Raw genomic sequence first — 72089 nt, 5'->3', positions numbered from 1 at the left:
ACTTTCGCACCGCCCATACATCGACGCGTCTATATCTAAGAAAGTTGCCTATTTAAAAGCTCAAGTTGGCTGTCAACAAAGACCAGTTTCAGGTGGAAAAAATGCATAGCTGGTATGTCCTTCCTTCTGGGCCGTGTGTGCGGGTAACAGTATTCGATGAAAAATTTACAAGCAGTAAATCTCACGTTGTGTAGGTGCCTGGAGTAGATGAAGCGCCCTCGGCATCGTCACGGCTTGCCCTCGGGGTTACTTCGTCTGTGAAGCTGAACGCAAGAGGCGTGTATTCATTGCTCCTTTCTTCAGCCATGCCTTGGGTTTCGGTGATTTAACGGCCTGGTATGTATTCGCCACTGCGCGACGTTGAATCATCGCGCATGCGCACTGAGAGCCAATAACGAACGCGAAGAAATGACGCTTTCGGCACTTCGGGATTTAGAATAAAATGAGATTGCATGCCTTGTAATAACGAGACGATAGAGTGCGCCGCTACTTTGACGCTAAAGTGCAAATTCTTGCACGCTAACAGAGTCACCCCGATTACCCTTGCTATCTTTCCGCCAAATCAGGTAAACGAACTAACCCTCTGTTCCAAAAAAGAAAAAGCGTTTATGTGACGATATCATTACTTTTTTTCGATGCTCTTGTCAACGTGAAGCGCCCAGCTTGTAGGGGAGAAATTGTTGCTTGTTTAAGGACTCTTGAAAATGTAGGAGGTATACCACTTAAAGTAGCCCTAACAAGCGTACGATTATCAGATGCGACCATTCTGCTGACTCTGAGGCGCTGTTAAAATGAAGCAAATAGTTCTTATTGTCCGACGAGGGACGCTTCCTATGTTCTGCTATCCCCAAATTCCAGTCGTGCCATCGCCGCCTCATAGCAATAAGGGACTGCAATTGCTTCGGAGTTCCCGCGCTTCTTCGGTGACGAACGCTCATTCGTCGCGCATAGCCGTAGCCCAGTCGGGCATCGCACAGTGGGGAGAGCCTTGTGTCCCCGCCGGTGATGCCGCCACATTCGTAAATCGCGTCTCATTCTCACCGCGACTATCACCGCAGTCGTTATATAAGATACGTTGTTGCGTTCTCCAAACCTCGTAGATTTGTGTCGCGCAACATTTATTCAAATATGTGATACAGCGTACCAAGCGTGAGCGCTTTATCACGTTGCGAATATGATGCCACATGATGAAGGAGCCGGAAGCAGACACAATCCGAGTCAGCAGTCGAGCCAGTTTTCGCTGAGCTGTCAATATTGCTATGGAACAATATGTGCGATCACGAAAAGGCGAGCAGTGCGAAGAAGACGACGACGATGAGAAGCTAGCGCGGGCTGTTGCCTCTTCATCAAGCGTAGCGTATTTTCTTGTAAATATACTTGTACATAGCTTTTCGTCTGCGTCTTCCCACGTTACATATCTGGTGGAGGTGGATGTTCCCTGTACCTCGGCACGGAGCTTCGCAGTGGACGGTACGTCGAGCCTTCCTTCATGGCTCCCGGCGACGACAACCGGACTCCCCCGGCTCCGACACCTGCTGCCACTTCGACGACCTACATCACACTCCCCGCTCCCCGTGATCCTCGCGTATTCTCGGGAAAAGATGGGGAAGACGTCGATGACTGGATCAGCCTGTATGAACACGTCAGCCGCAATAACCGGTGGGACCCCACTATTATGCTCACCAACGTAGTCTTTTACCTCGGTGGCACACCTAGAGTTTGGTATCGCACGCACGAAGATGAGCTCACCAGTTGGGATTCACTTAAGACACAGCTTCGGGACTTGTTCGGCAACCCCTACGGTCACCAACTTGCCGCGCAGAAGGCGCTTTCCGGCCCTGTGCAGACGTTAACAGAGCCCTATGTCACGTACATTCAGGACGTCTTGGCTCTGTGCCGCAAAGTTCACACCCACATGACTGAGTCAGACAAGGTTGCCCACATCCTCAAAGGCATTGCCGATGACGCCTTAAACTTGCTCGTTTGCAACAACGTAGCGACGGTGGATGCTGTTATAGAAGAGTGCCGCCGCCTGGAACTCGCTAAAAGCCGACGTATTGACCAGCAGTGTGCCCATCTGCCCAACACCCCAGCGACATCTTCCTGTGCCGACACTCCTCGTCCCAACAACACTGCCGATGTTACCAGGATCGTCCGGCGTGAGATCGAGGCCGCCTATCCGGCTGCCTTCGACTCCAGTTCCACCAACACATCTGCAGTCACGGTCTCACTGATCCAGGCAGTTGTCCGCCAAGAGTTCGAAAACGTGGGTCTGAACACCATCTGCTCGGCCCATCGTCCTGATACCCGCCCGGCTTCTTCGATTCCACCCCGTCCCGCACCTTCTTACCCACCACGTTTCCGCAACCCATCTGAATGGCGCACTGCTGACGACAAGCCCATTTGTTTCCACTGCCATCGAATCGGGCACATTTCTCGGCACTGTCGAGTCGCTGGAGTTCCCCGACCCGGTCTACTTATACCGCCTACTCTCGCCCCCCAGGTGGCCCTTCTCGTCCCTATGCCGCACGCTCCGATAACGCCGCCGCTGATTCTCCTGCACCGAACCGCTCCTATTTTCGTTCGCCTTCGCCCCAACAACGACAATCTCACTCTCCATAGCCCCGTCGCTCCTATTCGCCGACTCCCTTCGGACGCCGCTCCCAGCCTGAAAACTAGACGATGCAGCGCCTGGAGGTGACGCTGCATTGCTCCCTACGCCGCCAAATCCTCTACTGACGTTGCCCACTCATCTGAACCTTTTTGACGTGCAAATCGACGGTGTTTCTGTGTATGCACTCATAAACACTGGGGCGCATTTGTCCGTAATGAGCGCTGACCTTCGTAACCGGCTCAAGAAAATTATCACGCCCGCCACGACGCCTGTTGTCCGTGTCGCCGATGGCGGAACAGCCCCCGTAATTGGTATGTGTACCGCCCGCGTCTCCTTCGCCGATCGCTCAACAATCGTGCTATTCACAGTCATCGCCCACTGTCCCCATGACATCATCCTCGGCTTAGACTTCCTCTCCGCACATTCTGCTCTCATCGATTGTTCCGCCAGTACTCTCCGCCTTGACCTGCCTGTTCTGGATCCTGCTGAAGCACACCCAAGTCGCCTCAGTTCCATCGACTTCGCTCGCTTGCCACCTTCGGCACTGACCTACGTTGACCTAGTGTCTTCCCGACCAACCCCGACGGTCACTACATCGCGGCTCCTATGCAAGACGTCCTCCTTACAGACGGGATCACAGTACCTCATAGAGTTTTATCTATTACGGCGAATTGCGTCTGCCTGCCAGTGGTCAACTTTGGCTTGACGACACAAGTGCTGCCACGCGGGATGTCTCTGGCCCAGCTTTGCTCATTCGCGGATCACTCAGTAGCATCAATTACAGTAGACGACACTTCATCCGATGCTCCTCTACCATCGCAGTCGGCAAATTGTACCATCTCTGACTTACAGAAAATGATTGCGCCCGACTTGCCGTCCGAGCACGCTCGTGAACTCTACCGCGTTCTGTTTTCCTACCACGATATTTTTGACTTTAACGATCGTCCTTTGGCCCAAACTACAGCTGTCAAACATCGCATTAATGCCGGCGATGCCCCTCCTATTCATCCCCGCCCGTATCGAGTGTCACCAGCTGAGCGTCAAGTTATTCACGCAGAAGTTCGCGAAATGCTTGCCAAGAACATTACTGAACCATCATATAGTCCATGGGCGTCACCTGTTGTACTGGTCAAAAAGAAGGATGGCTCATGGTGCTTTTGCGTGGACTATCGGCACCTTAACAGGGTTACCAAAAAGGACGTGTATCTCCTACCTCGGATTGATGACGCCCTTGACTGCCTCCACGGTGCTCGCTATTTCTCCTCTATTGACCTTCGCTCCGGCTACTGGCAGATTGCCGTGGACGATCTCGACCGCGAGAAGACTGCTTTTGTAACACCCGACGGTCTTTATCAATTCAAAGTGATGCCGTTCGGTCTATGTAACGCCCCTGCCACTTTTCAACGCATGATGGACTCCCTTCTTAAGTTTCAAATGGCCCACGTGCCTGTGGTAGTTGGACGACGTTATCATATTCTCCCCAACGTTCGCTACGCACCTCGAGCGCCTCTCAGCAGTCCTGGACGTTTTTCGTCGAGCCGGTCTGCAACTCAACGCATCGAAGTGTCAATTCGGCCGTCGCCAGATTACCGCCCTTAGACATCTCGTTGACGCGAACGGAGTGCAACCGCACGCAGGCAAGATCCATGCTGTTGCGCACTTCCCTGTTCCGAAGTGCGTCAAGGATGTGCGCAGCTTCATCAGCCTTTGTTTGTACTTCCGCCGTTTCGTGAGAAATTTCGCCGCCTTAGCACGACCACTAACCGAGCTTTTGAAAAGACGCCCCTTTCCAGTGGGGCGATAACGAGGCCTCTGAATTCTCACATCTAATCGACATTCTCACAACGCCTCCCGTTCTGGCCCATTTCGATCCTTCTGCGCCTACCGAAGTCCGTACTGATGCCAGCGGTCACGGAATTGGCGCAGTACTGGCACAACGATAGCATGGCCACGACCGTGTTATCGCTTACGCCAGCAGGCTCCTCCCACTCGCGGAGCGCAACTATTCCATCACTGAGCGTGAGTGTCTGGCCCTAGTTTTGGCGGTTGCGAAATTCCGCCCCTACTTATATGGCCGACCCTTTTCCGTTGTCACAGACCATCACGCGCTTTGCTGGTTATGCTCACTGAAAGATCCTACAGGAAGACTTGGTCGTTGGGCATTACGCCTCCAAGAATATTCGTATACTGTCACCTATGAATCTGGCCGTCTACACAAGGACGCTGACTGCCTGTCTCGCTACCCGGTCGACGAGCCTGACGACGCCGACAGTAGTAGCGCCAACGACATTTCCTCTGTGTCTGCCTTCGCTAACATCGCCGATGAGCAGTACTGAGACCTATCGCTGCGAGCACTTATCGAGCGTCTGCGCTCAACACGTACCGACGCATCCGTTCGCCGATATGTCCTCCAGGGCGGCATTCTGTATCGAAGGAACTTCCTCCCTGACGGCTCTGATCTTCTTCTTGTCGTGCCAAAACAGCTACGACAGACTGTGCTCTTTGAGATGCATGACGCACCCACTGCAGGACATCTTGGGGTAACCCGCACGTACGACCGCGTCCGTCGCCGCTTCTATTGGCCTGGTCTCGCTCGCTCCGTTCGACGCTATGTTGCTGCCTGTGATCCCTGCCAGCGTCGGAAAACACCTCAAGTGCTACCTGCCGGTCATCTCCAGCCGATCACCGTCCCTGTAGAACCGTTCTTTCGTGTTGGATTAGACTTGCTCGGTCCCTTTCCCATGTCATCCTCTGGGAACAAATGGGTAGCCGTCGCGACAGATTACCCCACCTGATACGCTATCACTCGGGCTCTCCCTACCAGTTGCGCCACTGACGTCACGGACTTTCTCTTGCGTGACATTATCTTGCTTCATGGCGCCCCGCGACAGCTGCTTACTGACCGTGGTCGAAACTTTCTCTCAAAAGTTATCGCTGACATTGTGCGTTCCTGCTCCATTCAACACAAACTGACTACCTCATACCATCCTCAAACCAATGGCCTGACAGAGCGGTTAAACCGTACTCTTACCGATATGCTGTCCAAGTACGTTTCCAAAGACCACCACGACTGGGACATTGCCCTTCCTTACCTAACATTTGCGTACAATTCTTCCCGGCACGACACCGCCGGATTTTCTCCATTTTATCTACTGTACGGTCGCGAACCTACCTTGCCTCTAGACACGCCACTTCCTCCTGCTGCGATCTCAACAAGCGAGTATGCGCGCGACGCCATCGCCCTCGCCGACCATGCACGCCAGCTTGCCCGTGCTCGACTGACGGCCTCACAAGCCACTCAGCAGTGTCATTACAACGCCCGCCATCGTGACGTACAGTTTTTGCCTGGTGCACTCGTGCTCCTGTGGTCGCCCTCCCGTCACGGCGGACTTTCAGAGAAGCTCCTTTCGCGATACACAGGGCCCTACCGCGTGCTGCGCCAGGTGACGCCTGTGACTTACGAAATTGCTCCTGTGGGTTCAACCTCGTCCTCTCTTCTGGCACCAAGTAATGTTGTGCATGTCAGTAGGCTCAAGGCCTACTACACTGCTTCCGAGTCCGATCTTTAGTCGCTCCGGGACGGCGCTTTTGCAGCCGGGGGTAGTGCTACGGAACAATATGTGCGATCACGAAAAGGCGAGCAGTGCGAAGACGACGACGACGATGAGAAGCTAGCACGGGCTGTTGCCTCTTGGCCAAGCGCAGCGTATTTTCTTATAAATATACTTGTACATAGCTTTTCGTCTGCGTCTTCCTACGTAACAATATCCATCTAAATAGGTCGCGAAGCTTGGAGCGAAAAGCGTGCCAAAACCTATCGCCAGAGATATCAGTTAGTGGTGCACGATTGAAGTGCGAAGGTGAGGGGGTGGGAAGGGGGGGACATAAACTGCAACTAGAAAACAGATGTGAAAGAAGTTCAAAATTTTTTAATCACAGTACTGTCATACGAGTAAATATTCCGTTTCAAATATTTTTGCTGTACTAAAGCCACAACTGGTAATTTCTTTGTATTTCACAATTTATCAATTCTTTGTTGGTGACACCTATCAACCCATGATTCTGGCGCAATATTTGGCATGACTGCGCAAAGCAGCTATTACGTCGTTCTGAATGGCGTTGCTCACTTGAACGCGATAGTTTCGTTCAAGTTTTTATTATATTTGCTTCCCTGTGTGTTCGAAGTGTGCCATGCGCTTCACTTTAAATTTTGCGTGGCCTAACGCACGGCATTAATTGGCGAAAGGTGTGAGTGGAGGCTTTCTGTTATCGTGACAGTTCCGCTACGGCATGCGATGCGCTGCCATTCATCGTGACGATAAATGGGGAACCCTCCGCGAACAAGCTTCGCGTTATGTTCGTTCACTCTTCGTAACACAGGCACAGAGTGTCCGATGCGCAGAAAAATTAGTAGGTGGAATGTCTTCTAAACAATGTTTTGTCTGATAACTGTTGGATATGAATATGACTGGTGTCACATGGGATAGCGAATAATTCGTTGAAAATATATCGCATACGTTGCTATACATTAGGACTGTGTGCTGGCCATAGTACTTTTCACTAATTGAAATATGTTTTGTGTTGTCAATTATATTGGTTGCATTATTCTAGATGAATAAAAGTGAAGTTGCTTTTGTAATCTCTATGACACTACCATTTCTTTCTTTCCTATTTGTTCACATTCCTAAGGAACCGACTTGAGCAAGTGCCGCCAATAAAAGCATAATTATGTTCACATTAAGACATACGCCACTCCCATAGTTAAATGATACGCTGGCGCTTCAGCTGAGGCGAATTCGAAGCTGCCCTCAGCCTCATAAGCAAGGTAACTGCTGGCGTAGCGGTCTAAATACCAGACTCTCAAGGAATTCAAACATTTGCTCCAAGGAGCATCACATATTGACTTCACCGCCATTTTCGGTTGTCACGTCAATTTTTACTTTTCATGTTTTGCTTGCTGTTAGACGTCCACCCCTACCCCCGATACGTAGATGGTGACGGTTGCAACGAGCCGCCGTTTTCTTGACATGGGGGCTTCTATAGAATCTTCGCTAACGCATTTGCACAAACCTTGGTGCTCTCGCCATGTGCGCATTCAAGGGCACTTTTCTCGCCGTCGTTTGAGTCAAAAGTCGGAGAGGCGTGCTTTACTCGCGCATTCAGTGCATAATGAAAATGGTACGCGGTACAAAAGCATTGCCACCACATTTAACGAGAATTAATTCTGAGAACAAATCGATGGAAGATGAGACGTTGGTCGTTTGAAGCTATTCGCGTATATCGTGCTGGCTGTGGTGTGCCATTTTTCTTGTTAGCCGCTTCCCGATGCTGCATTAGAAATACAGCATAGTGAGCATCAACACGCGATTTGAACATACTTATGACTCAGACAGTCCTCAGTTACTTCCACCGGGCGCATGCGCTGAAAAGCTCACTAAATAAGGCTTTTTATTTATTCATTATTTCATGGCGGCAATCACGTCTGTTTTTGTTGCGTAAGGAAGCACACCGCAGATACGATCTGTCGCGATGTCACAGCAGTGCGTGAGGTAATGTTGAAGGTGTTAAGATGGCGACACAGATTCTGGCGGCAAAGGACGCGGCATTTGGAAGGTAGCGGCTTGATTATTCATAGGACGTTAGCTTCACTACTTCGGTGTAGGCGTTGTCACGGCGCTATACATAAATGGCACGACCCTGTGTGGTCGACGCATCGAAAAAGGCATTCTGGTGTATCGAGCTTTGGAATGTGTCAGCGAGTCTATAGAAAATAAAAAAAAGGAAAGAATAGAAAGAGCGAAACTGAAAAAATGAAACAAAAACCGAGGAACAAATTGAAGAGTCACCACAGAAAAATCGGGAGGCGGCAGGTGTACATGAGAGAAGAGCTCGAATGGTTGGTATATGCGAATTCGGACTGAATAGAATATGAAATCGATTGGTATGGGAGAAGCAAGGAAGAAATGGAAGTGGACAATTAGGTGACGTTAATATTGGAGGTTAGGTTGTGACATGGCGAGTTTTATACATTTCATAATATAAGAATTTCTCGTGTAAGTTACAGCTTTTGGCGATTATAAGCTGCGATGTGCCGAATTTATTCCTGTCCAGAGTAGACATTTAAACTTGTGTGAGGGATGATTCGGCATATTTACTATAGGAAGTTGAACGGAAATTAGTTTATAATATATAGGTTTTGGGTTCATTGAAGGTACGGCCATGTTCATTCAAGTGGTTGGCTACTGCTTCATATAAATTTTGTTTTGTATCTGTGCGATGGCCGTGGAGTCTTGTATGAATTGTTTGTGCAGTCTCACATTCGAGTCTCATGTATTGTACGTCACAATTGGCACATTCTAGGCAGTAGACTACGTTGCTTGAAGCGCAGTAGAAACTCGAAGCTACCTTGTGTAATTAGATGCTATAGTATTAGAGAATATGTTTCCATGTAGAGCACCTAGGGCGGCCACAGGCACCGGATGTTGTCTTCGTCCTTGTCCTTATTCTGGCATATAGATGAAGGTCTTTGAAATTAGTGTTGCGTCTATAGGGTACCCTTGGGGGGGGGTAAATTTCTGGTTGCTGGTGTGAATTGAGCTTACAGGGTGTATACGGTCATAACGAAGCACCTCTATGAGATATCACGTTGTCGTAACGGCGATCAACACAGTAGCAAGAACTTGGAGTCACGAAATACGTTTTATTTGGCGTAACGGAACTAACAAAACAAGTTATACTCGGGCAGAAAGATGGTGCCGGGCACATGGGCCGACCATCCAAAACGTGGTTTGTCCCTAATCAGCGTCGGCTATTCTCACGTGATTCGTCGAAGATTGCACAGTCATCGCTGGTGCTCGCACGCCTTTAGGAATAAACATCTCTATTGGCGTCCTTTTCATTACACAAGTTCATTACAATTACATGACAATTTCACTACAAAGATCATCAAAAATAGTCGACGAGAAAGTTCGAGAATGTTCTGATACATGAAGGCCCGTCATGCACTGAGCAGTTACTTAAGATTTGTTAGCGGTTGAAACGGGTTCATTGTAAAGAGATGTACAAGTACGCGTATCAATATGCAAACAACTGCATCTTACTTGACATGTCATTGCTCGCACGGAGGTGTTCGTAACATCAGACTAAGATACTACAGCTTTAAATGGACAGCAGGCTGAGTCAATACATGCGACTTCCGAGGGAATAAAAACTGCGGTTTGAAACTGACAGAGGTTCTACCAAAATGAAACAATAACTACAGATTTTGTTCATGGAGACCATATATAGGGAAGCTCCAAACCATTTGAATTTAAAAGTCTCACTGCTGTCATCAGCTTAATTTATGGTAGTGAACAGATATTTTGGTAAGCATACAAGAGCCAAAGAGAACCAGAATATTCAACGCATTGAAAAAAGTTTACAGGAAATAAATGTCCCTATGCATACACAGCGGCTGTATAATTTCATAAAAGCCACTGTAAATATTTTCTGTCCAAGGCAACATGGTTGAAGAACCATGTTGCTTTTGAGTTAACAAAAAAACAAAAACAGCCCTACTTTTTAAGTGGTTCCTAATGATAGGTGTTTTCTTCTATTCAAACAACAGAAACACCAATAGGATGGTTAATTAAAAGTAGTTTTCTAGCACACTGTAAATAACCGTTCCACAAAGCACTTCTCTATCTAAACAAGATGTCAAAAATCATGTGCGCACATGTAAAGCTTCTAGTTACACAAAAAACACACTCGTAGCCCATGAAGCTTTGTCTTGAAATGCGATTCCTTAAGCTACGCTAGCAAACAACGGAGTTTTTCAAACAGTGAGCGCTGACCAGGACCTGCTGTGTACTTCGACGTTGAAGAACGATAAAATTCCAGCAACGACATCTTGTCTCGTAATTTCTAAAAAGCAGCATTTTGCTCAGCCATTTCAAATGTCAAAAGAAGCCGGTCTCTGCACATGGTGTGTTTAGTTAGTCACTTACGCCTGTCAAGGAACGTCAGCGTTGTTTCTCTGCACCGTCTCACTCTCGCGTTATTATTCGAAAGCCGCGGGAGATTGACCTAACTTGCGTATCAGTCGGAATATTACGGCTGCCAAGCCCTATGCATAGCGAGGTGTGTGATCAGTTGAACTTCGTCTCCAAAGGAATTTCCACATAAGTATCACCTATTACCCTGACACAGGTGCTCATCACGGGTTTCTTTCCCTGCGAAACGAAATCCACAATGCGTACACTCATACGATGTTTTATCCCCGTACATGCTTTGGCGGTGATAACTGAGAAATAATTGTCCAGAAAGGATAGATTACATATATCACAAACGAAAGCTCCGTATCTACAATTCAAGTTCTACTCTTAAGTCTATTATACTACGTATCTACTCTTAAGTCTATTAGCACGTGTCCTGTGTGGACGGAAGGAAGCAGAACGTTGATGACTGGGTTGCTCGTGTGTGTCGAGGGCAGCCGTATTCTGACTTCTCTGGTGCGCGTGCGAAGAGCTAGTTAGTAAAAGACACATTTGTTCAAAGGTTCCTCTGTGTTGCGTAAGTTACGCAAGTGTGGTTGTTTGTTTAAGGAACGTGTCCTGTGTGGACTAAAGGAACAAATGTGAGTCAGCGTGATGAAAACTTTGTAGGATGCAAGCACGTGTTCGGAATAGGGACCACAAAGCTAGCGCGATTGTGATTGCGTACCTGTGGAGTTGGCCAGACTGTTCAGTGGCAACAGTACGTGAGATAAGTACGCCACTGCGATAGGGTAAGAACAGGCTGTTCGTGAAGTTAGGCTGCTTATGTTATGTTTGGGTATTGGTGTTTGAGAGCCTTCGGTTTAATTCTGCGTAAACCTTTACTCTTGTGCAGCACGACAGTCAGGTTTGGTCGAACTGAAAGGGAACGGGAACGCTCGCTTTGGCGGCACGAAATTTTGGGGCAAAATTTGGGATTCCCAGTTGAGTGACTTGCATTGGAATTGTGATAGGAGGCCTGGTGGGTTAGCAGCTGATTCCGGGCGTTTGAACGCTGAGCGGTATTGTGTTGCCGGGTCGGCTCTTCTGTGCCAGTTGTTGTAAGATGGTTGAAGGCATTCCAAGTACGCAGGGGTTGCAGAGAGCAAAGCCATCATCTTGCTCACCAGCCATTCTCCTCCTGCCCAGCAGTTGCCAGCACTGGCCAGGCGAGATTTTCCGGGCCATGGAGGAGCTGTTAAGAATGGCCAGCTGGCAACGTGCCAGCTTTCAGCCCGCTGCACGTGTTCCAAGCCCACCAGACGGGGCGCCCTTCGGAGAACTGCGAAGGGCCGGCAGCCACGTGGCGCGCGATCAGCTCAGGAAATTGGTACTTGGCCGAGCCATCCGGGACAAAGCAGAGTTCTACGAAGCCCTCTGACGTCGGCACTGAAAGCTGGACGGTACCGAGAACTGTCCGGCCTTTTCACCTGTGTGTAAGTGCAACACGAACATTTCCGTCCACGAGGCTCGAACGTGTCAGCCTTTGTGTGTGTAGGCTCGAACGTGTGTGCCTTTGTGTGTGTGAGCCATACTGCGGGGCGGCGGCAAGTTTACAATGATTGGACGAACCTCCCCGACCATTCCTGCTCCGTCCACGCCGAACGATGACGTCGAACTGTGACGTCAAGCGGAGAGCTTATAAGCAGCGTTTGCCGGCTGCTAGAGTGTGCTCGTGTCGTGCTCGTTGTCGGGAGCTGAGTGCTCTGTCATGCTCGAAATGTAGTAGTGAGCTGTGTGCTCGTAAGCTGTTTGCTGTATGTTAGTTTTGCGGGCTCCATATGGGAGTCGCGCAAGACAGCCAATGTATGTCATGCTTTAAATGTAAATCCTGCAATTAAATCCTGCTCGCCTAGCCCTGTCGTCCCAAGTTCATCTCCACAGCTGCGTCTGCCAAATCTAATAAGAGTCTGAATTCTGAGAGTGGTTTATTAGTGCCAATCGCAGATCTCAGCTCTGGTTCCTTAACGGACGACTTTGCGAAAATGACTGCACTTAGCCTCACCTCTGCACAGGCCAGGGACATACGTCTCCTGCTTGAATCGTACAGTGGAATCTTTGATTTCGGCAACAGGCCTTTAGGCTGAACATCTGTTGTTCACTACCATATAAACACTGGAGACACAAATCCTATTTGTCAGTGTCCCTATCGTGCATTGCATGCTGAACGTCGAGTCATCCAATCAGAGGTGGGCAAAACGCCCCGCGAAGGGGTCATCGAGCCATCAGTCAACCCTTTGCCTGTTGTCCGTGTGAAAAAAGAAAGATGGTGCCTGGCATACTTTCGTCGATTATTGGCACTTAAATGAGATCACACAAACAGACGTCTACCCACTACCATGCATCGATGACGCCTTGGACTGCTTGCACAGAGCTAAATACTTATTGTCCATCGATCTTCAATCCAGCTGCTGGCAGATTTCGGTTGATGAAATGGTTGGAGAAGACAGCCTTCATCACACCGGATGGCTTATATCAATTCAAAGTCATGCCCTTTTGCCTATGCAATGCTCCTGCGACATTTGAACTTGTGATGGACTCTCTTCTGCGATGCTACAAATGGACCACCTGTCTTTGTTACCTTGACGAAGCTGTTTTTTCTCCCATGTTCGGCAGCCGCCTTACCCGACTCACTGCCATTGTTGCGGTCTTCTGAAAAGCCGGCCTCCAACTTCACGAAGTGTCAATTTGGGCACCGTCAGACTACCGTGTTGGGGCACCTCATTGACGCATCCGGTGCCCAACCAGATTCGGAAAACGTTCGTGCCATACGAAGTTTCCCTGTGCCACATTCTGCTTCTGACGTGCGCTGCTTCGTCGGCCTGTGTTCTTACTTTCATCGTTTCATCAAAAACCTTGCCAACAGTGCTCAGCTTTTGACAGATCAAAAAGAAGAACACGCCATTCTCATGGGGCCCGGAGCAGGCTCATGCGTTTGCCGCTCTCATCAGGTTTCTGACCACCTCTCCCATACTTGCCCACTTTGATCCATCTGCACCGACTTAAGTCCACACTGGCGTAAGCGGCCATGACATCGGCGCTGTTCTCGATCAACAACAGAATGGTACGGAGTGCATGATAGCTTACGCCAGCCACCTGCTGTCACCTGCCGAGAGAAATTACCCCATCACCGAGTGGGAGTGCTTCGCTTTAGTTTGGGCTGTCGTCAAGTTCCGGCCATATTTGTACGGCCGTACATTTTCGGTCGTTACAGACCACCACGCACTCTGCCGGCTGTCTTCCCTCCGGGACCCGACAGGACGGCGCTGGTTGCTGGGCTTTGTGGCGCCAGGAATTTTCATTTATTGTCAATTACAAGACTGGATGCCTCCACAAGGACACTAACTGCCTCTCGTCAACCCGTGGATCCACTTGATCCTTCTGTGCATGATCCGGTGACCTGCGTGATGGCTTTCACTGACATGGCTGACATGCGCACCGAACAACAATGCGACGAGTCCTTACAGTCCATCATTGCCAGAGGGCAATCACTCCGGCAGTGCTGACGGCACATGCCACATGTTCTTGCCGCATAACGGCATCCTCTACCACCGCAATATGAACGCTGATGGCCCTGAGTTGCTCCTTGGCCTTCCTCGTCATCTGCAATCCGTTGCTCTTGAACAACTTCACGATGCACCGACGGTGGGACACCTTGGAGTTTTGCGTACATACGATCATGTACAACGCCAGTTCTTCTGGCCAGGTCTCTACTGCTTTGTGCACTGTTATGTCGCGACTTGCGAAGTGTGTCAGTGCCGGAAGAAACCTCCCCTACCACCTGTCGGATGACTCCATCCAGTTGAAGTTCCCTGTGAACCGTTCTCTCGCTTAGGCCTTGGCTAACCTGGCACTTTTCCGATGACGACTAGAGCTAACAAGTCGATTGCCGTCGCTACTGATTACATGACACGCTATGCGATAACAGAGGCGTTGCCGACTAGGTGTGCAACAGACGTCGTCGATTTTCTCCTCCACGATGTCTTTCTCCACCATGGTGCACCTCGACAGTTATTACAGACCGCAGCGGCTCCTTCTTGTCTCTAGTTGTCGACGACCTCGTCCGCTCTTGTACCACTGAGCACAAGCTGTCCACCGCCTACCAACCCACAAACAAACGGTCTTATGGAATGTCTCAACCGAACAAACACAGAGATGCTGTCGATGTAGGTCTCCAACGATCACCCCGACTGGGACATCACGCTGGCCTACGTGCCGTTTGTGTATAACTTGTCCCGACGTGACACTGAAGGATATTCACTCTTTTATCTTTTCTATGGTTGAAACCCCACTTTGCCCTTTGACACCATCATTCCTTCTGTGCCACGTGTTGCAACTGACCATGCTCATGAAGTCATTGATCGCGCTCACAGGGCATGTCAAGTCGCCCGATCTCGTTTATTAGCCCCGCAGCATATACCAAAAGAGTTATGACCGATGCCATCGCGATGTTAAGTTCGCACCAGGTGCTTGGATGCTGCTTTGGTCACCATGTCGTCCGGTTGGCCTCTCCCAGAAGCTTCTCTCTCGCTACACAGGGCCTTATAAAGTCCTAAGTCAAGTTAACGACGTAAATTAGGCGACTTCGACGCTTCAGTTTGATGCATCCTCAAGTCTGACGCCTGCTGACGTCGTGCATGTTTCGCGGCTGAAGCCATACTTCGCTCGCGATTCTTTGCCTACCATGAGCCGAGACGGCGCTTCACAACCCGGGGGTCCTGTTACGGAAGGATGAAAAAAGAGAGGAAGAAGACCACAGGACGCTGGCTGCTGCATGCTGTTGGTGGTCAGCCATCTTAACTAATCTGCCTCATCTTGTATATATATTGTAAATACAGTCTTTCTATACTCCCAACAACCCCGTAACAGTATGCTTCGCCTCTGGCATGTTCATGATCTCCGATGGCATATAAAACAGTGATGCAGACTAAGCTTCACAAAGAATTTATGTTCCCTCTCTTCCTTACAGGCTGCTGTGTTTCAGCTAAATCTGCTTTTCCTGTGTCCAGTGGTCTTGTCGCTCAATTGGTGCTTGCCTATTTCTGTTACACTGCAACCCACTAATGTTAAAACGTGATAATTCTCCTCTCTTCCGTTGTCCTCCTATTCTTTTACACTGCTGCAAACTTTTAGATTTCAATACTCAAATGATTAATACAAAGATTGATGCTACCATATTATATGTGACGGCTGACATGACGGAAATAATTTATGTGGACCTGAAACTAAATGAAAAAAGAAACAAAAAACAAAACGGGCATGTGTGAGTAGGAATAACTTGCTTGTGACAAAACTGGCTCCATGCTAAACTTTGCCTCAAGGAAATTGGTCTTAAAGCTCTCAAACCCATTGCCTAAGCCAAGTTCTCCACTCGTCAAAACAGCAGCCGCCACAAGCTGTTAGGAAAGAGGCAAAGAAACCATGCCTTTGCATTCGTACTCTCCTCACAAAGCTTGTGTCATATATGCAATCACTCACCATACACAAACACATTGGTCAACACTGCAATGTTTGGAAGAACCCGAACCAACACTATGTAGCCATTTACCTGCAGTATGCCTCCTGTAACATAAATCCCCACTGTGCTTGGAATCTACATATTTTTTTTTTTTAATTTCTCAGGCATTTGGTGGTAGAGGCCAGTGCATTAGACAGAAATCCTGCTAGACTGCAGCAATGTTCAGAATGTAGTATGAGGTACTCTGTCTGGCTGGAAGTTGAAGATAGAAATTATATTAGTCGTTAAAATATAGTAGCCAATATTGAAACTGCACATGCACTCAAGGCTGAGCCACATCATGAGAACACGGAAGAGCAGATACACACGGTGGTCACTTGAGCTGGCATTGTGTAGCTTTACCAACAAGCCCAACTGTACACTGAAGTAAGGCATGTTTTGGGCTAGTCAGCTCGTAGCTTCAGAAAAATTTTAAACTCTGCGAGGAAGACAGGACATGAACAAAACAAAGATGCATGCACTAAGTGTAGACTTCCGACTGGCTTTGTTTGGTGAAGGCAGAGAGTTTATAAGGTTCTTCAAAATGGCAAAACAAAAAACATTCGCAAAGAAATTGTGCACGAGGCAGTGACGAAAAATGGCAAGGCCACCTGTGCATTAAGAGCGCAGTAGAGTCCCAATGTGCCCATCTAAGAATTCTATTTCTTTCCTTGATAGGGATCAAGAAGGTGAGCTAACGTAGTTGTCACACTTTTTAGCGATGTGGAATGCCTTGATGACTTCTCTTTCTGTTCTTGAGTTTGCCTTCGTAAGGAATTTATTCTCCTTGTTCCTTGTTTTGCTATATGAAGTACCTTATATATTCTTTGCTTTCACGAAATAAAACCAGTTGGAAGACTGTGCTTTGTGTGCGTCTATGTTTCAGTTCACGTCCTGTCTTCCTCGCACAGTTTAAAATTTTGCCTAAACAGTTGTATAGCTTGTGTATACGATGAGTAATTATTATTATGATGACTGCAGCACAGCAATGGTCTAGTGGCATAGTATCGACATAGTATAGAGATGGTACTAAGTTAAAAATTTGGAAACGCCATAAATTGTGCAATCAACCCTTATCCCTCGGTTTCCTACAGCTGCTTAGCACTTGACCACTGCAGCAGTCAGGCATGCTGTATATTGGGGAGTGCCAAGAATTGCGAGATCGAGACAGGCTGCCACTAGAAGTTCCTTGGGCCAGGTGATAACTCAAATACATCCAAATATTTCTATATTTCACTATACAAACCTTTGTAGAATGAGGAATTTTTCAAGGGTGAAGTTGTTTCACACTAAGGAAAACTATTACTAAATAGTGACCAGTTTATTTTGTTTTGTAAGCCAGATTGCATGTATTTGACATTGCTTACTAACTTAATTATTCTCGCTGTCCGATACAAGCATATGCACTCACATATGTTTTCAAACAAAACTATTGTGTGGAGCCATGTTTGTGGTGGAATAAAATTGGTCCCAATACAGAGCTTTATGGCACACCAGATCTTACTAGCGATCACGGAGAAGAAAGTTAATTAGTAGTTGCAAATTGGTACCGGTTAGTTAAGAATTTACTAATCCAATTCGTAGACCTGTCAATTCGAAGTTTGCTGTCGTTTGTGTATCCGGCCAAGCCGATGTCCCCTGGCCTGCGCGGTACCTGGCGCTTCACCTAGTGGTGGCCTTTGAAAATAGCAGCGTGGCACCTGTGGTTGCATCAGGATCTAGGCTCATGAAGATAGACAGCAACGTGCACAGGGAAGGAGTTCGGTGGCCTGGTATTCGTTACATTTGTGGAGAACACTATAGCTTGGCGAGTCCAAGTCCCTACCTAGGGTACCAGTCTGTGCACTGCGTGTTTGTATATATATGCAGTATATACAGTATACAGTAAGAAGTTTGCAGGGACAACATGGCCACAATTAGTACATGACCGGGGTAGTTGGAGAAGTATGGGAGAGGCCTTTGCCCTGCAGTGGGCATAACCAGGCTGATGATGATGATGATGATGATGATATATACTGTATATGTAGTGCAGGATTGCTCGTTGGCAGCACGTGCTCATACAGCAGCTGACGGGCCTTCGATGTGTTTCGCCCTGGTAGTGCGGTCGTCTTCGTGGTTCTAGAGCTGTGCTGGCATTGCCCAAGAACAGGATACAATCATAATATAAAGGCAGGGCATGTTAACATCTGTACAATTAACATAAGTTGGCTGTATTGTCTGCATAGCATGTCTGCTTTTTTGAAATGTGGTCTTTCTGTAAAACAAAGTTGCATTTGTTTCAAATAAATTGCTGAACTGTTGCTTGTGTGTTTTCCTGTGCTCTCTGTGCTGATTGCGCTTTTGAAAGTGCAGTGAGCAACTGCAGACTGAAATGCACAAGGCTTCACTTTAACATGCCAGGAAGCATTTTGGCTTGACAAAGGAGCCTTAAGCCCTTCCATGCACACACTTTTTTGTATAAACACATCAAATGAAAGACAGTGACCTCTTCTCATGTATTTTAAAGCCTGGTAGTGTTAAAGACAGAGTGAAGTTGTACAAATACAATTTACTGTTAAGTATTGCTGCTAAAACCTCATGCTTGTAAATAGCATGTGCATGCAGTGCTGGCTATGTCGTGGTAGAGCCCTGAAACAGCTTTCACCACACTGCTTGCTATAGCATTGCTGTGTTCTGCAACCTGAGGTCAAAACTATAAATCTCTAGAACTTCAGCAGTACAATTGACAGCTATTTCCGCATGTTTGATGCACTCCTGGCCAGGGACTTTTCGTCCTGTAGGCAAAATAGATGGCCACCTCGGACGCTGTTTTGGAAAGAGCGCAGCGTACCTCGAAAGCTTCCTCACAATGCTTCACCAACAGGTTTTGCCAGCGAGAGTGGAGGGGGGCACAATAATTTGACTTTACATGGTGCGGCACAATACCTTGAAATGCTGCTTCTGGCTTCCATTTACTATGACATGCTGGTGCACCTCAACATGGAGCAACCCCATTTTACTAAAATTCTGAATTCTTCTACAAACATGGTATGGTTATCTATGATCACTGTATAAAACCGGGGCAAACAGCATGTCTAAAAAGTACAAAAGCTGGTATAACTGTAATGAATGACCTGCAGTCATCCGAAATGTGTAAAATCGCAAGAATTAGTCAAACTCAAACACTGCAGAGTTTAAGTAGTCCTGGCACAATTCTTTCCTTATGCGTGTGTAGCTGTCATTCAGTTAACTACACTACAAAACTTCAAATTCCTTCTATGCGCAACAAATATATCCTTAACGCAAACAGTTAAACATGTGCCAAAGGCAGTGTGGCCCCATAATCTGGTGACAACAATGCATGGTAGGTCACAAACAAATGATGCATGCTGCAGTTGTTCATGAGTAAGCCATGCCATTATTAGGTAATTGAAAACTGAGCATGTTAGGACCACTATGCGGCACAACCTTGGTCTTTCTGTCTTGGTGCACACTGGGGAGTGGGTGCATGTTAAAAACCTCAGGCGATTAAAGTTAAGCCGGAGTCCGCAACTACGGCATGCCTCGTAATCGTATCGTGGTTGTGACTTATAGAACACTAGAAATAAATTAATTTTATTTTAGATGTTTGAGAAGAGTCATAAGAAAATTTATTTAGTGAAGCAATTCTTAGCACACATTAAGAATTGCTCAAAGCACATGCAGCTTTCAGTGGCATGGTGTGGTCATAAAAGCTGCCATTTGGAACCAGATTAATATAAAAAAATTCAGTCCAAAAGTTTAATGTCAGTGCTCCTTTACATGTAAGCATGAGGGACACATCTTTAAAGGCATCATCTAAATCCTGTGTAAGTATTTATTGGTGAATATCAAATGGCCCTACATCTAAGGAAGTTATAGGGTGCTATGATAACAGGAAGCCACAAGATTTTTGTTGTGCACTCTTCCTATAGAGACAATATAGGGCAGCAACAAAATAGTTGGGCCTAGTGAAGAATTCATTCAAGATCCTTGCCAATTTGGCAGGTTCACTATTATTAAAGATAATGAAGGCCAAGCACCTTGAAATGCATGCCCAAACCTCATCAGCATTGCATCACTTATTTAAAATAACTTTCATTTTGTCATTTTGCCAGATTAAAAGTTCTCAAAAACCTGCTTGACTGGTTTCAAGAACTTTTCGAGAACAGTTTGGCTCGATTCGAATGCAGCATTGTCAGTCTTTAGTGAACTAGACCTATCTTTACTGATATGCAATTAGGTAGGTCAAAGCAGATGCTGTCAAAGTGCATGTGACAGAGCGTTTGGAGTGGGCATTCCTGGGTGATGTTGCCAAGAAGGGAGTTTTGAGCTTAATGCACACAGCAGCTATAGCATATGAAAATCAGCAATTTATTCATTTTTTAGATACCGCAGGGCTTGCGCTAATGCTGGTCATAGTCTACTATAATTTCTACCATATACGGCCCTTGTCATGACAAGTTATTTTTATTGTCCTACAATATATTCCCTCTGTGTACAATCAACATCTCTGCCAAGGACAACAGAAACAGTACGATTGAAAATTGCAGAATTCTCCATCTGCGGAGGTGGCTGGCTGATTACCGTATTAGATGCTTTGTGAGCTGGCACTGATGTGTAAATCTCAACTCATCTACAAGCATAGAAAATAGGCTTTGGGATACTTTTACCACAAGAAGAGAGACTAGAATCACTGTTGCCTGTGACATATGGCACATACCCATGACGAGGGATCGGCTAGGATTCCCCATGAATACAACGTCAAATAACTTTATATTCCCACTAACTTGATAGTACATAATACTGATATGTAACAAAAATAAACAACAAAGTAACTGAAAAACGAACAGGTCTACTACGATTGAGCCACAAGGGGAAAGATGGAAACATTTGTGTTAATTGTATGAAAAAAATGTGCCTAAGATATCTAATCTTCCCAGCAGCAACAATATGATCATGCACAAACTAGCATAGCTCTTCAGGCACACCCTAGGCTGCTCACACCATTTTATACAAGATTTGAAGCCCAACAGGCAAAAGGGGTGAATACCTTCCGCATAAAAAAAGAAAGTTATTCTATTTCATATCCTCACATGAAACACAGTAATATTGTTACAAGCCATTTTCACACATTGAAGGCATCAGCAATGTGATGAAGGCAATTGAAGAAGCACTCATGTTCTTATTTCCATTGCAATACAAACCTACACTTGGTCATATGAAGGGGCTTGTGCCAAATTCAACCGTGTACTGTTATGAGGCACATGGAACAGAGAATACAAAAAAATACAAAAAAAAACCTACAGGCCCACTATGCAATGCTTTTGCCAAACTACACAAAACTTCAATGTGTGCAAGTTCACAATGACCAGGAAAAGAACTAAACAAATTTCTTGAAGATGGAATGAAAAAGAAATGTTGCGACAATTGAGAAATGAGTTCTTTGCTTTCTAGTGGCACACGGATAGACAGTCGCTGGGCACAATTTGAACTTGAACTCATGGCAGTGTTGCAGGGGCAAATACCACTCATACTTCCGAGAAGCGTCGGTTACAATGGTGAGTTGGAAGGGAAACTTTGCAAATACTTCTTCGGAAGTTCAAGCATCTGACCAGTAAGTAGTTGAGCATGACTAGGGGAAATATAATCAATTTCACAAATAGCACCATTCCAAAAGAACTGGCACACTGCATTGATTTCTCAGGTGACCACAATTTTTCTAAAAGCCTCTGCACGCGTTAATACAACCTCAGGCAGCTTAAATCTAGGTCACATGGAATCGAAAAATACAGCAGCGGGTGTAACACTTCAATTTGCCATCTCGCGAACATGAGCGAAACTTCAATTTGAAAAGGTTTGCTCGAAAGGAAAACTCACGGCCGTAACGCTGCTGCCCATCGCCAGTTGGGTTAATGAAAAAACAACAACAACATCTGCACGATCAATAGACACTTCGTCGATATTTGAAGCCGATCGTTAGTGGATATCAATAAATATGTGCACTGGATAAGAGCGAAATATCTAATCGACTGACTGATGGAAGTAAAGCTCACAGGATAAGTTTTCTCTATCTGCACCGTTAATACAGCATGTATTGTGCAATTAAATCGCCCGTAATGCGCAGCAATTACCGCACTCGAGTGAAGTCGCCATCGCAGCGACCCGCTATTTATTTCAGGACCACGAAAAACAAGGTAATCACCTAAGTACAGCGGCGGTTTACCTGTCGGCAAGCCCCTAACTCGCATATGACGAAAGCAAATGTCACGGAGTCCAAGCCCCCGATTGCTCAAGTCAAACTGCGCTCGCACGAATATCGCGCACGTTACACGCTTTCGACACGCACAAAAGCGCGCCAAGCGCGCGCAGAACGTCTTGCAGCCGACACGACGGCAATTGCTAATTACGTTCGAGAGTACCTCTTTCAAAAAAGTAAGAACAAGCAACAATGTGACGTCACATCCTGCGAAAAAGAGTTCTTTCTCACCTTCTCTCAGCTCACGCATGCGCAGCGATCACGGAGCTCTCGGGGGCGATGTTCAGGTGGAACAAAGCCTATTACCTGGGCCACGTCTAAGGGTAACAGTATTCAATGTAAAATTCACAAGCGGTAAAAGCTCACGTTGTGTAGGCGCCCAAAGCAGACGACGCGCCCTGGGGTGTGTCACGGCTTGTACTTCGGGTTGCTTCGTCCGTGAAGCTGAACACTGGCGGCGTGTATTCTTTGCTTGTTTCTTCAGCTATGCCTGTTGTTTCGAGGTTTAACGGTCTAGTATGTATTCGCCACTGCGCGATGTTGAATTCCCGCGCATGCGCCCTTAGTGCCCAGAACAAACGCAAACAAATATCGCCTTTGGCACTTTCGGATTTAGAATAAAATGAGATTGCATATCTTGTAAAAACGAGACGATAGAGTGCGCCGCTAGCTTGTCGCAAAAGTGCAAATTTTTTAGTGCTAGCAGCGGCTCCGCGATAACCCTAGCAATTTTTCCGCGAAATCATCTAACCTAACACGCCCCCCCCCCCCCCCTCCCTTTTAAAAGAAAGCGTCGACGTGACGATTTTATTACTTTTTCGCATGCTTTTGTCAAAGTGAAGATCGCAGCTTGCGGGGGATAAACTGCTGCTCGTGTAAGCACTCGTGAAATTGCAGAAGATATACAAAGATAATTAGCGCTGACAAGCGTATGATTACCACATGTGACAATTCATCTAACTCTCAGGCTCTGTTCAAATGAGGCACATACTTTTATTGCCTGACGGGGCGCGCTCTCTTTGTTCAGTTATGAACAAGTTGCAGTGCTGCCTTCTCACTCCCTAGAAATAAAGAACTGCAAATACTTCGCACTTTCCGCGCTTCTTCGGTGACGAACTTTCATGCGTCGTTCGTAGTCATTGCTCAATCAGGCCTCGCGCACGGAGGACAGTTTCGCGACCCGGCCAGTGATTGGGCCACAGTCGTAAATTGCGTTTCATGCCGACCACGACGAGCGCTCCAGTCGTTAAATAAAATGCGCTGCTGTCTAGATCGAACCTTCCAGATTCGTGTTGCACAACCTTTATTCCAGTATGGGATACAACAAACCAAGTGTGAGCGCTTTATCACGTTGCGAATATTATGCCACATGATGACTGTACGGCAGACAGAAACAAGCCGAGTCAGTAGTCGAGCCTCTTTTCACTGTGCTCTCGCCATGTGGGCATTCAAACCTACTTTTCTCGGCGCCGTTTGAACCACAAGTGCCACAGGTTTCATTTACTCGTGCTTTCAGTGCATTATGAAAATGGTGATGCCATAAAAGAATTGGCGCCACAGGACTGAATTCTGAGAACAAATCGAGATAAGATGAGACGCTGATAGTTTCAAGCTTGTAGTGCATCGAGCAGGCTGTAAGGTGCCATTTATATTGGTAACAGCAACCCTATCCTCTATTACAAATACAGTATAGTGGGCATCAACACGCAATTTGAACACGCTTACACTTTTGGCAATGCTTATCAAATTCCATCCTGACAATGCGCAGAAGCAGCTCACTAAAGAAAGGTTTTCATTCATTGGTTATTTCATGGCGGCAGTCATATCTATTTCTATTGCGTAAGGAGGGCAAAAAGGGCACCGCAAGCACGACACGTGAGGGTCACAAAAGGTCGTGCTCCCCAACCAGCGGCTCGTCGCCTTCTTCCGGCGCACTGCGGAAAGTGAAGCTCGTAACATCAAGTCCGAAAAACAAGCAGACTCAATTATATCTTTTACGTGTGGCTTTGTCCACGAGAATGGTTAGGCAGATGGCAGGAAAAGCTGCGCTACACTCAACGCGAATGTTTCGCATTGAAGTACAGGTGCGCCATGGCATCCCTTATTCCTTTCTCGCGTAGCCGTAAGTGTTGCGGGAACTGCTGACCTGCGAATTCCTGGAGGCATCGATCATTAAGCAACCGCTATCTATATTGTGCCCAGAAATATCTGCACTTGGCGCATGATTATCAAGAAAGGCAGCAGCGCACCTGACACGATGCATTTGCAAAGCAGACCATCGGATGCAAACGATGCTGCACAGGTTGCAGGTCCAATACTGGTCTCCTTGGCTTTCTTTGGTTACTGCAACACTCCTAGAAGTAAACGGAGAACTGCTCCTAATACACAGACACGCTACAGTTGCAGCAACACTGGAAACATATTTATGCTTTGAGAAACTTCGGTCACGCATTAGCACATTTACGTAAAAGCAGCTCGCGGCTTCTGTTTTCGTAGACCCATTTGGGCAAACAGATGAAAAGAGAATTTGTTTTTTTACTGAAGTTTCTTGGTCTACAGAAGTCGGTTCACATACTTTCAGGGAAACACAGATGTGGATTCCACTTTTCGCATGAGAAGCTGCGTCGTCTTGTCTTGAGATGCGTGTTCATTCACGAGCTTCGACTTCGGATGGAGATGCAAGCTTTGAAAAATGCGCATGCGTGCGTTCGCTCACGCAGTGGAACAAGCATGGTTTATTCCATAGTGTTTCCTACAATATACTATGGGGAGCTCTGGCGCTGAATTCGTTGAGCCACCATCGCAATCAGGGGAAATACAGAGGATTGTCTGATTTTGTGCTTTTTGTTCCATACGTCCTTGTGGATTGCTTATTTCGCTTCCTATCCATTCATTATCGTGGATTACTGAGCATATGCTTTTCTAAGTGGAGAAGACGCCGCGAGCACACAATTGCTACTCCTTGCAACAGTTTAGCTTGTAAAGGTGGCCCAATGAAAACGCGCGAAGGGTCTTAAGGCACTAGCATGCGCGCGATAAATTCATGTTGAAGCGTGAATCCATGGCGTAATCGTTTCAAAAACAAGTACCATGCATTCAACTGTTTATCACGCGGTATATTGTCGCAAAAAGCGAGTTTACAAAGTTACGAAGCCGTTTCAAGCCAGAAGGACCAAGTCTAGGATAATCCAAGCACTTCCCATAATTCCCATGCTGGTTGAATTGCCCCCATTGCAGCTTCTCTAGACGCTAGCACTAAAGTTCCCTAGGGTAGTTTTCTATGAAACTATTGCTTATTCGTTACTTGTTATGTAGAGCTTACCAGGCATTTAGTGACAATTTATTGGCGTTGTGTGTCTTCGAAAGCGAATTCCTAGCACGATATGAACAACCAAGGACTACACGAAACTAATGTGAATACTTGAGAAAAAGTTGCTTTAATGCTGACGTGCTGCAACCCGATGTTAAATTATCGAGCAAGTGGTTCAGGGTAGGCTGTCCTCCCTTTTTTTTTAAACGAAAGCAACGTTTCCAATTCAAGACTCAGTGTTAGCAGGCATGGCTACGGTGAAGAGTACGCTTCTAAAAGTTATTTGACAAATGCAGAGTGTGGTGTAAATGTACACAGGGTAAAGATGCATCAGAAAGGCTGGCCAACGTTTCGATAGGAGGACTTATCTTCGTCAAATGCGGTTTTCTCATTGTATTGAATTCTGCTTTTAACAGTTTAGTTGGGTGATGTCAGGGTAGGCATTGTAGGTTGTAGCTGGTTGTAAAGGGAGAGACTGAAAAGATGAGCGCTGTGGCTTGATTTCAAAAGGACGGGACGAGAGTAGAAGACTGGGAAGGCAGCGGAAAGAAAGGAAAAAAGAAAAATAATTCACGTAGGAGGATGATGGGGGATGTACAGGTGAGGAAACCTTCAGAGAACAGATCATGAGCCAGGGGTGTCGTAGGCGGCATGCGTTTGTGGTGTTAAAAAAGCTGGTCATATGGTGAGCTTCTCAGCGCGCAAGCAACAAAAAGAAACGTGTTGAACGAATGACTTGAGTGGGGTAGCAGCAGTGCGTCGGGTAAATTTGCAGATGTTACGGTGGCGATACAGATCGAGTCTGGGGGCAATGGATCGGGTAGAATGCCAGTAGACAAAAAGAAACAAAAACCTTGTCGATTTTCCTCTATAGACTATTTGTAGACGTTGTATCAACAAAAGACCAAATATATAGAGCGGCAAGGTCGTATACAAGAATGTCCCTAGACTTTTTATAGGCAGTCGAGTGATTATTGTATGGAAAACAGAATAGCAAGAATATGGAGCAATGAAATACCCTTTATTTGGCTAAACTGAACCGACAAAAAAATAACCTATACTAGGGCAGAAAGATGGTACACATGGGTAGATCATCCACGACGTAGTTTGTGTTTGAGCGTCGGCTATTCCCACGTGATTCGCCGAAAATTCAACCATCATCGCTGGAGCTTGCACGCCTTTAAGAATGCAAATCTCTATTCGCGTCGCAGGTACAAATTTATCACAAAACGTTCAACTAAAACATACACAAAGAGACAACCGCTGAGAAAAATCGAGAATGTTCTGATACATGCAGGCGTGTCATGCGCGGAGCAGTAACTCAACATTTGCTAGCAGTTCAAACGTGTTCAAAGTAAAGAGATATACAAGTACGCGTGCCAATATAAAGAAAACCTGAATCTTACTTGTCATCTCATTGCTCGCACGGATGCTTTTGTCATATCAGACTAAGAAGATTTTACAGCTGTAAGTAGATTGCACGCCTGGTCAAAATATTCGACTTCCTGGGGGATAAAATCTGCCATTTAACCCTGTCAGAGGTTCTGCCACAATAAAACAAGAATAACTAAACATTTTAAAGAAGGAGAACTTGTCGCATAGTGAAGCTCCGAATGATTTGAATTTAATGGTCTCACTACTGTCGTCAGCTCAGTTCATGGCATAGAACAAATAACTTCGGTAAGAATATAAGAGCCAAAGAGAAAGCTAAAATAGTGATGGCATTAAGAAAAATATTTAAGGAAATACATTTTCCTATGCTTACACTGTGGCTATGCATTTTCGTAAAAGCTCGTACAAGTACTGTCGGTCCAAAGAAACAGGGCTCAAGAACCTCAAATAATGGCAGAGATACTTTTGAGTTGACAAAAAAAAGGCAGTTTTTAAATCTTTCCTAATGAGAGGTGTTATCTTCTATTCAGACAACGGAATCTCAAAAAGATTGTTAATCCAAAACGGTTGCCGAATGCACTTCTCTAACTGAAATAAAGGTGTCAAGGATCTTGTGTGAACATTTCAACCTTCAACTTACGCAAAAGACACTTGCAGCCCATAAGGTTTTGTCTTGAAATGAGTTTGCTAAAGCTATACGTTCGCGAGAAACATATTTATGCAGACAGACAGCGCTGTCCAGGAGCTGAACTGTACTTCGACATTGAAGCGCGATAAATACTTGTGGCGACAATGTCTCGTCTACTGAATTCAACAAACCAGCATTTTAATCAAGGGCTTTAAATACGAAGAGAAGCCGGTCTCTGCATACGATGCCTTCAGTTGGTTGCTTGCTCCTGTCAAAGAGTGTCAATGTTGTTTCCCTGCACGGTTTCACTCTCACGTTGTTATGCAAATTCCGCGGGCGATCTATCTAACTTGCGCACCAGTCAGAATATTGCGGATTCATACCCCTAGGCGTCATGAGGTGTGTATTCTGTTGAACAGCGTTTTCAAATGAATCTACCACGTAAAAATCTGGCACAGGTGCCCGACAAGGGATTCTTTCACTGCGAAACGAAATCACTCAGTGTTTTATCCCCGTGCACCCTTCGGCGGTGATGACTGAGACGTGAGGTGTCTATAAAGGATTCATCACATATTTCGCAAACGAAAGCTCCTTCGCTACAACACGATTTGAGATGACGGTTGAGATCGCCTTTCACTTTGTATGATTTACTACATTTATGGCAGACATGGGGTCTCTCGCCCGTGTGAGTGAGCTGGTGTCTGCGCAGATCCGTCATCCGCACGAATGATTTACGACATGTTCTGCAAGAGTGGGGTTTCTCGCCAGTGTGCCTGCACACATGGATGTGTAAACTAATCTTATGACGGAAAGATTGGCCACATATTTTGCATTCGTAGGGTCTCTCATCTGTATGCAGGCGTTTGTGGACACGTAGGTGATCAGAACGCCGAAACGATTTACCACACGTTTCACAAGTGTACGGTTTCTTGCCAGTATGCGCGCGAATGTGGATATCTACAGAACTAGGATACCGGATCGATTTCTCACATAGTTGGCATTTGTACGGTCTCTCGTCCGTATGTGTGCGCTTATGGACATCTAGGCGATCAGCGAAGTGGAACAATTTTCCGCAGTTTTCGCATTTGTGGTTTTCGACAGTGCGGGTGTGGCAGTGTTCTACAGACTGAGACATCTTCACAGACGATTGATCCCATGCTTTGCAAATGTGGGCTGTGTCGCCCGTGTGTTGGCTGTCCTGCTCGTGTAAGGCAGCCCGCCTGCTCGTTATATTGCCACAGACACCGCACAACTCTTGCTGTCCCCTTCCTCCGGTTCCAGTAGCATTCCTGCAAGTAGACGGACAAAGGAGCTCAAAATCGCCGGCTCGTGTTACGGGAGAACAAAAACACATTTTGCGAAATGAGAGGTTGACAAAATAAATCGCGCTTTATTGCTAAGGCGACTAGCTGAACCCGAGCGCTAACTTGCTGCATTTAATCTTGGCGCTTGAGTTGGACTCTAGTTTGGCATAAAATGAACGTTGCTGCTTTTTATGGTCATTGTTTCTAAATTTGAAAAAAAAAATCATCTTCGTTAGAGCTGCAAGCAATACGAAATATAGCTTGCCCTAATACATCATTTATAGCGTATCTAAAAGAAGTGCTGGTAAGCAGAGATGTCTTGCAGCGAGTTTCAATGAAGAAACATAACCGGTTTATATATTTAAAATACATGTGCGTATTTAACACGCAAACAAGGAGCTTTCAGGCAATAAGTCCTAATATGTTTCTCGGAAGGGAGACATTCGACATTGAAAAAGCCTATTCTGCATCAGTTAAAATGCTTCTATGTTTTTAGGATGCCTTGTATATTAGGAAGAGTAAAAAAGTTCGGCAGCATGTTACACTTCTGTAACACTTGAAGGCGAAAACTTGCTGCCCACGTGGTAGTGCATTAAGTTATGTGATCGGAGGAGTGAGACTTGTTTGAAAACGTAGCGAGCCGCACTGTGAAATAAACGTATGACGCAGTAGGTCGGCCCCCTAAACCACACAGGCTTGGACCTAATGCAATACCTAAAGGTCCTTTCGTTCTTTCTTTCCTTCGCTCTTTCGTTCCTTCGTCCTTTCTTTCCTTTGTTCATTCATTATCAGCCATTACGTCATTGCTTGTTTACGGGGTATGAGCCATTCCTTATGATGATATCTTTTGTCTGTGCACTAGAGGCGCTTTTTCCGGGTAGGAACCATTACATAGAGCTACTTAAGGCTTTCGCCTTAGTAACTGAAAATGGCGCAAAGGCGCGCTATTCACATTATTCCTGACAAGTATGTAGGTGGACTGATTCCCTAACGGACATTTTAAGCCATAACTGAATCTCTGCCTGTCGAACACGAAGAACAAAATTCCAGGTTCAAATTATTCTGATGTGATTGTATCAGGTAATTTAACATTCGACTCATATTCGACCATTAGATCAGTCGTGCTGAAGGCATTGAGCAGCCGATGTGCCGATAGTCTATTCCCCCATACGCAGCGAGCAGAAATGCCTCATATCGTTCAGTGTTTTCACGCACAGTCGATGCAATACTGCCTAGGAAGTTTGTTTTCTGCTTCTTCATCTCCTTGTGAAAATATGCATTACAGCGTTCAGTGCAGTCTACGTTGATGGAAATTAAGTAACCTGTATTTCTGTCTTCTGTCCATGGTCGACAAGATTTTTCTCGGTGAGTTAACGTAGTTTGCAAGTGTTGAGTTAAGTCATTGTTGGTACGATATCTTTTGTACCGTTTAGGGGAGAGAAAAAAATATGGGCTGTAGAGCAGAGATGCCCGCGCCATGTGTTTCCCTTCACTCTTGTCTGTTGCATTTTTGAAATGCCTGCACCAAGCACAATATGAACATCGTTCGCTATTGTACTAATGTGCTGTTTACTTGCTTACCTATACCTATTCTTATTACTGTAGTTCACATGAGTCATGTAATGTTACGGCGTGGTTCAGCTCCTGTCGTGTTAACTTTTAGATCTTTTCATATCGTGCCAGCTTGGCTGGTATTGAGACCGGATTATTTAATGAACAAATTAGACCTATGTAAGAAAGCAAGTTATAAATAAATAAATAAATAAATAAATAATAGGAAAGGTGATTAACAGCCCACGACAGAGGCAGTATCATTTTCAGAGAACACGTGTAGGCCTAAGAAAAGAATTCTTGATTGTTTTCTGCACACATTCTAATAAAAGGGTTTCATTTAATTGAAATAGTTAAATTCCTGCAACTGTATAGATCACGATTTTCAGATGTGTTTTTATCAGGTAAAAATTCTGAAATCGCTAAATGAAAAAAGAATAGAAGCATAAAATTTACAAATTTAACTTCCAGAAAGTGGTATTTAACTTCATCGATGTTGTATTAGCTGCATATCTTAGAGAATGCAGAGGGGAACTTTATTTTACAACCCTTTGTAGATGCCTGAAATTGTTAAACCTTGTGCAATGATTTCCAACGCATCTACTCATAAAAAAGCATATTTGAAAGTGCTGTGTTAAGCACATATTTTGTGCCCTTTACATGATGTATTTGGTGCATTTCATAGAACCATTACATTGCTTTTATTTTAGTGTTATAAAGTTGTAATTCTGATGCTTAAGTTGCTCACTTTATTCGTGAGTATATATGGCAAACAAAAATGCAATTTCTCCAACTATAGCAATAGAACATTATTTTTTAAATGCCACAAACTTCCCCACTGTTCGTGCAGTGCGTTGCCGCGAAAACTGATTGCTCCTTTCCCATGTACCTGGGTAGTAGATCCAGAGCTAAAGATTCCTGTTTACTCCAGTGCCATACTGTCTGAACAGAAGTCGATATTTTGGCGTTTGAATGCTCAGAACTTAAATCCCTCGCAAAAGTTCGCCATTGTAAGCATAATTGAGCTATAGACGGAATCGCCTGCCGTCTCAGTCATCGAGTTGCTCAATCGAAAGGAGTTCTTGCAAATGTTGGGCTCACGTAGCTTCGTTTCCCAATATGCCCGATGCTTCCTGCATGCCCGCGCGGCTTGTGCTGGCCACTGCGTCATCGCTGCCACCACCACTGCTGCTGCTGCTGTAGACCGGCAGTGTGAATGCGGCGCTTCCGTTTCCAGTATTGTCTGCATGCCCTGAAAGCAGAGGTGCCAATTCCCCACTGTGCGAGAAGTCACGAGGCTGTAGCATTCTGTGATATGAACGCGCAGGAACAAAGAATTAACCTTGACAGGACTGCACTCCTGCGAAGTGATCCTCAAAGTTTAAGCAACAAAATTCTCAAAAAACAACATAGTGTGAACGAAGAGGACAAACGTGTTTTTAAAGTTATTAATTGTTGATTTCTGGGTGCTTTCTGCCTAAACGGGCGCTTGGTTGATTTTGCAATGCTTGGTTTTTATTTGCTCGCTTCTTTTCGCGCACTGTAATGGAATGGCTCTGTGATAAGCCACTCTGCGTGAGACGTCGATGCTGCATGACATACAACCAGATATGACATGCATGCACGGACCAATCACTACATACTAGTTTGCTGCCATTAAAATGTTCATGATGGTGAGCCCACAAGGTTCTGTCCTATTAAATTGTATTCGTATTGGCAAGTCATTCTCAAAGATTTTCTCACCTAATGCGGAAGCTTTTCAGGAATATCCTTTTCTCTAAGGCATAGGTGAAATCAGAGCAAGCTGTCGATCGTTAAGCTTTCAAACCGCTGGAATAATGGTCTGTTTAAGAAAATCAGTTAACCCCGAGAAGCGGTGAAGCGTTCACGAAAGAGGAAGTTGTTATGCACCTGGACAAGAAAAGAGCCATGAAGGAACTCCTGTGGGAGTTATCTAAGTATGCCTAAGCATTTTGCCAACGGCTCATATCCACGCGGGCTGGTGTCATTAACATATTTATGAAACTTGATCGGGCGAGTAGAAACGACAGTTATGCTGCGGCAGGAAATGGTGCAGATGGTGCTGCAAAGAGCATCAATTACGCAAGCAAAGTTGTGCAGGTGGTGGCAACAGGTGCACTGATGACGTTACAATCATTAAAATTGTTATCGCTCTTTATCGCCTTAGCCATCTGCGTCCAACCTTTATGAACAGTGACGAAACGTACACGGCCTGAGCACCGCCATGCTGATAGCTTCGCCCGCTGTGTTCTCGCTGCTTACTGATTGTTTAAGAGACACACTGGTCCATACCTTGAAAGTGATCTGCGAACGTTGCTGAGTGCGGCGTGCGCCGAGAGCTCCATGACCACTCTGGTCTGATCGCTTCATTAGCGCTGAAACGATGCACAGAACGAAAGGCAATTTGGGACGGACCGACGGTTTTATCGATGGGTGACCTTACAAATGCTTACGGTATAAAAAATGTGTGCTTATGCGGATTGCTCTAAAAAGAATAGTTTTTTATGACAGACCTTTCAGAATTCGCCGGATCGAATCTCGGCCACGGCGGCCGCATTTCGACGGGGGCGAAATGCAAAATCACCCGTGTACTTAGATTTAGGTGCACGTTGAAGAACATCAGGAGGTTCAGATTTCCTGATCCGCTTGAGCAGAATTTATGCACAAGGTTAATGGGTAGTGTAGAGGTACTCACCGGGAGTTACAGAGAGAAACGGGTATTAAAACGTAATGTGCGCTAAGTTATACAATCATATGTAGTGTGTATTTAGGTTTCAATTATGAAGTTTATGGAAAACAATGAAGTCATTTGTAATCGGGCGATAAAATGTTAAACTATTTTCAACCTGTGCCGATAATGAACTCGGCACAACGTCACAGTTTGTACAAAGTGCGAACTGCAATGACGAAACACGCTTTCAAGATCCAAGAAGTCGCGAAACTGGCACGTGACGCATGCACCGAATGTTTCAAAGAGCTGGGTGTCTTCAGTGATAAAAGTAGCCTTGCGATGGCGGTTGATTTTTTAGCGGGAAAAAGAGTGGTCTAATGACTAGAGCACCAGGCTGCTGTGCTCGACGGTGGAGGCGTGATTGTGAAAAGGACGCCGGACAAGAGCGGACGTGATATGCCTACCTACCCACATACCTAACTACGACAATTTGCTTATATTCGGCCACAACCAAAGAATAAAAGGTTATATGTACGCTGTCCAACTCATAGAAAAATTCCATGGTATCGCCATCCAATTAGGTTCGCTTCTCTCCGTGACGTGAAGCGGCGCTGAAAGCTGAAAACAACTCTTCGTACATAGGTATCGGTGCCATTGTTGGTACAATGAATCCTGGTTGTTCTGTTAAATTTGATGAGTGGTCCTGATATCAGCGCTTAGTCAAAGGTAATAGGTTAACTTGTAGCAGCAAGTTTTTGTTCTTCCACTAGCTTTACATTTTCGTTAGCAGAGCAGAATAATTAACCTGTGGGCGCTATCCAGGTTGCTTGGTTGTTTCAGAGGTCATCTGCAGAGGCACTGCGCTTTTCTTAGTCGCGATTACATTATTCTCTGGTTGTGACGGACTATGGAATAAGTCCAAGGATGCTCAGCAACATGTAATTGCCAGAAACAACAAATGTTTCAATCAAACGAATAATGGAAACACGCACGATAGTCAATTCCTCAACGACACCTTATCCTCTACATTTGGAATAGGAAACCTGCTCTGTCAACCAAGCTCGGATGCCGCGAAAGCCGCAATATTTCGGTGCCACATGGACGAACTTTCTCCGACTCTGCCTGCGATTCACACACAAATTTTCATGTAACGACGGTACACGATAGTGAAGTGGAACACAATGGCATATTTAAACCGGAAAATTGTAGTGACTCCCAGTAACGATTCTTGTCAAAAAAGATTCCCTTTTCATTGCTGCACGATACTGTGAAGCGGATGTACTGGAGACTACATGGCACCTTTAAAATAATGACGGCTTGCCACGCATTGGATAATAGTGGGGACGAACTGAAGAACATAGAAAACGTAGATTCGAGCGGAATATTACCTGCGCTACTTCAATGCACAAAGGTCATTAGATAACTTTAGACCTTTTTCAAAAATTTGGAGATTTACTCAAAATATTAGCGGTGGTTTCGAGCAGGGGAACTCGCGTAAATTGCTTCACTTGGTCATTCGTGCTAAAATGTCCTTTGATAATTTAAAACTTCTTTATTTGCATTTAAAAGTATCTTCTTTCTGTTCCGGTGAAATAAAATAATTAAATGCATACGCCTTCCTGCGCTGTGAACATGGACCACATGTATTTCTCCCAGGATACGGAAAGAAAGAAAGTGAGATAGCAAAGTGCTCACAACATATCAGAGGACTCGATTTTAGTCTTGCCAAATGACAAGTATAAAGAGGTGTTGGTTGTGATGGGATCCATGAACGGTAACAACGGCGCCAAACGGTTTCGAACGGCTTCGTGACTTAATAAACTAGTTATTTTCAACATTGTTCTGCGTAATACATATTTGAATCATCATCATCAGCCTGGCTACGCCCACTGCAATGCATATGACTCTCCGACACTTCAACTACCCTGGTCATGTGCTAATTGTGGCCATGTTGTCGCTGCAAACTTCCTATTCTCATCCGTCCATCTAACTTTCTGCCGCCCCCTGCTACGCTTCTCTTCTCTCGGAATATAGTCCGTAACCCTTAATGACCATCAGTTATCTTCCCCCCTCATTACATCTCCTGCCCATGCCCCATTTCTTTTTCTTGATTTCAACTACGATGTCATTAACTCGCGTTTGTTCCCTCACGCAATCTGCTCTCCTCGTATACCTTAACGTTACACGCATCACTTTTTTCATAGCTCGTTGCGTCATCGCCAAATTAAAGAGAACCATTTTCGTAAGCCTCCAGGTTTTTGCCCCGTAGGTGAGTACTGGTAAGACATAGATGTTACACACTTTCCTCTTGAGGAATAGTGGCAACCTGCTCTTCATGATCTGAGAACGTCTGCGAAACACACCCCAGCTTATTCTTATTCATCTGTTTATTTCAGTCTCACGATCCGGATCCGCGGTCACTACCTGGCCTAAGCAGACGTATTCGCTTACCACTTCCAGTGCCTCGGTACCTACCGTAAACTGCTATTTTTTTCCGAGACTGTTACACATTAATGTAGTTTTCTGCAGATTAATCTTTAGACCCACCCTTCTTTGCCTGTCCAGGTCACTGAGCGTGCATTGAAATTGGTCCCCTGAGTTACTAAGCAAGGCAATATCATCAGCGAATCGCAAGTTACTAAGGTATGCTCCATTAACTCTTATCCAAAGTTCTTCCCAATCCAGGTCTCTGAATACCTCCTGTAAACAGGCTGAGAATAGCATTGGAGAAATAGTATCTACCTGCCTCATGCCCTTCTTTATTGGGATTTTGTTGTTTTTTTCTTTATCAAGGACTACAGTGGCTGTGGAGCCGCTATAGATATCTTTTAGTATTTTTACATACGGCTCGTCTACACCATGCTTTCGAAGTGCCTGCATGACCGCTAAGGTTTCTACTGAATCAAACGCTTTCTCGTAATCAATGAAAGCTATATATAAGGGTTGGTCAAATTCCGCACATTTATCACCCCATTGATATTGTGAATATGGTCTATTGTTGAGTAGCCTTTACGAAATCCTGCCTGGTCCTTTGGTTGACATAAGTCCGAGTTCGTAATTCTATTTGCGATTACCTTAGTAAATACTTTCTAGGCAACGGACAGTAAGCTGATTGGTCTATAATTTTTCTAGTCTTTGGCGTCCTCTTTCTTGTACATTAAGATTATGTTGGCGTTCTTCGAAGATTCCGGTACGCTCGAGGTCATGAGGCATGGCGTATACAGAGTGGCCAGTTTTTCTAGAACAATCTGCCCACCATCCTTGAACAAATCTGCTGTTACCTGATTCCCACCCCCTCCAGCTGCCATCCCCCTCTGCATAGCTCCCAGGGCTATCTTTTCTTCTTCCGGCTTTACTTGTGGGATGTCAAATTACTCTAGACTATTCCCTCTTCCATTATTGTCGTGGGTGCCACTGGTACTTTATAAGTCCTTATATAACCCCTCAGCCATTTCAACTATTTTATCCATAATACTAATGATACTGCCGGCTTTGTCACTTGACGCATACATCTGATTCATGCCATTCCTAGTTTCTTCTGCACTGCTTTTAGGCTTCCTCCGTTCCTGAGAGCAGGCTCAATTCTATCCACAGTATACTTCGTTATGTCAGCACAGAGGTCGGATATGGAAACTATTACGCCATGGACGCATGCATCGACAAGCGATGTGAAACACCTTTATATATTTATTGCGGGGAAGTCAGTGCCTAGAGACGCTCGGCGCGTTTCGATTTGGCGACCTCGACAAGCTCAGTCGTTTCCATTAGCAGCGATTGTATGTGCTTGGAGCGTATTCCGCAGTTCGAAGTGTATAGACTGCTCTAAAATTTACGACAATGGAGGCAGACAAAGCTTAACGGACCCACAACAACGTCTGAATAGTCAAACAAATATATGTACTTCCCATCATTCCGATGGTAGCCCAACGATTGCAGCGCCGGAGTACTCTGAAGTATATTGTAGGAAACCCTATGCTTTCTGGTCTGTCCGTGTCGAGTCACTCTCTTGCAAATAGAAAGTATGTTAAGGCCAGCTCCGCCTCCCGAATGCTCAAAACTGCTGACGCAGTTCCTGTTTCAGACATCACAGCTACCTATCCCCTTGAACATTTAGAGGGTGCAGGCATAGTTACACCACGGTAAGCATTTCCTGTAGTCTTCGAGTTGTTTTGCAATGAAACGTTTCTTAAAGTGGGCTTACCTTGCGCCATATTCTAAAATGGCCGATGCTTCCACCCAGCCAGCGCGGCTAGTGCGGGGCTGCGCGTGATCGATGCTGCTGCTGGAGCCCAGGCGTAGGTAACAAGTGCTACGACAGTACGAGACACCTGTATTGCATGAAAGTACATAAAATGTGTTTATTCGTAACTGGTAAAGACAAACCCATAAGAAAAAAACATCTTTTTAATGGTCGAGGCTACAAGATGTTAGTGGTAGAGGAATGGAAGAGTGTGTGCACGCGGTGCTATTTTTTTTCTAAAACTCGGTCTTGAATGCATACAAGAACTTCGTAGCGATGAGGAAGGTGAGCACTATCAGGATTGTTCAATGCTGGCTTCTTCGGAAAATTATTACGCTGCATCTCCTACCGCGGACAGAACACGATAATTTTCGAAACGAAAATGAACGTGTCGATATCTTGAGCGCGTAAGCCTTGACCCAACAGATTTGCTGCATCATGCAGTAATAGGCGCATTAGATGCTTCACAAGGTTCTTGCTTTTTGTTCATCTATTACGAGCAGGAGACAGCCCCTGTAGAAAGACACAGAAAAGGTTACGGGACATGTTTCAGACTAGGTACTATAAATTCTTGACCTGCTGACCTGCTAGAAATTGTTGACCTGCTATGGCCCAGGTAGGGTCCATTATGGAAGTAATGCGCACGATAATAATATGACGAGACTACTCATGGCAGCGCGGTAAAACCGGTCCAGAAATGAGGCAAGGGTTCTGCCCTAAACATGTGCACATTTGCGGCACATGGGATATACACAGAGGATCTGCAAATGCGGAAGGTCTGCACGAAGCTTGTGCGGAAAGGGTTGATTGAAGATCAGAAAGAACTTTGAGTTTTGCACGGTCGAGAATTCTTGGATCAGATGCAAAAGGAGCCGGGCTTTAACTGTCTTAGCCGGAGATGCATCCTGAACGCCCGAGTACGACCCAGAATTGAAAAGTCCGAGTAGCGAGCGGCGCACAAAATCATCCCCCACCCCAAAAAGCGCGAATGAGCAAGTCTCTCATCAGAACGATGCTCATCGTCTTCTTTGACGTCCTAGCAATCGTCTATATTGAGTTTGTACCGAAGGGGGGAACTGTCAACCCAGCGTGTTACGTTGAGTTACCCATCCCCCTTACAGTGCCGACTTGGCTCCGTGCGACTTCTTTTTCCCCCCGTCTGAAGAGAGCGCTGAAAGGAAAGCATTGGGAGACCGTGGAAAACACTCAAAAGCATGTTACAGCGTTCCTGAGAGACATTTCTGTCGAGGACTTTCAGTGTCCCTTCCAGGCGTGGCAGACAAGTCTCCGCAAGTGTATTGATGCAGGGGGAGAGTATATTGAAGAATTTTAACCATTTGTACTGGTGGGGTCAATAAGTCTATTTTCCACAGAAAATGCGCATTACTTTCATAATGGACCCTGTACAAGCGGCAGCGAAAGACGTATGCGCGTTTCAGAAACTGGTTATCCGAATCCCATTTGAGGACTCCTGTACATGAAGTTCTTAAAACAGGCTGCAAGCAATGCATGTTTAGGAGCTCGTCACGAAAAGAAAAAAAAAATGCTTATTCTCCTGGAATCTAGAGTAGATGCAAGTAAGAAATGGCTAGCAGAAAAGAAGCATGGTTGAAGTAACTGTGACGTTTACAACCACCTTTACACTCACAAACATCCGCGGCTCGGCCGACGCCGCCGGCCTGGTCACGCAGTATTGCGCCATTTCCTTCGAGAGAAAGCGCAAAATCCACGCCGTGTAACTCTCGGACCACTGGCCTTGAAAAGGGCACAGGCAACTCTGAGCGCCGAAACTCACAATCAAGTCTATGATGCGCTGCGTTTGATCTTTGAAAGTCCCTATTGGAACTGACAAATTAAACTTCAGCGTACAAGAAATTACAGCTTGAGTGATGTTAGCAATCAATAGTAAGAAACCAGAGTAAGTGTGCGAAAACTGTTCAAAATGGCAGGTAATTTGGGTGGCCTGTGCCCATAACCACACCAGCTAGCTACCGTACCCCAACCAAGGTGCCACACGGGAGGCTTCCTGGTTCTTCCCAACGCCCCACCGTTAATTGGCGAGGTCATTGCTTACAAGGCTCATCTCCCATCATACCCCTCGTTTCAAGACTGGCATGTGTACCGCTTTCATCGGGGACTCCTGCTGCTCGCTACCGGTACAATTGGACGCAAGAATTCCTTTAGCTTCTTTGGCCAGTAACCAGCCTATGAAATGCGGTCCTCTACAAAGAGTTGGAGGCCGGAGACTGCTTGTCTCGCGTTTTGACTGGTTGCCCGGAGGACCTCACTTTTCTCTCGCAATGATGCCTATTTTGTTGTCGCCCCATTCACGTCCCTTCCTCCGCTTGATTTCGTGGATAACGGCTCTGTAGTTTGGCTCAAGGTCTCTTGAAGGTTGTTGACAACATGAGCGACATGTATCATGCTTCATATGGCTGTCATCCCCTTCATCTGTGTAGGCCATCGATAGACTATCAGACGTAAAAAAATTGCCAGTGGCTTAGCTCGGCTATGCCAGGATATACATAGCGAAAGCTAAGGCATAGCATGGTTAGCCTTGGTTAATCTTGATTGGAAGTCCAAGTTAGTCTGGTTGTCTAGCTATGTTACGGCGTTTAGCCAGTCGTTCGGCGCGCTGCTCGTCTGCGCCCTGGGTGATTCGTTTCCTCTTCATCTCGTTTCGATGTCGATTCCAGGCCTCCTCCTGCTTATCAGAATTGTAGCCGTCAATACTGCCGCCTCAACTGTGGTTGCGGCGCACGCGCGCTCTCCTTTTCAACCCTCCGACATGTTATCAGGCATGCAACGCAGCTGGCGAAGCGAGGGAGACGAGCGCAACGACGAGGAACGCGGTGTGACGACGAATGCCGTGTGACGTCTTTTGCCCCCTCGGAGCACGGCCACGACGAAATCGTTCTCGGCCAGTAAAGCTTTCGCTTTAAAAAGCCGGCGGATCCAACATCCTGTGGGAATTGATGGCCTACGAAGTTAATGAAACGACCATGAGAGCACCAAGATGTAGGCGGAGGTTTCGTGACCTACATGACCCGTATGTCATGACATTCAAGTTATGACCTATTATTCATGTTCGTCCTACCCTCTTGTCATACCATGCCAATTTTAGTACACACCAAGACGTATGCGTCTGTTTAATGACCTATATGACAAGCGTAACGAGACATTATGTCATGACCTATCATTTACGTTCATCATACATTCTTATCACACTATGCCAATTGGGGTAGATACCAAGTTAACGAAACGATCATGAGAGCACCGAGATGTTGATGGCTGTTCGATAACCTGCATGACAAACATGTTATGATATTCATATTATGCTCCATCATTAATTTTCGTGTTGCTTTCTTGTCATACTATGTCAATTTGGGTACCTACCAAGTTAACGAAAGGACGGTGAGAGCACCAAGACGTAGGTAGCTGTTTGATGACCTGCATTAGACAGGTATCATGATATTCGTGTCACGACCAATCATTTATGTTCGTCGTACACCATACATGTTTCGTCGTTCCTCATACATTCTTGTTGTTACTCATACACTCTTGTCGTTCGTCCTACACTTCTATTGCGAGGGCCGAACCCGGATGTTGCGAAGTTCCGTGCCTAAAAGAACAAAACTTAATTATCAGGTTGCATTAATGTTCCTCACTTTTACTAGTTCAGTCTTGCAATATTTAATAGAAGTATGCATTTTCGTTGTTTTTTTCGTGGCATTTGTTTGGGGCTGCCATTCTCAAAGTTCCGGGGAACAACTTTCTATTGTATGTAAGACAAGGTTTGAGCATCTTTAGTGATAGGATGGGGCGGCAATATAACCTGTATATACCACATGTAATATCGCAAGGCGTCACACACATGGCTACGCATATGTTAAAATACATTATTTTTGCCGCCGCAAGTTAAAACACACACAAAAGTAAAACACATAGAAGACAACATGGGTGGCATGTGTTTGTGTCTATGTGCATCTGTGTGTCTTACTTTCGTATGTGTTTTAACTTTTGGCAAAAACGTGTGTTTTAGCAAGCACCAACTACGCCAACAAGCAGTTCTGTTGCTGCACAAAGGTAGCTGAATGTAAACGGGAATTTAGGCTCACGGACAACTCCGCCGACAGCGGATTTTCAGTGACATCATATTCATCATAATCATCATCGTCAACGCCAGCCTGGCTACGCCTACTGCAGGGCAAAGGCGTCTCCAATACTTCTCCAACTACCCCAGTCATGTGCTAATTGTGGCCATGTGCCTGCAAACTTCTTAATCTGATCCGCCCACCTAACTTTCTTCCGCCCCCTGCCTAGCTTCTCTGCTCTTGGAATCCAGTCCGAAACCCTTAATGACAATCGCTTATCTTACCTCTTCATTACATGCCCTGCCCATGCCCATTTCTTTTTCTTAATTTCAACGAAGATGTCATTACTTCGCGTTGGTTCTCTCACCCAATCTGCTCTCTTCTTACCCCTTAACCTTCTACACATCATGCGTCTTTCCATAGCTCGTTGTGCCGTCCTCAATTTAAGTAGAACCTTTTTCGTGAGCGTCCAGGTTTCCGCCCCGCAAGTGAGTACCGGTAAGACACAGCAGTTATACACTTTTTTCTTGAGGGATAATGGCAGCCTGCCCTTCATGATCTGAGAATGTCTGCCAAACGCACCTCATCCCCATTTTTCTTCTGATTATTTCAGTCTCATGCTCCGAATCCGCGGTCACTACCTGCCCTAAGTAGATGTATTCCCTTACCACTTCCAGTGCCTCCCTACCTATCGTGAACGGCTGTTCTTTTCCCCCGATTGTTAAACATTACTTTAGTTTTCTGCAGATTAATTTTAGGCCCACCCTTCTACTTTGCCTGTCCAGGTAAGTGAGCATGCATTGCTCACTCCTAATTGTTCCCGGAGTTAAGTCCTAATTGGTCCCCTGAGTTACTAAGCAAGGCAATGTCATCAGAGACTCGCAAGTTACTAAGGTATTCTCCATTTACTCTTATCCCCAATTCTTCCCAATCCAGGTATCTGAATACCTCCTGTAAACATGCTGTTAATAGCATTGGAGAGATCGTATCTCCCTGCCTGACTCGCTTTATTGGGATTTTATTGCTTTCTTTATGGAGGACTACGGTGGCTGTGGAGCCGCTATAGCTGTCCCAGTATTGTTGCATGCGGCACGTCTTAACCCTGATTCCGGAATGCCTGCTGAGGTTACGACTGAATCAAGCGCTTTCTCGTAATCAATGAAAGCTATATATAAGATTTAGCGTTCCTAGTTAAAGGCCACAATATTCGTAACGCATTGCTGTGGAATTGGCGTCCATCTTGTCTACCTTTATTCAAACTTCATTCTCCCCTTCTCCTGTACCCATGTTCCTGCGCCTCTTCATCTTCTATTCGAAGGCTCATGCCGCTTCACCCTTCCAGGTTTCTTTTGCTAACCCCTCCTCCGGTAGCACTTGAAAACGTTTCAATCGAAGCATGTTCAACTGAGCCACTTTCACCAATGTACCACACAGTCTTCAATATTCCTTTCTGAGTGGCTGTCTTTGTCCCAGAATAAGGACCATAATATTTGGCAATGGATTCTCTTACTCCTTTCTTAACTAGAACGGGGTCGGTGACCTGAATTTCTGGGATCTCTGAGCAATGTCTCATGTCAAAAATACTTTTTTTTTATTCCTTTACGCTACCTCTCCTCCTGCGATTTTTGTTTCCTGTCCTCGACGATCTTGATATTTTCGAACAGCCCACGCTCACGGTCCGCCTGAAGAATAGGTACTTCTCCTGAAGAAGCGAACTGTTGGCTACATCCCAAACCACTTGTGTAGGACCGATTGTGATTTCTTACAGCTGCTTCTAAAGAGCATTTCCATCCAACAGGGAAACTATCGTACACCCTGATGTATTGCTTCACATCTCGTATAGCGTGCTCTGCAAACCCATTCGCCGCCGGATGGTATAGCGCACATAATTTGATATGTTGTGGTCTCGAGCCCATCTTGCTAGTTTTTCACTCTTGAATGCTGGACCGTTGTCACATACGATCGTCCTGGTTGTCCTAAACATATCCCGTTCGAGGAAGGCGATGAGACTATTCGCGTCTTCTTTTCCTGCCCGTGCCACCACAATCCTAGTGCATTCATCTACAGCCAGAAGAAAAGCTTGCGTTTTTCGGACTCATCGCTTCTTATTTAGCTTGGCAAAATCTAGGTGTATAACTTCAAAAGTCACTTTCGGGTGGAAAGGTATTATCATGGCGTCCACAGGCTGCTTATATTTCACTTTGTTGGCTTGACAAATGTGGCATGAACAAACGTATTGATTTACGTCTTCTTTCATGTTAGGCCACTTAAATCTCTTGACTAGCTTGTCGTAGCAGCGCAAATATCGGTCGTGTCCTCCAGATTCTGGGCTATCGTGGTACAAATAAAGCATCCTGGAAACCAGCGTTGGCGGCACTTGATAGCAACTTTCCATAAAACTCAATTGTTCAATGCTTTTCCACAATTTCGCTTCATTGATTTCTTCTGATTGTTCTTTGTTGATCTGTATCATCAGCCTAGATAATGCATCTGCATCAATCAAAAGGGGTCCAGGTCTGTGGGGGAGGGTGAAATCGAACTGCTGCAAGTAGCTCATCTATCTGGCGATACGTCCCTTAGGTTGGGTCACATTGAAGAGATGAGTGAGGGCCTGGTGATCGGTAACAAAGTAAACTTCGCACCTTCTAGGTACGTAGAGAAGCACTGAATTGCTTTAAGGCCTGCAAGAGCATCCTTTTCAATAGTGGTGTAGCTGACTTTAGATGGCTTGTGGGTGTAGCTGTAGTAACCTACTAAGTCTCGCTTTTCTCGGCCGAAGGCTTCAGGGCATTTCTGGTACAAGGCTGCACCTGTTCCATCAATCCATCCATCCATCAATCAGGTGGTAGAAAAATGTGCGGAATATAACCAACCTTTATATATAGCTTTCATTGATTACGACAAAGCGTTTGATTCAGTCGAAACCTCAGCAGTCATGGAGGCACTGCGGAATCAGGGTGTAGACGAGCCGTATGTAAAAATACTAAAAGATATCTATAGCGGCTCCACAGCCACCGTAGTCCTCCATAAAGAAAGCAACAAAATCCCAATAAAGAAAGGCGTCAGGCAGGGAGATACGATCTCTCCGATGCTATTCACAGCGTGTTTACAGGAGGTATTCAGAGACCTGGATTGGGAAGAATTGGGGATAAGAGTTAATGGAGAATACCTTCGTAACTTGCGATTCGCTGATCATATTGCCTTGCTTAGTAACTCAGGGGACCAACTGCAATGCATGCTCACTGACCTGGAGAGGCAAAGCCGAAGGGCGGGTCTAAAAATTAATTTGCAGAAAACTAAAGTAATGTTTAACAGTCTCGGAAGGGAACAGCAGTATACAATAGGTAGTGAGGCACTGGAAGTGGTAAGGGAATACCTCTACTTAGGACAGGTAGTGACTGCGGATCCGGATGAGACTGAAATAATCAGAAGAATAAGAATGGGCTGGGGTGCGTTTGGCAGGCATTATCAGATCATGAACAGCAGGTTGCCATTATCCCTCAAGAGAAAAGTGTATAATAGCTGTGTCTTACCAGTACTAACCTACGGGGCAGAAAGCTGGAGGCTTACGAAAAGAGTTCTACTCAAATTGAGGACGACGCAACGAGCTATGGAAAGAAGAATGATGAGTGTAACGTTAAGGGATAAGAAAAGAGCAGATTGGGTGAGGGAACAAACGCGGGTAAATGATATCTTAGTTGAAATCAAGAAAAAGAAATGGGCATGGGCAGGACACGTAATGAGGAGGGAAGATAACCGATGGTCATTAAGAGTTACGGAATGGATTCCAAGGGAAGGAAAGCGTAGCATAGGGCGGCAGAAAGTTAGGTGGGCGGATGAGATTAAGAAGTTTGCAGGGACAACATGGCCACAATTAGTACATGACCGGGGTAGTTGGAGAAGTATGGGAGAGGCCTTTGCCCTGCAGTGGGCATAACAAGGCTGATGATGATGATGATGATGATGATGTTACATTGTGTGAGGCGTCGGTATTCAGTTCAAAGGGTAAAGTGAAATCTGGTATGCGTAGAATAGGGTCAGCAGAGATTCTGTGCACTAGGTCACGGTCGCGGAGGAAGACCATTGCTCCGTTGTCACGGTAGACTCTCACATTCCTCATACTACTCAAATGGAACTTCTTTCTGCATTAGGCACGTGAGGCATCTTGCTTTTATGGCAAAGTCTTTTATGAACGGTCTGAAATGTGCCGGTAATCCCAAAAACGCATGCAGTGAGTGGGCGTCATGGTTTTACCAGTTGGGATATCCTTTCTATGGAGCCTTGTTTCGTGTTTTTCGTAGTCCCATCAAAAACTCTTCCAAAACAATTTATTTTTGAAAGAATGCGCTTTTCTTAAAATTAACCTTGAGGTGTGTCACGCTCAAGGCATTTTATACCTGAGACAGGCCTGCCTCTGTTTCGGAGAAGACGATAATATCGTCTATGTACACGTTACAAAAGACACATAAGAAAGGCTTCAAAACTTCGTTTAAAATCTTCTGGAACCATGCTGGCGAGTTTTTCCAGCCGAAAGGAAGCCGGTTATACTCGTACAGATTGAAGGGCGTGATAAAATCAGTGTACATTTTTGTTTCTTCGGTTAGCGGGAATTGCGAGAGACCTTTGCACAAGTCAATACGTGAAAAATTTTGGCAACCACCTGTCATCTATCATCGTGTCTATCTTCGGCATGAGAAATGGTATAAGTTTTGTTTGGGGATTGAAAACCGTGTAATCTGTGCACAGTCTGAAAGTTCCATTTCCTTTCCGAGCAACTGAAATGGGAGAAGCGAAGGGTGACACCGATGGTCGAATTATATCGGCGTCTAGCATCTCCTGCAATTCTTTCTTCAACCACATCTTGCGCTCTCTTGACATGTTATAAGGTGATTTTCGGATGACTGTCTTGTCAGCTAGTTCAAAAGGCACCTTGTGTGACTTCATCGCTTGTGGATAGCTTCCTATGCATACCAGTTCAGGGTAGGTCGTTGCAATATCCTCCGCGCACTTGACAACTCGTAGGTTATCTTTTCTACCCTGCTGTGGCTCTTCCCTTAATAGTCCTTCCACTAAAACCGCGTCGTCCCAGCATACGTTGATTTTTAGTTTCCTTATATCTGGTCTGGATAGCAGGAAGTCGTACGTCACCCCCTCTATTACCAGTACTTCACTCTATTTCATGACCTTGGAACTGGATGTTTACTGAGGTCCACTGATTATGCACTGTCACTTTGCATCATAATCTTGCACCCGTAGTACCCTTCCACTATGCAGATGACTTGCACCACCTTTGCATTCAGTATAGACATAGAATCACCGCTGTCAAACAAAGCCATCCTATGTCTGTTTCCCACGAGTGCAATCTTGGAGCACGTTGAGGTGCTGTGCTCGGCCGAGTTTGCCCTCAGTGAGTTGCGCATTGTTTTGAGCAGGCGTAAAGGACGCTCACCGCCTGGTGACGACGGACTAACACATCAGGTCCTCAGGAACTTCGATGCAGTGCAGCTCCCTTCAATGTTCGAGGCCTTCAACGGTGTCTGGTGCAGTGGCATAATTGCTGCCGACTGGAATGAGGCGAGCGTCGTCTCTATTCGTAAGCGTGGCACAGCTGCCACGAACATCAGCTCCTATCGCCCAGTGTCACTTACTTCGGTAGCCGGCAAACTCTGGAAGCCATGGCTTTGCAATGCCATGAGTGGATTGCTTCCGCCATTGATGCTTACGCCGCTGAACAGAGTGGTTTCCGGCGACTGCGCTCAGCAGCTGACTCGCTCACGGACGTCGTGGCTACGCTCGAGCACGCAGCAAGTCGCCAGGAAGCCGGATATCTAGTGCTGCTCAATGCGCATTTGATGGTCCCCCTCACACCACTATCATTCAAGACCTTCGTGAGCTACGTGTCACCAACCGCCTCTTTGACTATGTCGCGGCCTTCCTCAGCGACCGCACGCTTAGAGTGCGAGTTGGCGATGCGCTCAGTACCCCTCGCAGCGTGACCTCCGGGGTTCTACAAGGCAGCGTGACCAGCCCATTCCTTTTTAACTTGGCTCTGGCAAGACTACCTGACTACATCCCGAAGATGGCAGCCCACGAAGTTCGCGTGGCGATCAACGCCGATGACATTGCACTGTTTGCGTGCGGGCCCACGGACCTCGGCTTTCAAGGGTGAGAATCGCTGCAGTCGGCGATCAACGCCGTGGATGAATACCTCGCCAGCATAGCGCTCCAGCTCTCGGCGTCAAAAACTGAGCCGCTGTTAGTACACCCCCGTGCTCGTGCGAGCTTCCAAGTGCCTTGTCTCACGCTGCGCGGAAGCCTCCTGCTCTGGCAGAGAAAAGTGTGCTATGTCGGACTCGACATCGACTACCGGGTCAACTTTAAAGCCGTCGTCTCCAAGCTCTGCAAGATTTCCAAGGTGGCTGGCGCCGCACGCTGTCCGCTCGCCCCTGGTCGTGGTTGTACACCGCAACTTGCACTTCGAATTTGCAACTCGGTGGCAACATCACGAGCACTCTATGTGCTTCCCATCACCAACGCTAGAGCCGCCACCTGGAAAGCCATCGATATGGAGCACCACACCGTAATCCGCCAACTCTACGGGCTTCCTCGCAGTTCGCAAGTGGAAGCAACTCTCACGGAAGCGGGAAACTGGCCGTCCTCACTACGCGTACGGAAGAGAGCGCTGCACCACATCGAGCGCCTCCAGCGTTCGCCACAGGGCGAACGCCTCGTGTGCCGCCTCCACACCCTCGATGGCTCGGGCATGGGCCAGCGTGCCACGGAGTTCAGCGTACTCATCGCGTCGCTGCCGCAACTTCTCCTGCCTTTCTCGCCGCACGGCACTGCTCTACTCGACGTCACCACCACTGTGCCAGGTGTCAGGTCAAAGCGTCGCACAGCTGTATGTGCCATGCAGCAGGAGACGGCTGCACTTCTCTACGAGCGCCTAGGGGACCGGCCGCTCTTTTACACGGACGACTCTGTGTCCAGTGATGGCTCCGGCGCTGCTGCGTGCATGGCGCCGGACATTTCCGCTACTAGACAGTGCCGCCTTTGGTTTGCTTCGTCGTCGACGGTGGCCGAGCTCGCTGCGATCGACCTCGTGGCTGACCTATTTCTACAACCGAGCAGTGTCGTTTCCGTTGCGATCTTATCTGACTCGCGCGCGGCACTGTGCATGCTTGCGAATGACTATGTCGGTCTTCCGCTTGTGCAGCGGGTCGGTTCTAAACTTCGCCATCTCGTCAGGCGGGGCTGCGATGTCGCCTTGCAGTGGGTTCCGGTACACATCGACTTACCAGGCAACGAGGCGGCCGATGCCCTCGATAAGGAGGCTCACTCCGATCGCTTCCCCATCGCCACCTCGGTCACCTCTTTTGACGTGGCCAGGACGACAATTCTGCGCACCCTCCGCGCGCAGCACGCGGACCCGCGCGTTGCGGCAGGCACGCCCCCTCGCCTCCTTCCCCGCGCCGGATTCTCCCGCGAGGACCGCTTGTTCCTTCTTCGCCTTCGTGTAGGATGCTACATGACGGCCGCCAGACTACACAGGCTGCAGGGAAAAGGCAGTCACGTGTGCATCAACTGCGCCGATGTGGAGAAGCTCGGGAATCTGCGACTTCCCTGTCCTGCTTTCAGTGTGGAGTACACGGACTTGTTTTCCTCACATCGGCGTTTTGGACTGCCTTGCGACACGACCAACGCGCTGCTTCTTCCTGTAGCCCACTCGTCTAATGTCAAGTGTGCGCTTCAGGCACTAATTGACTTTCGCAGTGTGACGCAGCTAAGAGCGCTGCCGTGCAGTGCAGTTGAGGTGTCCTCCTGTGAGAGAGTTACGGCACTGCCACTTATCTCTTCCATTCTCTTTAAAAGTCACTTCACACACACACGCCTCCATCATGTCTACTATTATTCAAACTTCAGTTTCCCCTTCTCCTGTACCCAGGTTCCTGCACCTCATCAGCATCTACTTGACGTATTTGACGGCTCATACAGATAAGAGCTGGTTATATTCCGCACATTTCTCTATCACCTGATTCATAGGGTGAATATAGTTTATTGTTTAGTAGCCTTTGCAAAATCCTGCCTGGTCCTTTGGTTGACAGAAGTCTAAGGTGTTGCTGATTCTATTTGAGATTACCTAAGTAAATACTTTGTAGGCACCACACAGTAAGCTGATCCTTCTATAATTTTTTAAGCCTTTGGCGTCCCCTTTCTTATGGATTAATATTATGTTGGCGTTCTTCCAATATTCCCGTACGCTCGAGGTCATGGGGCATTGCGTATACAGGGTGGCCAGTTTTTCTAGAACAATCTGCCGACCATCCTTCAACAAATCTGTTACCTGATCCTCCCCAGCGGTCTTCCCCCTTTGCATAGCTACCAAGGCATTCTTTACTTCTTCCGGCGTTACTTGTGCCTAGACTATTCCCTCTTACATTATCGTCGTGGGTGCCATTGGTACTGTATAAATATCTATAGAACTCCTCAGCCACTTGAACTATCTTATCCATATTAGTAATGATATTGCCGGCTCTGTCTTTTAACGCATAAATCTGATTCTTGCCATTCTTAGTTTCTTCTGCACTGCTTTTAGGCTTCCTCCGTTCCAGAGAGCATGCTCAATTCTATCCATGTTATACTTCCTTAAATCAGCCATCTTACTCTTGTTGATTAACTTGTAAAATTCAGCCAGTTCTATTCTAACTGTAGGGTTAGAGGCTTTCATACATTGGCGTTTCTTAATCAGATATTTCCTCTCCTGCGACAGCTTACCGGTATGCTGTCTAATAATGGTACCACCCACTTCTATTGCACACTGCCTAATGATGCCCGTAAGACTGTCGTTCAATGCTTCAACACCAAAGTCCTCTTCCTGAGTTAAAACCGAATACCTGTTCTGTAGCTTGATCCAGAATTCCTCTATTTTTCCTCTTACCGCTAACTCATTGGTTTGCTTCTTATGTACCAGTTTCTTCCGTTCCATCCTCAAGTCTAGGCTAATTCGAGATCTTACCATTCTATGGTCACTGCAGCTCACCTTGACGAGCACGTCCAGATTTTGCATGATACCAGGGTTAGCGAATATTATGAAGTCTATTTCATTTCTAGTCTCGCGATTCGGCTTCCTCCACGTCCACTTTCGGTTATCCCGCTTGCGGAAGAAGGTATTCGTTATCCCCATTATTCCGTTCTGCAAACTCTAATAATAGGTCGCCCCTATGATTCCCAGAATCTATACCATATTCGCCCATTGACTTGTCTCCAGCCTGCTTCTTGCTTCGGGCTCCTCCGCGTCCACTTTCGGTAATATTTGAGACTTTATTGTAGCACTGATGGGAAGTACTAGGTAGGGACAAGAAGCGCAGCACAGTTGAATTCATCATGCAGTTAAACAGTTCAATCAACAATAAGCAGCCCTAAGAAGAAAAAAACATTGCTTCTAATGGCAAAGCTTAAGGAGCCTTGTGGCTGTTTTTAACGACGTCGACACGATAGCAAACTGGGAATCTCTGCTACGCAGCTGTGACTAACACCCCTCCCATAGCCAGAAAATGTCTCCTGGCACTTGTATAATCGTTCCTCTTTTTGCACCCTCTACCTGAGCGCACGTATTGCTTTCGTACCCCTCCTAATTGTACGTCAGGGATTGCTCACGGATAATCCGCTAACTGTTCTCAGCAGGAGTACAGTACTGTACAGGCGCGAGTAGCGTTATCGCCACAGCGATTCATCCATCAGATCATCTCAACCATGAGCCTAAGTTCACGAGGCAACAGTTCCATTTCTTTTATAAGAAACTATGCAGAATGTAGAGCATAGATTGACAGGTGCAGAGCCTTGCACCTGTGAGCCAGCGGCGATGCTCTAGAAATGTGTCGTACACGAATGCAAACAGATTGCCGAGTCACGTGCAAGGTTAGGCGTTGTATAACAGCGGCTGAAAATCTTCCCACACCTACCGTAAACTGTAGTGCCACAAGCCGCGTAGCACTGCGTACTCCATGGCTCAGCGCCGGTGGCGTCAGGAATTCTAAAATGCAAGAAAGATATGCACATGAACACTGCGGCCTGCGGTGGTAAACAAATGTAGGTGAAGATTGTAGCTGCAGTCAACGTTTCGACAAGGGGGCGGAACTCATGAGGATAAGTGCTCTTTCAAAGGGAGACCTTTGCTTGTAGAATCCTTAAGGCGCACAGGAGTGTTGCTCGGAGCAGATTCACGCGCGCCCGGTGTATGTGTGCTTTAGTGTATGTTGCCCTTTTGAAATATCTGCGCAAAGCTCTAGGTGAACATTGTTCGCTATTGTGCGGGTAATAGGCTATTGGTATACCGATATTTATTGCTATTGTCCACATGGCTAATGGAATTTTATGGTGCTGCTCAACCCTTCTGGTTTACATTGTAAATCGTGTTAGCTTGGCCGGCGTCTAGACTGGCTTATGTCCTTAATAAGTTGGAACTTCGTGGGAAAATGAATAATGAGAACCCGTGAAGGAAAAGGAGCAATGTGGTTTATTATCTTCCGTGTAAATTGTGTTGAAATATATTGCATTTGATTGACATAGGTAAATCCCAAGAATTGTCTGAGTCAAAATTTTGGTTTGGTTTTCAACTTGAAAAAATTCTGAAATCGCCAATCCTAAAATAGACACGTAAGATAGTTGTCATTGATGCAAGCATTTGCAAAGTATCTACTCATAAAATAGTTTCTTTTAGAGTGCTGTGTAATAAATCAACCTTGGGCACTTTAGATGTGATATTAGCGCAGTTTTGATAATCATGAGATTTTTTGAAGCTCAATTATGTTGCAATTTTTATACTTGAGTTTCAATTTTCTTAACGAATCGAAAATGTAATTCTTTTAATTTCAATATTATGATATTTTTTTAAAACGCCACAACGTTTACCGATGTTGTTGCGGTGGTTGCAGAGCAAGACGATTTCTTCTCTCGCATTTACGCCCTAGGTAGCAGATCCCCAGATAAAGCTTCCTGATAAAGCCAGCACCGTATTGTGAACACAGCTGATATTTGGAGCTTCAGGCATCAGAACTTCAATCCGTCACACATGTTCGTCAGTGCAAGCTTAACAGCCGTAGACGGCGTTGGGTGTGGTCTCAATGAGTTGTTCTATTGAACGGAATTCTACAGATGTTTATCTCACCTCGCATCGTTTTCCGGAATGCGCGATGCTTCCTCCGTGCCCGCGTGGCTTGTACTGGCCTCTGAATCGTTGCCGCCGCCACTGCCGCTGCAGACCGGGAGTGTCAAACCGGTGCTTCCGGTTTCTTTGTTGCCTGTATACCCTGAAATCAGAGGTGCTGGATCCACACTGTGTCATGTTCAATGCTAGGAACGCGAGGGGAAGAATAAGTTTTCGTAGATTCTTGATGCTGATAAATCCTAACAGCACTGCTTCCGTCTGGAATGCTTCTCTACAAGCAAGCAACAAAAGCCGGAAAGCACAACGTGATGCTACGAAAAAGACAAGTACGCGCATTGGGAGTTCTTCATTGTTTTATTCCTTGGTCTTTGATGCCAAGTCTAGAGCATGGCTGATCTTACAAAGCTTGATCTTTGTTTGCTAGCTTCTGGTGTTTCGGTAAAGCATTATCTCCTGGATAGGCTACAAGGCGTCAACCATCGCTTTGGCTTGTCACACAAGATTGAACATGCATGTAAGAACCAATGGCTACATACTAGCGTTCTGCTGTTATTGAAACATTTAAACCCGAGAAAGCCGCATGGTTCTATAGTAATTTATCGCACTCGTATTGGCCGCCTATTTTCAGTTTATCTCACTAAATGTTAAAGTTTTTCGGAAGATCAAAGGCTGTGGCTTAGGCATACCCGAACATACACTCCATCTTTTGCCTTCCAAATCACTCGCACAAGATCCGCCTTATAATATGTGTTTACCTCGAAAGGCAGGGAAAGATTCATGAAAGGGAAAATTGTCATCCGCCAGGCCAAGAAAGGTTTGTCCTCATCCGACATGCTGTTAAAAAAAACAATTTTTTATTGTAAACTGCAAAGCTTTCATTCTCGGAAACCCGCATAGTTTTCCCGTGCATCTGTGGTATACGCGTGTGCAGGACAATTCTTTCTTCAAGAAAGTCTGGTTAGCTTCGGACACCTGGTCATGTCGGGGACGGATCCAGAGTAGCCTCCGATATTTAATTCATCTTTTATCTGCAGAAGAAATTGTCCAAATACCACGCACTGCACGAAGTCACGTGGCTTGACCACGCAAGAGTGTTTGGGGTTGTGCGGAACCTTACATGTTGGCGTAAGTTGAGTAATTGAGTGTGTGACGATAGCGTCAAGACTACCACGTCGAAGGCAATCATATGGTGGCAACAGCATGAATGCTGCAACAATATGACACGAATTTCTGCACGGCAGGTATTGCGTTCTGCAGAAGTATTCAATGGGCGTTACCGAGTGGAACCAATACTGTGATGGAATTGCGGATAAATAATAGCGTTATACAATAATGCACAGTTGTCTTCGCCCGCGTCTGCCGTTTCTACATTCCATCCAATTATTACGACTATATTGCAGGATTTTTTTTTCGTCAAGTCTTAAGTAACAACTACGTGCGCAGCCGAGTTTAACTCATCATGCGATTATGCACTTTATTAAACAGCTCCAAAAACAAACATTGCTACTTATGCAAGGCTTTAGGAGCGTTACCATTTCGCCGCGATCAAAATGCAGCCGCCGCAACCACTATTTTACCCCTTGACGCTGTTCTTAGTCGCCCAATGGCAATGCCACTAAGCAACCACGGTTGGTATCGAAGCAATATCTTTGTCAACAAAGTTGAATGAGTTTAAGAGAAAAATTATGGTGCCAGCACGACGAACACACAGATTCTGCATGATAAATAAAGTTAGAGATCGATTGTGCAGCGCCGATTTCAATTGCTACTGAATTGATGACTGCGTAGAATGTACAGTTTCGGCTTCTGCCTCGATCACCTGGGAGCGTGCCTTTGAACTTCACTGATGTGAGAATAAATTCATTCAAACATAAGTTGTGTATGAATTTGCACGCATCTGCACAAATGTCTTACAGATGAGAGTGATAAGGCGGCTCCTGCGGAAACCGACTTGGCAGCTTTAGTGAAGCGCGCCTTCATGCGCCTTAAATGCACCACTGCCACGGTCAACGTGGGGCATCTTTCCCATATTTGTTGTAAAGGCGAATGACCATCGCCTACGTACCGTCGAGGTTGTAAGTCTGGTCGGTTATCGGCCTGTGCTGCGTGTTCAACTGGTAACGCCAGGCGTCTTCAGAACTGCTGCAAATTAAAAGTATTTGCATAAGATACTTTCATCTGTGACAAAAGGTTGAAATTACATTTTATTAAAGGTAAGTTCCGAGAAACCAAAGTTTTGTCCGGTAAACGCGCTACTTCCAATGTATCGGTCTCAAAGCACTTACGGCGGGTCAGCCGGAGGCCTAGGTGATGGACATATTCCGCATCATCGAGGCACTATAAGTAGCCGATTGATACGCTATGGCCCGACAATCTAGGCGTGTTCCATTTATACATTTGTAAATGTTTCGGTGACTTCGTCTCACTACCTCACGCTGTTTGCGACAGAATTTTAAGAATATTCATTTTTTTGGCATTTCTTTTTAAGGTACTTCAGGAGTGAGTGACCAACTGTGATATAGAGAAGAGAACTGTTGTGGTGTCGGCGATACCCACAGTAGATTTTCTCTTCTCCTAATCTTGCCCCCCCCCCCTTTTCCCTTCCGCAAGTGCAGGGTAGCCAATGGGGCTCATTGTTGGATAACCTCCATGCATATCATTTATCCTACCTCTTTCTCAGGCGTAGAATAAAGGTTAACTTCGGCCTAAAATGCTGCCTTAAAATGTAGTGCTCTTTATTCGCAGGTAAGTGTTGCTCATGCACATCAATACGGGAGGCTGGAACGACACCTCTATTTCTTGAAAAAAAGGAAGGAAGGGCTTCTCAAGAAATGTGGCTTAAATCAATTCTGTGCTGATGTCGACGCTTTGGTCAAGCCAATTTCAACTTGTCTTTCGTAGAATGCAAGGTCACACGAGTTAAATGCAATCGGCAAATCATGCACATAAATGGATTAAAGCATACGTTGTGGAATAAATGAACGTGCTAAATTCATTTTTCTCAACAATGATACAAATAAGTCGCCTACAACCTGGTAACCCAGTATTCTGGATGATTGACCAGGACGGAATATTACCAGCATTAATCTGGTACGTTAGGTTCGATAAATAACTTTCTACTACATTAAGCATGTTGCCTCGAAATGCCTATTTCCGAGAGATGTCGCATACTTCCGTAGGGCCAGGTGGGGCGTCAAGCGTTTTTGATATCAAGAAACAATGACCGAAAGAAATGTTTTTAAGCAGAAGCTTTACGGATGTAAGACCTAATCCGCACGAGGTGGTCAGTTGGGGATCGGCTGTATTTAAAGCATCGTTCATAAACGTCAAGTAGTTTGTTTCGTTCAAGAAAGTAATAGCGCATGATTAATAATCTTTTGTAACAGATTAAACGAGCAGTTTCATGACGCCATAGGCCACTAACTTACCATAGAAGATGTATCCTAGCCCTGTTTGAAGATGGAGACATGAATAACCTTTTTCAGTGCTATGGAAATTTATATTGTCCACATGGTGCTCAAAACTGGCGATAGAGCAATTTGCGTATCAGCGTGAATGTGTTTTATTATTGCGTACATAGTCTGATCAGTTCCCGGAGCAGACTTCTCACGAGTTATTTAGGACGTTCCACTCTAGGTAGGGCATGAGTGTATATGATGTTATGTTGATGTCTTTCGAGAAGAATGCTTTACCTTAAGCTGAAGAATTTCGGCTCGTTATCAATAAAGAGGCATCCACAGGAGAAAACATTACAGCGAGAATCTCGCCAAAGGGGGCTGTGTGCATTGGTGGTGGTGGTGGTGGTGGTGAATTGTGGCAACAGGCGGGTTTAGCCTGGCGAACAAGGCCAGCAATTGCTCAGCCCGAGCGTCTCGCACAATACCGCTGAAGGGTTTCACCATATGTCCATCAAACCAGTCTCTCTTAAGAATTCGATGAGGAGACGTGAAGTTTCTTTGCGGGCTATAACTGATCCCTCGGGAAACATAAGGTGTTGCAGGCGCGCATGCGGAAGGTCCTTGTTTTGCAGATTTTTCAGGAGAGTCGCTTTCATCTTGAAATTGCTGGCAGGACCACAAAAAGTGCTCAATGTCTCCTCTCTCGTTGCATGCCGTACAGTTCAGAGAATTGATTCGCCCCGTTTTAAATAACCAAGCCGGTGTATTAGCAGATCCTGTCCTTATTCATTATAGAAGTGTGGCTTCCTCTCGGTGCAATCTCTTGGTTACGCAGGGCATATGCGGTGGAACCCAAAGCGAAGCAAAGTGATTTCGAATGTCAGATTTTTGCAGTTGATTACTCTTTAGAGCCTTGATTTTGGGAGGATGGTAGAGCGCTGCGTATGCAAGCGCACCAGCTTTTTCGTTTCCTGAGATACCAATGTGGGAAGGAATCCACTGAAACTTTACTGTGAAGCCTTCGTTGTTGAGTTCTTTCACGATGGCTAGTGATTTTCGTGGGAACTTCAGGGATGGCAAACCACGGTATATTTGTTGTAATGCGGCCTTTGAGTCCGTAAGGACAACCACATTCTGCGGAGGCAAAGTCTTTAATTTGCGCAGAGCAGAAGCTATTGCTACGCCTTCCACAACTGTCGACGAGGCTATACAGTCCAGACGGCCAGACCACGTATACCTTAGAGAGGGAATATAGAATGCAGCTGCACAGCGGTCTTCGTCTGCCTTGACAGAGCCATCTGTGTATACTTGTAGGCGATTCGGGTAAATCGTTCAGGTGTTCCAGAACTAATGACTTGGCTTCTGCAGATGTAATGCAGCTCTTTGATTGCAATCGTGGTACACTTAAGTTGCATGTGATGTCCTCGAATGTCCAGGGTGGTTCTATCCTTTCCCTCTGTCTCGAGGAGCGCAATCCTAATACGCGAAGCGTGTTCAATGCTGCATAAAAATGTGAGCGCGGCCTGTTACCTATACGTCGTAAGAGGGCTCTACCGTGCGTAGACTCACTCAATCGTAGGAGCTGGATCATCAGCGCCTGGGAAGCCTGAAGTCGTAGAGGGCGTGACTCAGCTTCGTAGAGAACTTTCTTGTTTGACGCTGGCTGAGGGACTCCAAGGCAAAGTCGGATACCTTTTCTGTGGATGCCTTCTAAGCGCTCGTATTGGCTGTCTGAGGGTGACATCAGAGGTAGCTGACACAGGATTCGACTGGTAACCAACGCTGTATGTAGCCGTAGCATCGACGTCGGGTGGTTGCCCCAGCGTATGCCAGCGACTCGCTTGAGCACATGTAGCCTGGGTGACGATGACGCCACAACGTGGTCAACACCGCGGCGCCAGAGTAGCCTGTGGTCTAAGGTAACGCGCAGAAATCGGACGTTGGTGACTTGTCGAATCTGGTATCCGTCCAAATTCAGCGCCAAGCGTGTAGATTTTCTTTTCACTACAGGAAATAGTACGAATGATGATTTCTCTGCTGATAGTGATAATCCAATCGTTGCCAAGTGGCCCTGAATGGCTTTTACTACTCCCTGGGCTATTCGTGCGAGGCGGCGATGCTGGTAGCCGGAGACCCATATGCAGATATCATCAGCATATATAGATATCTCCCGTGGTGTTCGATGGTTTAGTACTCTTGGGAGGCTACTCATGGCAATGTTAAATAATAAGGGAGATAAAACACTCCCCTGTGGCACACCGCGAAATATACGTATTTCATCGCTCAAAGTGTCGCCAAGACGAACTCTGATGCGACGATCATTGAGGAACGTATGTAAGAAGTGCAAGAGATGACCCGTGACGCCTATAACTTGCAACTGGTTGATGATGGCTCTTTGAGACACGTAGTCGTAAGCCTTAGAAACATCCATAAAAACAGCAAGTGTCGACAGGCCATCCGCACTGTAATGTTCTATGTGGCTTAGCAGGTGCAGCACATTGTCTTGAGCGCTTAGACGCTGCCGAAACCCAGTCATGCACGATGGTAGTTTTCGACCCTGCTCGACATACCAAGTGAGTCTTGTGCACGCCATCTTCTCCATTAGCTTCGCTGCACACGAGGTCGTGATACCGGTCTGTATGAGTCCAGAGCTGCAGGATTCTTTCCAGGCTTCAGAACCGGTACCACCCATGCTACCTTCCATAAATGTGGGATAGCCCCACTGGCCCAGACTTGGTTAAAAAATGCCAGCAAATCACGCCGTCTCTCAACCGGTAGGTTAGTCAGGATCTGATTACTGATAAGGTCAGGTCCCACCACACAGCGACGTCGGAGGCTGCTCATAGCTAGTTCCAGTTCTCTGAGTGTGAAAGGAGCATCCATTAGAGACGACGGTAGCGGCGGAGGCGGGTTGGTTGTGCGGGCTGACCTGCCGGAAGAGTATATTTCAGTGAAGGCGTTCGCAAGACAAGCGAGTGTCTTGCCTAACTTCAATGCTAGGGCTTCAAATGGCTTGTTTGGTCGAAAGTTTCCAGCAACGACCCACCACATCCGTGGAACTGGCGTGAAGACCGATAGGCTTGCACAAAATGATGGCCATTGATCTCTTCTTAGTTTCCTTGTATAACGTGGAATTACGGCGTTAATCCTGTTAAATATAGTCTTCATTGGTGGATCGCCCTTCATCCTCATCAGCCTCCGTTCCGCTCTTCTACGGGCAGCGCATAGATTTTTGAGCTTTAGATACGGAGCGGGGAAGTGGTCGGGTAGCTTCAGCTCAGCGGTAGCCAATCTCTTGCTACGTAGTATGTCCGCGAACAGGTCTCCAGATGATTCACTTAGGCCGTCCCTGTACGTATCCCAATGCATCACAGGACAGGATCTTCGGCCGTTGGTTCTATATCCAGCAATGTTAACAAAGACAGGAAAATGATCACTGCCCATTCTATCTTTACTAGTCGTTGACGATGCGAGGATGTCCGTTGAGTGTAACGTCAAGTCAATGACACTGTAAGAGGCCGGTGGTCGAAAAAACGTTTGCTGTTTGTCATTTGCCGCGCAGAGTCCCTCGGTGTTTAAAGCACTAACAATTTGCTTTCCACGTGCATCAGTCGCCTTGTCGCCCCAGAGAGTATGGTGCGCGTTGAAGTCGCCACATATAATCCTAGGAGCTGGGCAGCGGCTGTAGAGGTCTCTTATAATTTCTCCCATCAAGACCTTCAGGCGAGAGCTCACATACACGGAGGCCACGCTGAGGCTTCGGTTTCCCAGCCGCACTTGTACAGCAGTGACTTCCAAAGCACTGCTGCAAAGGTCTTGAACTGGTAGAACGTAATGTGGTACTTCACGTCTCACATATAGCATGGCGCTTCCGTTCGGAAATGTCGGAATACTTTGGTTTCCATGTGCGACATAACCAGCAATTGATCTGGAACTTGGAAGACCAGCCTCGGACAGGGCCAATATTGGCACAGGAGTGTTGCGTAAGAAAAGCGACAGTTCAGGTAAATGGCACGCAAGACCCGCACAGTTCCATTGCATAATAAGTGGCACCTGTGGATGAGATGGGGAACATTGTGTCCTGACCACATCCATATTGCTAGGTGCTTTAAAAAGGCAGAGCTGAGAATCACTGACTCGAGAGCCAGGACTACTTCGAGCATTTCCTTCATCGAGCTCGTCGGCATCTTCTCTATGTGTGATCACAAGGCCTTGAAGAGAGCACGTAGCACCTGTTGACAGTCCACCTGTGGTGTGTTTTCATCGCAACGCGATTGGGGTCGCTGCAGTACAGACGCATAGCTTCGCTGTTCCGGTTGTTCAGCAGTCTTCTCGTCTACGGGGCCTCTGTTCATTGATTTGGCTGCTTTAGCCGGTCGGCTGCGCGATGGCACCACTGTGTCCTGGATTCCTGGAGAAAGCTTCAGGCTTGGAAAATCAGTCACTCTTAGAGCTCCATTTCATTTCGTCTGACTCTCTGACTTTCTGTCTTTTTCTTCGTCGTATTTTTCTCATCGTTTCCTGTTGGCCCCAAGATAAACGTTTTTTTACGCTTTATTGCCGCTGCCCGCCTAGGACACTTGCTATAACTAGCTGGATGACCACCACTACAGTTTGCACATAGAAAGTTCTCTCTGCACGCGCATGTTTTGAAATCGTGCGGTCCTCCACATCTCTTACACCGCTGCTCACCACGGCAGTACTTGGCCACATGTCCATAGTGCTGACACTTGAAGCACCGAGGTGGTGTCTCAACGTAGTCAATGGTCTCGTGTCTTGTGAAGGCCAAGTTGATCTTCTCTGGACGGTCTGTATTTGGAGCGAACGTAAGAACCACGGAACTGGTTCGCCTGGACTCCCAATCGGTTTCGGAAATTTGGACGCGTCGCGTGAGTCTCCTTGCATGGTAAACTCCTTGTGGTTTTAGGTATAGCAACAGTTCCTCGTCAGTGTACCACTTCGGTACTCCTCTAATAATGCACGTGTTTTGCAGGTACGAACTGGGCACTCGTGCTGAGATTGCTGTCCCTGAGATTGACTTGCAGCTGAGAAGGGAATTCACATTCTCTTCTGTCTGTACATCTAGAAGCAGGGCTCCTTGAGCAGTAAATCGGCTCCTAACTGGCGATGCGCCAAGAATTTTTTCAATTTCCTTAGACAGAACAATGGGATTTACTTTTTTCAGGTCGGCTCCTTCTGTGGCAGGCGTAACAATCACTGGGATTCCAACGGTCCTCTTCTTGCGGTGACGCACAAGCCTGAAGCCTTCATCGTCCAGATCTGTGATGTCGGCTATGTCACAATCGTCAATAAGCGTAGACTCGTCGTCTGTTTCTGTAGCCTTGTATCGCTTACAGTCACGGTTGCTCTCAGGGTCAGTCGGTGGCCTCTGGCACTGTGTCAGGTCAGGCGTAGTCATGACGAAGCTCTCGACGCTACCAGATCGGGCTCTTCTGCAAGCTCCTATTTTGGTTCCATATGACGCAGGGTTACTGGGAATTATACGGCTCGAAGTGAAATGGTTAGACTAGTAGTCGTGTTCAGCGCCCTTGGAAGCGGTGGTTTGGCAACGCCTCGCGTTGAGTGACAATAACTTTAAATGTCACAAACTTAGAAGTTGATGAGGTTTTCTTGGATGGCGGAGCAACGCTGGCTGCACCCGCCGAAGGGTCTAGTTGCCCAACACTGGCCTCATTCTTCGTGGGCAAGGCTGTGGCGGCACTGTCCCTTTATACACCGCATCAGCATACCCTGTGGTATGGAGAAATGAGACGCGTCTTCTTGCGTCCTTGAAGCGTATTCACGCGTCTTTGAAACCTCTTCCCGCGTCTTTGAAACCTCTTCCCGCGTATTTGAAACCTCTTCACGCGTCTTTGAAACCTCTTCCCGCGTATTTGAAACCTCTTCACGCGTATTTGAAGTAGAGGTTTTCTTTTGCTTTTACAGTAATTATTTTCTATTTTCTATGTGGCATAAAATCGGGAGTGAGAGACCCAGTCGCCGTCGTAGTTCGCCCAATGGCTGGGTTGCTTTATGTCAAGAAATATTGCGAAATATTGGCTCACCTCGCGGTGTCTTTCGTAGGGGAGGATAGTTTCTCGATGTCAGCGTGGCTCGTTCTGGGCCAGGCGTGATAGGCACTAGTGGTGGACGCCACAGGTGCGTAGTTGGTGCTTCCGCTGTCAGTGGCATCTGCACCGCCCGAAAAAACAGCAGAGATGTTTACTCGTCGCTGCGAAGAGGCCATTCAAAGAGCATGAAAAATAAATGGTGGCATGCAAAACGTTTTAGTTGGGCTTTAGGGATAAGGAAGGCTCGCTGCTGCGTTGGCGTGTGCAGTGCGCTTTTTCTTTCCGGAATTCTGGAATTCGGAGCTCAGTGCAGGAAAAAGATTTACATTGACGTAATAGACAATCACGTTGAAATTAATGGAATGTTGATTTTTCTAAAACTAAATATGCTGCAAACAATACAGCAGATTAGAACACGACCATTTGCTAAGCGAAAGACTACAGGTCGTATTCTTTTAGCGCGCTACGAAGGCCAGACCTATGTTTCCAATTTCAAGCAAGGGGTGTGTTCCATGCTTCATTATGGTCGCAAAAAACGTATATTAAATTCAATAAGCGAGATTTTGCACTCGCCAATCTTGCCTTTACCATAAAGGACGCGTTCTCGTTATTGCAAAGTTGCTTAGTTAGCAACGCGCAAAAGGAAACTTCCGCGCAGAGGCTTCTGTCTAAGTACGTTCGAGCAGGGATATTATTTTTTTCGGTCATGCTTGCACCAGATTTGATGCAGGCTATCGAATGTGAAAAAAAAAACATGATGAAATCTTGTAACTGCCACAAAGTAACCTATTGTTGAGATGGTGAGTGTCCTTATAAAAAGTGTTGAATGCGCCAAAATTTGTAAAATATGTATCAAGCTTGCAACTGCGTAATTGAGCAATAAAGACGATATAATAATTCTGGAAAGTACATAGACTAATGCCCGTAGATTGAGAGAAATGATATGCAGCGGTCTGAACTTTACCACAATGTTATAGCTAGGACTTTTGAAAAATGCCCGGAAACATTTGTCATTTCTGTAAATTGTATATTCATAAATCAAACTTGGCCACTTTAGATATTCTATATCTTGCGGTTCACAGGACGTCTTTACTTGTTTAAGGATTAGAGTTACTAAATTGCATAGGTTGTGTTTCGAGTTTCTGGGAAGTTGCCAATTTCCGAGAATATTGGCATACTACTGCAGTCACTGGAACATTTTCAAATGCAACGAATATCATTCATGTCAGTCTAAGAGCTGTTAGTCAAAGCATTTTGGCCTTTTACATGTTGAGCATGAAAATCTGAAATGTCCCCCGAGCCGAAGCTTCCTATTAAAAAGAAAATGGTTTCGAAAGCATGGGTGGTGCAGCGAAAGGATGACTGCCGAATGATATCACCAACCCTCATGTTGACACTTTCATTACTATTGTACCGCGATATCCACTAACTTATATATGTCAACGGGTTGTGTGCAAAAGTGCACCTACAGGTTCTGCATATCACCTATGCATTGTTAGCAGTAGACAGCCTGATCGAGTCGTGGACGAAGCAAAGGTGACGGAACAAGTGTAAAAATTCCCTTCAAGCTTGAATAGCCAGGAAAATTCTGTCATGCTAACATAAATGCCAGCTTCAACCGATAGTGAATTATTCTTCAAGAGCCTGACTATCCTATGTATATATTTACCTACGTCTGTAGCTGAAGTTCCTAGGAATGCATTTACAGTTAGCAGTGCATGTTTGGCAACTAATTATAAACAAAAATGGCTGTGATCCACTGCACGCCTTCGAGACCTTTCACAGACTAAAATAGGCCACCCAATGCACATATGTGAGGGTCGTGTTGCGGGCATCTGATAAGATGGGAAAGACTTGCAGAATTACAAGTTCACAGGGCAGTATTGTTGGATGAAGTAACAGCAGAAATCTCGCCACACTCCGGTAAACATAATGACCGTATGTTTTCCAGAATGCTAATAAGGTATGGCTGAATTTTCGTAACGTAGACAGCTGTATTAAAGGTCCTCTCACCAGGTTTGGCTATGGTAAATACAAAAGCACGGCTCGTAAATTAAGTGGTGGCTACCGCGTGTGAAACGTATAAGCGGCTGCGTGGCAGGAAACAGTTGCAATTTTCAACAGTAGGCCACGTGCCCTTCATCTGGAAGGCGCTGAGCATGAGGTCACGGGATCGAATCCCGGCCCCGGCGGCCGCATTCCGATGGGAGCGAAATGCGAAAACACCCGTGTACTTAGATTTAGGTTGACGTTAAAGAACCCCAGGTGGTCAAAATTTCCGGAGTCCTCCACTACGGCGTGCCTCATAATCAGAAAGTGGTTTTGGCACGTAAAACCCCATAATTTTTTTTTCATCTTGAAGGAGCCGCGCTTTGAGAGAGCCGGTCAAGATCCCGCTAACAAATATACCTGTCCAATGCGAACTGCTTGCAACGACACCGACTACTGCACGGGAATTTGGTTCATCATCCAATGACGGAATGCCCACAAAGAGATGTGCCGTACGACAAGAACGTATCGGAATAAATAATAGGGCAGGGGCTCGTCACGTTAACATGACGTAGGCTCCCGTTCGTGGAGAAGGCAAGGAAGCAACGCCGCTTGAGGAGGTGATTCGAGGCAGAGAGGGAGACTGCCTGGAAGCAGTAACACTAGGCTGCTGACGGCACAGTAGCACGACAGCTCGATGTCATCTACCCTCTCACATAACGAATGCACTTGAATAATTGCATTAGCGAAACACTCCCTTGATGGCGCATTGGCAATTTCCAGCGTATAATTTAAATTTGCAATGGCGCCCGGTAAGAGGCCCTTCAATGACAAGATCCTCTAGGAAGCATTTAGCGTGAAGAATAAAACATGCGGTTGGCTTGCTACGCATTGGTAAGCTCGTTACTCTGACCCCATTTCAACACGACATCTAAGACATATCGAGAAATGTTCATTGCCTTTACGAATGAATTCATTGCGTCGAAAATGAATTCATTCGAAACTTGAGGGACGTGGAATATGCGTAGTGTTCTCTCTGTTAGCACTCAATTCATCTGCATGAATATCACGATGACTGCACAAGCAGCAACCGACATGGTGACGCTAGTATGGTGTCGGTATGACCAATAAATGCACCGCCGTCATGATCGATCGAAATGCTGCCTCCTCAGGCTTTGTTAAGCATGTCCGCGAGTGGTAGCGATGGTTAAAGGCCATGCCATACGTACCATTGATGTGAGTGGCATCGGTCTGGTGGTTCCACGCCTTCAACGCGTCATTGATGTACTCGTCAATATACCTGGAATGAGACATACATATTGGCTTTGGCTCGGTGCTCCTAGTTGCGGCAGAATATACCTGAAGAGTGTTTTTTGCCAAACAGAATTTGGAACAAGGGAAGTGCTTCTTTGTTAATTAAGCTAAAACCTGTGATGTATCATTTTATCAAAAGTATAACTTGCTGGCTGGCATAGGTGAACGGTGCACTCTTAAATTGCGTAGTTTCTTAAATCATGACATGAAGTATGAAATATAACAAAACAACGAATGATGCCAGAACCAAGTTAGGAAGATGCTAAGTTGCAAGATTACGATATAATTATGTAGTGCCATCCCCTCCATGGCACCCACTTTAGACTACGTGCGTATAGCTCTACGACGTCATGCGAGTCAACTGGAAAGCGCTAGTCATACACATTGTGACAGGATGGCCGCACCATGAGTAGCGTGCGGAAATGGTGGACCAGAGCTTAAAATTATGCTTTGGGTAACGCAAGGTTACGTTAGGTTTGGCTGCATTATATTAATTCTCGTACAGTGGCCGTGCCAGTCGGCCAAATTACTCGCCCAGCCACGTCCGCAACAACTGTGCCAGCGTGCGACCACGCATCTTAAGATTTGCAGTCGGCAACTGTTCTCGCCATTTAACGAATACGTTCGCACGCTCTGCCAACGCGGCCGTTCGCCGTCGCACCAAAATGACGTGGCCGTCGCGGCGTCCGGGTAGTGCTCTCCTATTTACCCTAATATGCCGTAAAAATGAACACCGCGTTCACTTCAAATACATATGGCGTTTTCCTTCAAGCACACCTTTTATATTTCCTGACAAACAAGTAACAGCAAAAAGTTCAGTAGTGTTCTCACTTGGTCACGCATCTCTTGTGTGCTTAGCAAATGGTACTATTTGTGTGATATTTCGTGAGGCTTCTGGAGTGTGCTCGCTCGACCGCCAATGGAAGTTTGACGTACTGTTTTATTTATTTATATCCTTGTGTTTCACGTTTCAAAAGCCTGATCTCGCTATAAAAAAAATAAATTATGGGGTTTTACGTGCCAAAACCACTTTCTGATTATGAGGCACGCCGTAGTGGGGGACTCCGGAAATTTCGACCACCTGGGGTTTTTTAACGTGCACCTAAATTTAAGTACACGGGTGTTTTCGCATTTCGCCCCAATTGAAATGCGGCTGCCGAGGCGACCTCGTGCTCAGCCGCCCAACACCATAACCACTGAGCAACCACGGCGGGTTGATCTCACTATGACGAACACTTGGACGGATCACGGAATTTAATTTCATCACCTGGGTTTCGGTAAAGCGCACGTAAATCCAAGTTACGGAGCCTTCTTGCGTTTCACAATGACTGGTGAAATGCCACTGCGCCTGGAATGTTACCCGTGATGTCGAGCTAAGCAGCTCCACATTCTAGCCAATGCGCTTCTGCTACAAGTGTGCGATGCCGTGATCAAAAGCAAGCTAAATATATAGCTCTATATATATATATATATATATATATATATATATATATATATATTTACGAATTATGTTTATTTACAGGGTGCAGCGAGGTCCAGGAGGAAGCCACAGGCGAAGCCCAGAGTACCCCGAGATCACGCGCGCGCACCCTACATCTTTCTCCGCTTTAGTCGCGCAGTGCTGCGACATTTTGCTCGAGGGCGGACGAAGCTCGCTGAGTGAGTTAAAGGGACTTGTGATGGTACTGCTTGAGTCTGGCCACGTGAACAACTTACGATTACTTGCAGTCACTTTGGCGACGATATAGTTCACATCACTCAAGCGGCTGAGTATAACGAATGGTCCGGTGTAAGTGGCGAGAAACTTGCGGTGCAATCCCTTTTTGTGAACGGGTGTCCACAACCAAACAATCACCGGGAGTAAAGCTGACGAGGACATGCCGCGCATCATAGCGAATCTTGATGTTGCCTTGTGAGGACAACGTCCTACGATGCGCCAGTCGACGTGCTTCCTCAGCACGACACAGAGTTTCGGCGATGCAAGGATCTTCTTGGCATGATAAAGGTAGAATAGTGTCTAGAAAACTCTGGGGATCGCGTGCGTACAGCAAAAAGAACGGCGCATATCCAGTAACATCGTGCTTGGCACTATTGTACGCGTACGTTACAAAAGGTTGGAATGACGATATACAGAACCTCAAGGATTGAAATGACGATATGCAGAACCTCAAAGCCGTAAAAGTTATTCAACGACGTCGGCGGTGACTTGCCTTCCACGGTCACTGATGACAACTCGGGGAGCGCCGTGACGGAGTATGACGTGATGGAACAAAAAATGAAAAGACATCGGTTGCAGTGGCAGATGGAAGTGCCGCCGTTTCCGTGTGGCGAGTAAGGTAATCTACACATACTCTCATCCAGCGGTAGACAGATGACGTCTTTGAGAGCGGGCCAAGCAAGTCGATGACGACTCTTTAAAGAGTAACGTCGGTGGCCTAACCGGTTACATATAGCCTGCTGGAGCCGTCGTCGTTTGCTTGTGGCGCTGGCAAACGGTACAGCTGGCGACATACTGTTTCGTTGTTTTCCAGAGATTGGGCCAGAAAAATCTGTCAAAGTCGGTGTAGTGTGCGTGCAAAGCCAAGGTCCCCGGACGTGATATCGTCATGCATGGAAGGAAGGACAGCAGGGCGCAGCTTTTCGGACACAACTAGAAGCAATGAAGCACCATCAGCCAAGTAATTTTTTTCGCAGCAAACCACTACGAAAAGTAAACAAGACTGCGAGTCGGCCTAGTTGGAACAGATTCATTTTAAAACTTATTCTGCGCAAACAAACAGGGACGAAGAATAGAAGAAATACAAGGACGAGCGCTTTGTAACAACTGGTTTTATTTTTGAAGAACCACCTGCTTAAATACCCACCTACCTGCGCGATCTAGTCAACAGAGCACGCCTATAGCGCATATAATACACACAGATCTGCGCGATCAAGTCAACAGAGCACGTCTATAGTACAGTCTATAGTACTTGTGATAAAAAACACAGACGTGGACCAAAGCCACCCGGTCAACATAAAAACAGCAAGGTGCATGCAACAACCACTTTAGATAAAATGCGTTAAAGATGTGATGATAGAAGTGAATTTTCTTTATCCAACAATAAAACCGATGGATGGCTGATGCATTTTTCTTTTTGTTTTTCAATCCAGTGTGCTTCCACAATTTCCCTCGCGGTTAGATTCCTATTCCTATGCAAAATGTTGGTGCTACTAAGACAGGGGGAGCAATCATGTTCTTGGCAATGCATTGCCAAATGCGTACTAGGGCGACCTTTCAGACTGGACAAGTGTTCCCTTAACCTCGTGTTAATGCATCTCGCAGTCTGCCCTACGTACACATGACCACACGTCATAGCGATCTGATAAACAACGTTCTTCGCGCAATCAACAAATTGGTTCTTGCGCAGATGTTTAACACTACATTCTCTCTTTACATCAGCCTTTCTTTCGAACTTATTTGTAACCTTAGAGCACACACTACTTATTTTGTTTTTCGCCGAAAATGCCACTTTTACTGCGTAACTACCAGCCACCTTTTTAAATCTGTGTTAAAGGCCGTGCACATGCGGAATCACTGAAATCTTGGAAGCTACATCCTTCTGCCTTTGATTCTTTTTGCATTGTCCTTTATCCTGTTTAAGTTTTTTCATTAGTCTAGCGCACGACGCCAGCATCACAGCGAGCTGTACCCAGCCTTTCTCAACCTATCAACTTTCTCAAAAAATGCAATCTTTACAGTGTGGTGACATGAATTCAAGAACGCTGACCGGAAACACGAAATGACTATGCCATTCTTCACAAGCCTGGAATGGTTTGAGGCATAGTTCATTAGCGATTTTCCAGCTCGGGGTGAAAATGAGCAACATACATATTCCGGTAGGAATTCTAACTTGACATCAAGAAATTGTAGCTTGTTATCTACCGGTACTTCAGAAGTAAATGTTAAGCCCTTGCCCAGAGAATTGAAGGCTTCTACAACCCTATTCCTGAAAGCACCCTTGTCTACATGACAGCCTAAAATCAAGTAGTCATCGACATACCTGTATACCTTATTTACTACACCTTCTAAATCTTTGGCCAACTCTCAGTCTATGCTTCCCAAAAAAATGCTACTTAGGATGGGAGCTACCTTTGACCCGATGCACACACCCTTTGCCTGTATATACGTTTCACCACAGAATCCTACATGTGTATTCGCTAAATAAAAAGGCAGAAGTTCAAGAAAGGATTCAACGGCCATGCCGCACGTGTTGCGGAATGACACCTCGTCATTCTCATTGGTTATGCAATCTTTAACACTGCACATTAGGGGCCCATGCGGTAAGGAATAGCAGAGAACTTGAACATCTATGCTGAATCCCCATCTGCAGCTTGTCTTATCTGATGCCAGAAAATTCACAAGGCCTTCCGAGTTTTTCAATAAGTACGGATCCTGTACTTCTAAAGAATTCAACATATTTTGCAGGAACTCAGCGACCATAACCTGCCAACACCCTCGCTCGGACACAATTGGCCTAAACGGAATTCCTTGTTTGTGGGTTTTTGCTGTAAAAAATCTCCAATTTCATTCCTTTTGAGTTCTTTACATGTGACGCAAGCTTTTCTTCGTCACATTTCTTCAATAGCTCCATCGCCTTCTTTTTTACGTTTTCCACACTCGCGTCACATTTCTTAAAGCACTTGTTCACCGCTAGGAAAGCCTAGCGGTGAACGGTGGAAGAAGCGGGTGCAACGGTGGAAGAACGGCATCAACAGGTACTCAATTTGGGGCCGAAGTTCTACGTAGAACCAAGGATCGACATCGTCGACAGGTTAGCACTTACAAGGGACATTGCCAGGAGTTTACCAGAGAAAGAAGAAGAACGATGTGTGGTGGAATGTGTGGACGTGGTGGCCAAAGCTTCGGTAAGCGATAGATCCAGACCCAATGTTGATAGGACTGCTAAGTATTTGGTTGAGAATAATCTGCGTGTTGTTCAAGCAGACAAGGAAGGCTTTCTGGTTGTTTTACCAAATGATCATTACTTAGAAAAGGCTTTCCTAGCGGTGAACAATTGCTTTAAGAAATGTGACGTGAGTGTAGAATACGTAAAAAAGAAGGCGATGGAGCTATTGAAGAAATGTGACCAAGAAAAGCTTGCGTCACATGTAAAGAACTCAAAAGGAATGAAATTTGAGATATTTTTTACAGCAAAAACCCACAAACAAAGAATTGCGTTTAGGCCAATTGTGTCCGAGCGAGGGTGTCGGCAGGTAATGGCCGCTGAGTTCCTGCAAAATATGTTGAATTCCTTAGAAGTACAGGATCCGTACTTATTGAAAAACTCGGAAGGCCTTGTGAATTTTCTGGCATCAGATAAGGCAAGCTGCAGCTGGGGATTCAGCATAGATGTTCAAGATCTCTACTATTCGTTAACGCATGGGCCCCTAATGTGCAGTGTTAAAGATTGCATAACTAATGAGAATGACGAGGTGTCATTCCGCAACACGTGACGCATGCCCGTTGAATCCTTTCTTGAACTTCTGCATTTTTATTTAGGGAATACACATGTAGTATTCTGTGGTGAAACGTATATACAGGCAAAGGGTGTGTGCATCGGGTCAAAGGTAGCTCCCATCCTAAGTAGCATTTTTTTGGGCAGCATAGACAGAGAGTTGGCCAAAGATTTAGAAGGTGTAGTAAATACGGTATACAGATATGTCGATGACTACTTGATTTTAGGCTGTCATGTAGACAAGGGTGCTTTCAGGAATAGGGTTGTAGAAGCCTTCAATTCTCTGGGCAAGGGCTTAACATTTACTTCTGAAGTACCGGTAGATAACAAGCTACAATTTCTTGATGTCAAGTTAGAATTCCTACCGGAACATGTATGTTGGTCATCTTCATCCCGTGCTGGAAAACCGCTAATGAACTATGCCTCAAACCATTCCAGGCTTGTGAAGAATGGCATAGTCATTTCGTGTTTACGGTCAGCGTTGTTGAATTCATGTCACCACACTGTAAAGATTGCATTTTTTGAGCAAGTTGATAGGTTGAGAAAGGCTGGGTACCCGCTCGCTGTGATGCTGGCGTCGTGCGCTAGAATAATGAAAAAACTTAAACAGGATAAAGGACAATGCAAAAAGAATCAAAGGCAGAAGGATGTAGCTTCCAAGATTTCAGTGATTCCGTATGTGCACGGCCTTTCATACAGACTTAAAAAGGTGGCTGGTAGTTACGCAGTAAAAGTGGTATTTTCGGCGAAAAACAAAATAGGTAGTGTGTGCTCTAAGGTTAAAAATAAGCTCGAAAGAAAGGATGATGTAAAGAAAGAATGTAGTGCTAAATATCCGCGCAAGAACCAATTTGTTGATTGCGCGAAGAACGTTGTTTATCAGATTCCTATGACGTGTGGTCATGTGTACGTAGGGCAGACTGCGAGATGCATTAACACTAGGTTAAGGGAACACTTGTCCAGTCTGAAAGGTCGCCCTAGTACGCATTTGGCAATGCATTGCCAAGAACATGATTGCTCCCCCTGTCTTAGTAGCACCAACATTTTGTATAGGAATAGGAATCA

General features: G+C 46.0%; 1 protein-coding gene and 1 long non-coding RNA gene across 2 annotated transcripts in view; both read right to left on the bottom strand.

The window, feature by feature from the left end:
• Window positions 1–28910: 28910 nt before the first annotated feature.
• LOC129381263 (uncharacterized) lies at window positions 28911–54901 on the bottom strand. Its single transcript, XM_072285945.1, has 7 exons — window positions 54823–54901; window positions 52758–52899; window positions 51553–51623; window positions 37458–37584; window positions 32878–32960; window positions 31666–31816; window positions 28911–28998 (listed from the first exon to the last, which is right to left on the bottom strand). The coding sequence occupies exons 4-7, from the start codon at window positions 37465–37467 to the stop codon at window positions 28937–28939; spliced, it is 306 nt and encodes a 101-aa protein (XP_072142046.1). The 5' UTR covers window positions 37468–37584; window positions 51553–51623; window positions 52758–52899; window positions 54823–54901; the 3' UTR covers window positions 28911–28936.
• Window positions 54902–62226: 7325 nt separating this feature from the next.
• The window catches only part of LOC129381161 (uncharacterized), a 12964-nt gene continuing 3101 nt past the window's right edge, over window positions 62227–72089 (bottom strand). Inside the window, exons 2-3 of the long non-coding RNA XR_008609396.2 lie at window positions 65445–65515; window positions 62227–62347 (exon numbers count right to left, since the gene is read on the bottom strand). This is a non-coding gene — a long non-coding RNA (uncharacterized lncRNA). The remainder of the gene's footprint in view (window positions 62348–65444; window positions 65516–72089) is intronic.

Source organism: Dermacentor andersoni, chromosome 1 (genome assembly GCF_023375885.2).
Source record: "Dermacentor andersoni chromosome 1, qqDerAnde1_hic_scaffold, whole genome shotgun sequence".
Classification (NCBI taxonomy): Eukaryota; Metazoa; Arthropoda; class Arachnida; order Ixodida; family Ixodidae; genus Dermacentor; species Dermacentor andersoni.
The sequence above is the reverse complement of the archived record's forward strand: the minus strand, read 5'-3'. Positions and strand labels throughout refer to the sequence as shown.

Bases quoted from the DNA above. Each gene is read 5' to 3' on its own strand.
- LOC129381263 (XM_072285945.1), bottom strand. The intron at 31,817-32,877 runs GTATGGACCAGT...CTCTGCTTTCAG, and splicing joins GTTCGCAGATCACTTTCAAG to GGCATGCAGACAATACTGGA. The intron at 28,999-31,665 runs GTGAGCCCAACA...GTCTACTTGCAG, and splicing joins ATATTGGGAAACGAAGCTAC to GAATGCTACTGGAACCGGAG.